Source organism: Suricata suricatta, chromosome 9 (genome assembly GCF_006229205.1).
Source record: "Suricata suricatta isolate VVHF042 chromosome 9, meerkat_22Aug2017_6uvM2_HiC, whole genome shotgun sequence".
In the NCBI taxonomy this organism is placed as follows: domain Eukaryota; kingdom Metazoa; phylum Chordata; class Mammalia; order Carnivora; family Herpestidae; genus Suricata; species Suricata suricatta.
In genome coordinates this window covers 110,205,630-110,274,797 of record NC_043708.1, presented here as the reverse complement: position 1 = coordinate 110,274,797, position 69,168 = coordinate 110,205,630, and the positions used below count along the sequence as shown (strand labels likewise).

Here is a 69,168-nt window from a genome sequence, read left to right as displayed (position 1 = left end):
GGCAGACAGAGGCCCCACCGAAAGGGATGGTTACAAAACGTCTGCTCCTCCGGAGCCGTGTGGGCTGTGTACTTAAGGCCCGAACCTCTCTCTCCCCGTCCCTCCCTCGCCAACATCTTCACAGCCTCACCACCAAACGCACCGTCAACCCCACACACTATCCCCCAAAGCCTCCGAGGCCCGCCACCGCCAGCATGTCTCACACCCTCACACAACAGCCGGCCTCAGCAGATTCGAATACTCGCTGTTCCCGACTCTCGATCCCAGTCTCTGGCGAAACCCCGACATTTCTTGTAGCGACGAGGAGGTGGAGGCGCAGGGATGTCGAGGCATTTGGCTGAAACTCGATGTGTATCTCCCGCACTGCCCATACCAGCCCTGGAGACACAATTGCTGGCCAGAATCGGGAAAGGGGAAGGGAAACAGGCTCCTGAAGACACGCACCCCCCGCCCCCCCTCCCCCCCTCCCCCCAGCGCCCTGCCGCTTTCCCCGGTCCTTTCTGTAGACATCGAGTTCTCAGGGCTCAGGGCACTCGGGCCGGAGGGTTCTCTGGCGGTGGGTCGATGGCGCGGGTTTGGGGCCTCTGAGGAGATCAATCTCCTGATTTGAGTGTTGAGCATTTTAATGAGCTAGGGAAATGGGGAAGAGAGACGCACTAGGAGCGCTGCGGCTAAGGAGACCACCCGACCGGGTGTTCCGAGGATCCTTTGTAAATTAAATATGAACCGACTGGCGCACGCCTACTCCGCATCCCTTCCTCTCTCTTACGCCAGCGGCCGCTGCTGGTGGCCCGGGGGGATGGGACCAGAATGCTCGTTCGGACCAGAATTTAGAACCCAGAACTTCACTCCGCCTGTTTGGGCCTGTGGTCCCCACAGCCGACCAAAGGGGAGAGCACAGGGGACCTCTGAGAGGGGAGGTGTCTTCAAGGACGGTGGGAGGGTGAGGGCACCTGGACCCTGCGGTACGACCGCGCGACGGCCCCCTAGTCTGCGGAAGAGTCCTTGCGGTTGGGCTAAGGGAATGGCGAGTCCGGCTGGCCTGGCGCAACCTCTTTGTCTGCCGAGCAAGGTGGGGGTGGGGGGGGGCGAGTTGGGAATGCCGAAGGGGCGGTTCCGGGAGCCTAGGTCCTAGAAGAGGGGTGTGGGAGGCGCGGGACCAGTAGCGAGGATGGAGAGTAGGGCCGGAATAGGGGATCCTGGAGACGTCCCCGGGGCAAGGGGCGGGGGGGGGGGCGCCAGCCCTAGAGGTGGGGACCGAGGCTCTGACTGGGAGGCGCACAGCTTGTGGACCAACTCCCCCCCCCCGCCCCAGTTTTCACCTTTTTGTCTGGTTCTTTTTGCCTTCTTCGAGGAGGCGGACAGGTCGGCAGGTGGGCAAGGGACGATTTGAAAGCGTTGATGGATGGAGGACAGAGACTGGGGAGTAGAAGGGAGAATGGGCTCGCCATTCTCGGCGGAGAGCTGCCCGGGACCGCAGGGACCCGCCCCGCCAGCTTCCCAGGAACTTACAGGGACCGCGGGCCAAATAAGACCCCCCCTTTCCTTGGCTCACTGGCCAGAGATGCAGAAGCCCGGGAAATTCAGCACAGAGGCTGGGCTCCAGGGGCCAGAAAGGCGGCTAAGGCAGTGGTGGCCACCCAGGCGAGGGCGCAGATTCCCGCGGGCCCCTTCGGCTCCCGCCCACTTTCCTGCAAGCGCTTTTGTTCCCGGAGCCTAGCCTGGGGAAAAAAACCCTTACCCCCGCCTTCGACCCCGGAGCGCCCTGGGCCTGCCCTGGCAAAGTCCGCCGAGGCCTGGGGTGGGAGCCACGACTCCAGGATCAGCCTCCGGGCTCAGCTAGGAGAGGACCGCGCGTTTCGCCCGGCGCCGCCCGGGCGCGCAGAAGCAGGTCTGATGTCTATAATGTTAATAATGGTACAGTTACTGAGGGGCTGGGGAACCGGGAGCGAACACACCACCTCCGCCACCGCCCACGTCTTTGATCGTTAAAGAAACAGGCACCTAATCAGGTGCGTGGAAGTAGGTGTGGGTAAAGGAGGGATTTCAAGGTTCTAAGCCTCTAGACGGGAGGACCCAGAATCGGAATCTGTAGAATCCGGGCTCAGGCTTTTTGACCAGGCTAGGGTTCAGACCCTAGACAGACGCAGGGGCCGAGAGCTGTGGCTCCGGGCCGATTTTTTTTGTTTGTTTGTTTGTTTGTTTTTGTTTGTTTGCAAACTGACTTCTAACTTTGACTTTGAGGGCCCGGACGGTCCGGAAGATTGGGTGGGTTGAAACCCAGTGGATTCCCCCAGTCGCACCCGAGGCTCTGTGCGCTCTTGGTTTCGGTCCTAGGCTTGGTTCGTGAGCGCCCCCTGCTGCCCACCGCTGGCCGGGCGCAGAGGCTGGGGCAATGGCTGCCGGAGGGCCTGTGCCGGGAGCGCGGCGGCTGGAGCCCCGCTGCGCTAAGACGTGCTCTGTCCCGGGTTCCGTGGTACGGAGGCGCAATGTGCCAGAGTGCGGGGACGCTTACCGAGGGCACTGAAGCTTTCCTTCTCATGCCCGCCCAGTCCACGTCCCAGGAATCTGCAACCTTTTCTCCCTTGCCCAACACAGACACAGGCCCCGCTTCGCACCCGCATTGTGTTTCCGACTCCCTGGGCACAATAGGCATCCTCTGAAAAGTCGTTTAAGGAATTGGCGCTGGTACGAGTCGATGCGCTTAGTTCTCCTGGGAGGCAACCGTCCAGTATGCCTCTCTCGCCTACAGCGCCCCCCACCCTGAACACACACACCGGGGAGCTGGGTGAGCGCTTTCTCTCTGAGTCCCGTAGGAAGGCCCTAGAGCACCGTTCTTGTCTTGTGACTTCATCTGAGGCCTAAGATGTCCTAAGATGGCCTAAGAGATCTGAAAAAGAAAATCTGTTGGCTCTAAGAAGGGAAAGACAACTACGAAATTGGAAGTAATAGATGTTTAATGGAATGTTCAGGACAGGTATGTGCAAAGGATTCCATTCCAACTGCAGAGTCATACGTGCCCCTGTATTTAGTGTGGCATGTGGGTGATTTAAAGGATGTGGGAAGGCCTCAGAAAGTCAGAAAGCCAAGGCCCAGAAGGGCATCACAGACCCGCAGCATAGCGGCCTCAGGGGGTCCCTCCCAGAGCTGCACTCCAGCCAGAGTCTCCAGAACGCTCCTCACTCCTATCTTTCAGCTGCTACAGTCTGGCCGCCTGCCTCCTAAGGTGTTCTTACCTCTCTTCCCAAGAAGCTGCTTTCTTTTTCCAATTCCTAGCAGAAAGCTCACCCTTCTGGTAAGCCAGTCCCTGTCTATAATGCCCCCTCCCACCTTCCATCGCTCCTTCCCTTCCTGCACGTTCTGTTTAGTGGTTAGGAGGAAAGATATTAGCATCGGACTCCACCACCTACTAGCTGTGTGACCTTGGCCAAGTTACTTAACCTTTCTGTGCCTCAGGAAGAAAACGGGGTATAAATACGAATATCCGTGTTATTGGGTTACCCTGAGGATTAAATGAGTCAAGGCATGTAGCACACTGAGTGTCTGGCACTTAGTACTCAGAAATGAGCTATTATTTTTTTTACAACATTAGCCCAAATTAGCCATCATAATTGCCTTCCAGAATTGGGTACAGGTATGATGAGATGTCTGCCACACATGCCCCTACATGCCTGTGTCCTTCCTGCCTCCTCCACAGGGAGAAGGACCTTGGCTCAGCCCCCAAATGTCTGTCTTTACTCCCTTCCCTGCCCTGCCCCACGTGTCATGCCTCAGGTAGCAATCAAAATTACTATTTGTAAAGATTTCTAGCCTCATCTTAGATACTTAAAACTCAGATTCTGACGCTTGTAGCTGTCACCGGTGTGTCTGTTTAGAAAGAGAGACCTGCAGCTGCTGCCCTGGCGGAAGGTTTTTAATTAAAACCACAATCTGTTTAAGTATTTATTGGGCTTTGTGACTTTAATTATTTTCTAGGGAAAAACAACTTAAAAAATTCCATTTGCATACAGGAAGACTGTTGATTTCAGAGGAAAGTAGCAACCTGTGGCAGTTTGCTGGAGGCAACTGGGAGGAATTTCCTGAATGGCTCAAATGCAGCTCGACATTATTAATAATCTGGGATCCAGCCCACCACCTTCCTGCTAGCGCTTTCATGAAATTAGCCTAACGTGCTGGCGAGGCCCTTTATTGCCATCAAAATTAACGACAGCTCTTCGTGTAATTAGCTGTGTCTGTGCTTGTCTCAATAAAGATGGGGAACTCCTGCCTGGCAGAGGCAGCGGCTCAGCTGTCCTGCCCAGCCCAGGCAGGACTGGTCTCCCCACAGTGGGGGGTCTCGGGCCTCCGCAATAGGCAACAGTGTTTAAAAACCTGTATCATCTCACAAGGAGGAGGCAGGGCTGGCTTCAGAGCTGGTTGATTTGGTGGCTCGATGACACCAGCAGGCCCTCTCCTCTGTCACCCTTAACAGGGCTTCTGCTTGAGACTTGTGTTCCTTGGTGCCCTTGGAGGGCTTCCGCAGTAGCCGGGGTAGCAGACTGGCAGAACAGGGAGACTGGGTTCTCTTTCTAGAAGCCACAGCCTCTCCTCAGGTCATACGGACAGCTGTTGGCTCAGGACTTCCCAACTCTGAGCCAATCCCAATGAGTAAAGGGAATTGAATTGATTGGCTCAGAGTAATCATCTAGCCCTGAAATGGGGTTGAGGAGTCAACCCCAAGATTATCTACAGGCAAGCTATCCCCTTTAAATAAAAGTGCTGGGGGTTGCCTGATCAGAGTAATCTACTGTTGTGTCAAAATGAATTGAACTGAAATGGACCATACCTACAATAAACCATATTAGACATTAAACCATATTTGACACCTTATTTGGACATTAGACCAGTCTATGTCCACCATCTGTGACCACGATCAGGGTCCGGTGTGTGACCAGGATTAGGGAATTCTCTTGGGTAGGTATACATACAAACTAGAGAAGTCTGTGCTTTCATAGAATTCTTGAAAGGATAAAAATTTGTTCTTGGAAATGCCTGTGCTGGGATCCAAAGCTATTTTGGGAGCAGTAGAAGCTTCAGTCTTCAGTTGGATATTTATGAACAGGAGATGTTTATGAACTCGAAGATGTTCCTACATGACTTCACATGACTGAACATGTCACCCGGTCCCATGGCAGAGAAGAGTGGCACTTTACTGTCGCGGTGGGAAACAGGAGGACAGACTGTACCCTGGCCTTATGAAGAGTGCGGAGGCAGTGCAAAGCTGCCAGCTTCACAGACCCGTTTGTGTGACCTTAAGCAGCTCCTTACCTCTCTCCTTCTAGGTCTCTGTGCTTGCGAAGGTAGGAGAGTGGGCTGCATGTGCTCGGAGGCCCTTCCACTGCTGTGGGCCCTCCCAGACGCTGGCAGTTGGGTCCTGTGGCTTTAGAAGAAGCCAGTATGCAGGTTGAGTTGGAGCATCTAGGGGACCTCTGTGGGAGGAGGCCTTTGGAAAGTCTGGGGACCATTGCTTGCCCTCTTCCTCACGACCGTGGGTAGCTTTCTGTTTTCCCTCCCACCACACTGAAGCTGCCTCTGTAACCTGGTGATCTGCATGCCTGGACCCAGGAGCAAGCCCTCTCCCCAAAACTGCTGTGCATTGCTCTGATGGCAGGGGGAGTCCTCTTGCTACAGAACACATCTTGAAAGGCCCCGCACATAGCCGGATTCAGGGGGCGTGTGTGTGTGTGTGTGTGTGTGTGTGTGTGTGTGTGTGTGTGTGTGACATCATTAGAAATGAAATCTGATCACTGACTATTTCAGGAGCCTGGTGCCTGGGCCCAGGAAGAAAGGCCAAGGCTCCCAGGGACTCCCTGACTGGTGGGGGGCTTGCAGAAGGACGACACAACTCTTCTCACCATTCTGCCTACTCCTCTCTGCTCTGCGGCCCTGAGTTCTCCATTGCCTGGTGGCACCAGTGGAGAGAGGTCACAGTAGGCACGGATTCTGAGACCCACCTGAGCTCCACATGTGGCCCCATTGGAGACCACAAGGGCAGGGCTGGGGTGGAGGGTTGGGGCTCCTCTTTCATCTTCTGGGCTGAAAGCTCCTGGAGGGGTCACCCAGAGCCTTCTGATCTACTGTCCCCATTGAAGCCAGGACAGCACACGATAGTGCACCTGGCAGCTTCGAATCAACTCAGTTTCCCGTTATCTTCCGTCTCATGGTCAACAGTCTCTTCGTTTGTTCTTGGCAATGGTTTCCCAAAGCAGAGCAGAGACACAGATTCATTCACGCACAAGCCCGAGGATTGTGGAAAGTTCTTAACAGAAACCGGCAGGGGAGAAGGGAAGCAGGAGAGGAAGGGGAGGAAGCCAAGCCAGGGTGTGATTTCAGGAAGTCTCAGCCACAGCCTGATCCCAAGGAGCTTGAGGCAGAAGTCACGCATCGGAGTTGGTACTGATTTAGACAGGGAAGCTCGGTCTCCGGTCTCTGTTCTCCATAGATGCACAGCAGTCAGACATTGACTAGGGGCTGCCTCCCGAAGGGTGGGGGCAGAATGGAAACCTCCAGGCACTTCCCTCTCTCTCTCTCTCTCTCTCTCTCTCTCTCTCTCTCTCCTCTTTCTCTCTCTCTGTGCCCAAGTCAGCTCCAGTAGCCCAAGGGCACGCCTAGGAAGAAAACTGCAGATGTGAGCTCTCTGAAGCACAGAAGCCAAGGGATGGGCACGCAGAAATGGATCTGCTCTGTCATTCACTCTACAAACCGGAATGCACCTCCCCGGCATTGCCAGGTGCTGTGCTTGGCATGGGTGCAGCTGGGAGCCAGGCAGATGCCGTCTCCGCCCTCCACCACCCAGCATGTTCAGGTCACCTCAGGTGTGTGAACTGTAGGGCTTCTGGCATCCCAGGACAGGCTCCATCTGCTCCAGCAGGTCACCTGGGGCTGAAGCTAGAGGGTCTGTGAGCCCATACCTGCCTTAGAGGAAGGCTAGAGAGGGAGCTGTCCAGAGGCACAGATCAGCAGAGCTTGGGGGCTACAGGTCCCCTATCCCAAGGCCTTCGTTTTATTAGAGGGAAGACAGGCCAAGAAGGAGGTCACAGTGGGTGGGACTGGGAAATGCCCCCCAGCATGTGGCATCTCTGAGATGCCCTCCCAGAACCGTCTGATCAAGGGCAGGCTGAACTTGGTGGCCAGTGCTGACCTTGCTGGTTAGGAGGCCCTTGGGACTCTCAGGCAGAGGTCCCATGGTCTCTCATGCCTGTTTCTGGGTTGGAAACGTGCCCCTACTCAGGTCTCCTGTATTTGCCCCCTGACTCCCGCTCCAGGGCTCATGGGTACCAGAAGCAGAGCTCTACCCATGTTTGGAAGAGCCTGAGGCTGTGCCCTCACTTGGGGCAGCTAATGGCATGTTCCAGAGAGAGAGAGAGAGAGAGAGAGAGAGAGAGAGAGCACCTCCTGCCAGGCAGCTGGCTGGGGCAGGGATTTGGAGGAAGGAGAGCCCTTCCTCAGGGGGGTCTTGGCATGTCCAATTCTGCACCCAGGTAAGGCCAGTTCTAATGGCCACACCTTGGGAACAGCCAGGTACGATTCAATGTAAGGGGGTGCAGAGTGGGAAACCAGAGAGTAGGGGGGTGACCCTGCTTTTCCACCGACTTTCCATGAGACTTTGGGAAAATCTCTCTCCCTTCTTTGTCTCAGTTTCTCTCTCCACCCGCCTGTCTCAGCTGGGACAGGAGCTTAGATCAGTCACATCCTTGCTCTCAGCCTGTCCCTACCAAATCTAAAAGAAAGAAGCATGCTCTGCGACCTTCCAGGAGAGACAGCCCCCTCCTGTAGTGCTCTGCCCGCTCGTGTCCTCTTTGAAGTGCCCCCAAATAGGTTTTCCCTGCGAAGCCAGGGGGGAGCCTCAGTCTCATCTCCCTGAGCCCTTATCTCCGGCCCCAGCTGGAAACTTGATGTATTTATTTGCTTCTCTCAGGACGTCTTCTGTGCAACCCGTATCTCTGCTGGTGTGGCAATGTGACCTTCCTGCAGTTGGCGGTGTCTGGTAGCCAGGTGTGGGTTGGGGAGGGAAGGGAAGGCAGTAAATCCCTCCCTCTTTCCCTCTGCAGGGTGACCCTGTTGTCAGGGTAGAGGACAGTTGAGGAGGCTTGGGGAGGTAGAGACAGAAGTCCTGGGAGAAGTAGTTGGGGACAGGGTCTCTCAGATCTTAAAAGGACTAGAATCCGGAATGGAAGCAAAGGGAGGGAAAGAAGGAGAGGAGGGGTAGGGGCAGGAAAGGGTACTGGAGGAGGGGAAGGGGAAGGCAGAGAGAGGGGAAAGGAGGAGGAAGGGAGAAGTAGGGGAAGGCAGTGAAGGGAACAAGTCCATGGGGCTTTCTGGGGGTCACAGCAACAGTGCCTTCTCTAGGGCATTGTAGATAGTTATTTCTTCTTGAGCGTTGCCAATTCACAGTTTAGCGCTTTATTTATTTAATCCTTATCATTTTCAAAGTCTGTAGTATCACCTCCAATTTGCATACAAGACCACAGAGGCTAAGTAACTTGTCCAAGGTCGCACAGAAGAGCTAGGATTAAGAATTGGTTTCCTCCAAAGCCCGTGTCCTAACCATCACGCCGCACCCTTCCCCACACCCTTCTCCAGTCCCAAGCAGACTCAATGACGACTCTCCATCATGGGCCCAGCCTCACCCACCCTCTGCCTCCTCCTCGGTTGGTCTGATTTACTGTCCAGGTCAGTCCAGCCTGGCGTCAGCCAGAGCTTGATGGCCATAGAACTCCAATAGAGTCTGCCCGGGTAAATTCTATCCCCAGGCCCTCTGCGTTAAGTCTGGTTAACAGTTTCAGGCAATCAGACAGGTGGACTGGGTTTCACAATATCTCCTCACACACTTGTTTGGCTGGCTAGCTTCATGGAAAATTTCTGTGGTTTGCTAGCTCGCTTTTGTCATCTGCTTGGCTATCAAGTTTGGGATATTTATATTTATAAACTGACTTTAGCATAGTCCAGGCAGCTGGCCTTTAAAGAATTCCTCAGGGCTGAGTTTAAGGAAGTGCCTTGAGCCAAGAATGAAGGAATTTTCCCTTCACTTGTCAGCAAATGTGTTTTGTAAGGGTGGGCAGAGACCTTCCAAACTTTCTGTTTTGATTTTTTGAGAAGGGGAGTCAGTTGAAATTCTAGACCCTTCTCTCAATACAATCACCATAGGCATCTGGAGCCGACACCTGGATTCAGACACAAAAATAAACGAAGGTGTTGCCCCCAGTTCTCCCCTAGCCTCAGGCTCAGCCACCAGGCTCAGTCAGGGACCGAGGTTACTCCAGGGAAGCCCGTCCTGACAGAGCTCTGCTCAAGCTCACTTCCGTCTCCCTGCAGCCCTTTCCCACCTCATTCCCACCTGTGAACTGAGCCACAAGGAGGGGTTAAGACCCACCCACACTCTCCCAGGCTTCTTACTTGCCTTGTAACTGGGGCTGTCGCCTTACCCTAAGTCATGCTTTCTCAACAGGAGAAATGCTAACCCACAGAGGATAAAAATTGGTTCAAGAGGGGCTCGTTAACTACCTTAGATATTTCCATGATTTCTGACCCTCCAAAGGACCACAGTACATAAACTGATATACCATACCTGTGCATGAGGAAGAAGTAGCATTATCTCTATTTGCAGATGACACGATTTTTTAATGTAGAGAATCCTAAGGAAACTACAGGGTACCTACGGCGTTAAAATTTCACTGTGGGGAGTCATGACTAGGAAAAAATGTCTAAAGAGGCTCTGTATGGGGGGCAATAAAAACAAAAGTTTTGAGAAGCATTGCTCTAAAAGAAAAAATTAGAATTAGGATAAGTTCAAGCGCTGGGACCGGAAGGTTGGGATGTTAGCCTTCTAAAGCTCGAGTTTCTTACCTTGTGAGACCAATAGACCGGGAGGGTATGGGAAGGAGAGGGCAGAGAGCTGCTCCCCACCCCCAGTGGCAGGGCAGTGCACCCGGCAGGCAGCCTTGTGGGTATGGGCCACCGTTGGCACCAGTCTGGACACAGGTGCCCCTCTGGACAAACCCCAACTCTGCCACATACAGATTTAATGACTTCGAGCAAGGTGCGCAACCTTCATGCCCCCACCCCCGGCCTGTCTTCATCTGTAGAAAGACGGTGATGATGTCACAGCAGAGGGGCACTGGGGAGACTCCATTAGGGGACCTGTGCTAAGTGAGGAAATCGTGTCTAGCACGTAGTTACCTTCCAGTGGTGTCAGCTTGGGGCAGGATTCACCTGCTCGTGCTGGAGGCACGCTGTGCCTCCCCTACCCCTGGGGTCCAGTGAGCTCAGGTGAAACCTCTGTGGGATGCTTCTAGAGAAGGATGCTGGGGAGGGAGGCAGACCACACTTAGGGTGCCGTGTGAAGGCGTTCTCAGAAGCTCCTGCCCATCTGTCCACGGTCTCATGGACTCTTCAGCTGCTAAAGCGACAAATCCCTGTAGCCTCAAGAATGACTCTAATTCCATTGTTATTGATTCTTCTTTAAAATTTGTTTTGTTTATTTATTCTTGAGAGAGAGACAGAGAGAGAGTAGGCGTGAGAGAGGTGAGTGCATGTGGGAGAAGGAGACACAGAATCCAAAGCAGGCTTCAGACTGAGCTCTCAGCACAGAGCCCTACGAGGGCTTGAACCCATGGACCGTGAGATCATGACCTGAACAGAAGTCGATGCTTAACCGACTGAGCCATCCTGGTGCCCCCCCCATTGCTAAGGATTCTTAACTCCATTGCTAACTTTCATCACCAAATGTACCCCTAAATTTGATACTAACCCCAAATCCTAACCTTAGGCCTCACCCCAACTTCTAAGCCCACACCATCCTTTCCCCAATTAGAACCTGGGCCCTAACCTTAGCTCTAACCTCTCATCCATAACCTTCACCCTCGTTCCACCAGTACCCCAGTGTTTCGCAAAATCAAGACCCTCCCTTCCACACAAGGTTTGCTAACTCTGTGTTCCTTCTGAGATTGTAGTTACCTAATCTTTGTTCTTAAAATAGATAGACCTTTAAATAATCCCAGTTTAGTGTTATGCTGAGCTCCAGAAACATTCCAGAAATCACAGTTTTGAAATGCTGGTTATATATTTTTTTAAATAGATGTTAAACACAACACGGTTAATGTTTTGGAAATGATTTTCCACGCATCACCCACCTAAAGCTACCTCTCATACCACCAGAAGTGCGCGAGCTGCTCTGGGAAAGACTGGGCGCTACCCGAAGCCCAAGCCCCACGCTCCTCCAACTCCCCAACTACGTGGAGCTGCAGCCTGACCGCGGGGCCCGGCAGGGCTGCAGCGCCCCCTGCTGGCCGAGTCTGGAAACAGCTCTAGCTCGGCTCCTGTCACCTCTGGGCCCAGGTTCACAAGTGCTACTTTCTCTGACTTGCCATATGGTGTCATTAACTGCGGAGTTCCCTGGAGAGGAGTGAAGATGAGAAAAGACCCCTCTACTCTAGGCTCAGGGGCTGGGGACCCTAGGGTGTGGGGTAGAGAAAAGCCTTAAGTCAGAGGATCCAGGAAACAGTGCAGGGGTGGGCAGGTGTAGTGTGAAGGGTCCTCTGAGATAGGGAGAATTGTCAGGGTTGGGACCAGGGGTCAGAGTGAGTCTGGGGTAGGAATAAGGATGAAGTGTGGCAGGCTGGGACTGGAAGAGGAGGGAAGGGGGAGGTGGACGGCCGGGCCAGGCTGGATGTCGTGCAGGTAGAAGGAGAGTTGGAGTTAAAGCAGATTCTGAGGGGCACCTGGGTGGCTCAGTCCATTGAGCAACTTACTCCCAGTTTCAGCTTAGAGCACGATCTCACGATTCCCGAGTTTGTCAAGCCCTGCATCAGGCTCTGTGCTGATAGTGTGGAGCCTGCTTGGGATTCTCTGTTTCCCTCTCTCTCTATCTCTTCCTTGCACATGTGCTCAGTCTGTCTCTCTCAAGAATAAACTATATATATAATTAAGCAGATTTCTGTGTGATGATGTTCCGGGGAGTATGAGCCCTTGGGTCTCAGAAGGAGGCCCTAGAGCAGGCAGGGTTGGCCACGCCAGAGCTGAGGGGTCCCTGGAAAGCTGTCTTCTGCTCCAGATATGCGTGGCTGAACTCCCCCATTTGGCTGTGGTGGGGACACAGAGCCACCCACTTCTCAGCCCCTGCCAGGTGGACTCCCCTGACTCCCTGATCCCCTGGGACCCTAGGACCCCCCACAATTGTCTGCTCTGTCCCAGATCTTATTGCCTGAGGCCAAGCTCATGTATATTTTTTGCTAAGATCAAATATCTATTTAATTTTTATAATGCATGAAGCAGTAAAACTGTCACCTTGGTTGTCTGTAAAATAAGATCTAATATTTGTGTGGTTCTTCACATATTAAATTTTTTAAACATTTATTTATTTTTGAGAGGGGGAAGGGGCAGAGAGAGAGGGAAACAGAATCCGAAGCAGGCTCCAGGCTCTGGGTAGTCAGTACAGAGCCTGATGAGGGGCTCGAACCTGTGAACTGTGAGATCATGACCTGAGCTGAAGTTGGACGCTTAACTGACTGAGCCACGTAGGTGCCCCTGTGTGGTCCTTCACATATTAAAAAGCTATTTCCACATTCTCTCGTTGGTTCATGCAAGCACCTGTGAGATAAAAATGATCTGTATCATCCAATTGGATAGAGTTGGAGCCCAAGCCTCAGTGAGTTGGACACACCAGAGCAGTCAGAGGCTATGGAGTGAGGATTGCAAGTTCATGGTTAGGTGACATGGATGAATCTGAGATTGCATTCAAAGATGAAGCACAGGGGACACACTTGGACTTGCTCTTAGAGGCTAAAACTCCAGGGCTGGAATTTGGGCATCTGGGCTAAGTAGGTGGGGTTAAGGGTGGTGGCACTGATCAAATGACATTACCTAGTGGCTCACCCAGGCCTGGGGATGGCCACTCCCGACACTGCATGTGCCATGGGAATCCCTGAAGGTACTAACGTGGACCCCAGACAGGACAGCCTGGACAGCAACACATTAATTACACGTTGCTAATGTCCTGGGCTCCCCTCCCCCTTGTTAAGGGTTTTACCACCTGGGACTCGGGACACAAACAAGGGTGTGAGATTACCCAGCAGGGGGCAGAGGTGAAGTTCTTACAGACGCTGGTCTCTGGTTCCTGATTCCCTCTAGAGGGTAATTCTTGAAACTGGCACCTCTTTCCCTCCATGCGCCTCACCTTTTGGGAGATGATCCCTGATGGGGCCACCCTGAGTTTCTTCCTTTGAAATGAGGGGAGCTCACATCTGTGAGGCCCTCGGCACTGAGAAACAAGGGGCTCTCAGCTCTGCTAAGTCCTGAAAGGACTTCACAAAGTGCAGTCCCCCATGTTCAGGAGCAGTCCCCCGCGCCCCCGCCCCCCATCCAGGCCAGAGGTTGCTCAGTGGCTCCTGGGTTTGATTGGTGCATCAGACTTTGAGCATTCACATCTTTATTAAAGGCTGCATAAATGGAGAGAGGGCAGAAGAGTCCTTTGTTATAAAACCTGTGGTCGACTGCATCTGCAGATAGCAAGCACAGAGGGCTGGAAACCGGCAGGCACTGCCTAGTTCGGGGCAAGGCTGAAGGAAGAGGATATGAGCGGTGGTCCAAGTGCTGCCTTGTAATTGCCAAGATGGTCATCACGGCCGGGCCGGGCCCCAGCCTCCTCTTCCCTTCACCCATCAGCCTGTTCCTGCTTTAAACTCGAATGCTATTTTATTTATTTTATTTTTTTAAAAAATTTTTAATGTTTTATTTATTTTTGATACAGAGAGAGACAGAGCATAGAGGGGGAGGGGAAGAGAGAGGAGACCACAGAACTGGAAGCAGGCTCCAGGCTCTGAGATAGCTGTCAGCACAGAGCCCGATGCGGGGCTTGAACCCATGAACGTGAGATCTGACCTGAGCCGAAGTCGGAGGCTTAACCGACTGAGCCACCCAGGCGCCCCATCGAATGCTATTTTAAATGTGTCAGAGTTCACTGTTAGAGCTAACGCTCCCACTGTGGCAGCCGGTTCCCATGTAATCCCTTAGCGGATCTCCAGGGCACCTACTGGACGGGGGCTGAGGTGCAGGCACACAGACTTCACTCCTGTGAAACTCAGGCAATAGGGGCTGGAGGCCCGGGCTGTGTCCCCATGGTGAGAGCCAAGGAAGGAAGAAGGGAGAGGAGATGGGGAGGGACAGTGGTTCTGCTAGTCAGAGGGAAGGCCTTGACCTTGCTGTGTCCTGCTGCTGACCTCTGGTGTGACCACAGACCAAGGACCTTAGCTTAGGTTAGGGCTGAGAGCTAGGATTTAAGTTGAAAATCATCTTGTCCACTGGCTTGGTGGTTGCTGTCCATGCCCAAAGCCCCAAAATGGCAGAACCAGATGGGAACCAATTGGCCCAGCGGGGACACCGGGGCTCAGGAAGGGGTCTTTTCCTAGGTTCACTGTCAAAGTGCGCAGTTGGGGCCAGGACTTTCTCAGCAGTTCCACACTGCTGCTCTTTCAGGAAGCGGTCTAGCAGAGCGCTGGTTCTGTGTCCTAGCAGGCAGCAGAATCGTTGGAGTGTGCTAAAGCAGCTTGCCGGGCTCAGCTCTCAGAGATGCTAATCCCAAAGGTCTGGGGTAGAGGCTTTCACGGGATGCCAACACTGCGGGTTCCTGATGTATGTGGCCCACACCCTGGGCTAGAGGACATTCCTAATGGGGCTGAGGAGGGCGCTGCGGAGAGAGCAAAAGCCGTGCTGAGAGGGGCTGATGGCCTGAGGACCAAAAAGCAAAACCTGACTAAAAGGAGAGGTGTCTGTGTGGCCAGAAGGAAAGAAGCTTGGAAGGGTCAGACTCTGGAAGATGGGACAGCCACAGGGCAGCAGATTCTGTCTCTGCAGATATGAAGGCCTGTGGGGATGAAAATGCATTTTTATCCCCAAAGGAGACATGAACAGGGAGGTGGCCTTTAGGCAGGCAGGTGGTGGGAGAACCCAAACTCATGACAGCGGTTTGGTTTGAAAGGCACTTTGGGTGCCCATGGGGTGTTGCAGGCAGTGTCCACGGGGGTTGTCAGCAGGTCCCCCAGGGCAGTGGCCAGGGTCCAGGAGGAGTTGCGGCAAGTGGCAAGTTTCTCCTGGAGGAGAGGGACCAGGTGTCTGTTGAAGCAACCCACTGGTGCTCCCAAAGCCTGCATGGGGGTCTGGTGGCCCCTGGGGGGATAGGACTTGGACTTGGACCCTTCTCAGTGGGGCTCCAATTTGGTCCGAGAGAACGGATCCTGGACCAAATGACAACTGCATACTGGGGACCAGGGCCAGGAAATGCCTTGATGGTTGAGGGCCTGGCTCAGGGACTTCATAGTTCTTGGCCCCCTGAGATTCCAAGACAGTCCTTGCCTCTTCTCAGCTCTGCTGGGACGCTTTTTCTGCCAAGCTGTGGCCAGCGATGCCTTCTGCCCGTGCCGAGACGGGCTCCTCGGACGACAGGCCTTTGAAGTAGGAGCTCAGGGCCTGCAGGTTGGCAGCGCGCTGCGCGGGGGGCACCAAGGTGGTCTGCAGGCTCAGGTAGCGGCTGTACTTCTTCAAGCCCCGCTCCGGGTCCCGGCGGTGCGCGGCCAGCAGCTCGGTGAAGCTCACGTTGTGGAGGGCCAGGAGGCGGGCCTCAGCCCGGGGCAGGACGGCCGCCTGCACCAAGGGCTGCAGGGACGCGAAGCACTGCAGGCTGCTGAAGGAGTAGACGTGCTGGGCCAGCTGGGGGCCCGGGGAGACCTCGAGGAGGCGGCACAGGTCTCGCATGGCCAGCACAGCGGCCAAGGCACTGCGTTCGCTCATGTTTCTTGCTAGGTAGGTCTTGGCCAGACTCTTGAGCTTGAAGCTGCTGGCCCTGGGCACGCGCTGCCGGAGGAGAGGCAGAGCGGCCAGGAAGCCGGAGATGACCTCCTGGAACTCCCACAGCCTGTTCATGTCCTCCAGCGCCCGGAAGAAGTTGGGGAGGCCAGGCCCCCACAGCTTATAGCAGGCCAAGATGGGGCGGCGCATGGAGCCGAGGAAGCTGAGGAAGTGCTGCAGCCCCACCTCCAGGGAGACGGCCTTGGAGTAGATGCTGAAGAAGGCATCGGGCTGGATGAGCACACGGAACTCACTCTCCCGGTTCACGGCTGCCAGCTGGCTAATCTTCTGGGCTGGGCAGGAGAGAAGGGCAGGGTGAGGCCCCAGGAGCAGGGTGGTGGGCACAGGGCAGGAGCAGTGCAAGGTCAGGGCTGCTGTCCCACCACACAGAGACCCCACCTTGTCTTGGAAGTGTCAGCCTCTAAATGCAGCTCTACACTGGCTCTAAAGGGGACAGGGGTCAGAAGGGAGGGGCGGGCTGCTTTCCACACACCCCTTACTCACCTGCTGGGAGTCCAGCTCCCCCCGCCCCCTTGTCCCAGGGTTTGCCAGTTTAGATCCAGGTCCTGCCCGTCTTCTGTTAGCCTTACCCCCCTATACTTGGGACCCCTCTTTGTTTCCACCCCATCTTCTCCCTGTCCAGCCTCCAATCCCATCGTCCCTGCAAGACTCCCAGCCCAGGCAGTGCCTGGGGACAGATGGCGCACCTGCCCAAACCACGCCACTCAGAACATGGCTCACAGCTGCCCTGTGAGGTCTGCAAAGGACTTCCCTGTCCTAGGGGAACCCACTATGTCTGTCTGGCTGGGCTGGCCCCATGCTGGGTCTGTGCCACAGGGCAGGCCGGGGCCTGCTAGTTCAGGAAAGGGCATTGCAGGGCCAAGAAAAGCACCGTGGAGAGTTGAGGGGCTTCTGGGAGAAAGGGTCACCTCTCTCTGTGACCTTGGCTCTGTCGGCCTCCCTGTGGAATGGGCTCTGTACTCAGAATTCTTTGGTCACAACTTAAGGCCTTGCTTGCATTGCTGGCCTCCTGGCAGTGACTTCCACATGGTGTGTCTGTTTAGAAGTGTTGCTCAGGCTAAGAGAAGCACTGGTCAGAGGGGAGCTCAGGGATGCACCTGCCTCATGCTTCCAGGTCCCGGTCCTTATTCAGACAACCAAACGGTACCCCTGGAGTCCCAGACAGATGCTCTGTCGGCTCTGGCTGCAGCCATGGGCCAGAGCTCTGGGCTCTCCTGGGCCCAGACCATAGCTCTGCCTGTACTCACTTTGGGGGCTCAGGGACTAAGCTAGAAAGGGGTGGGGGTGGCCACTGGAGAACCCACTTTCACTGTCAATCTTGAGGTCAAAGAAAACCAGGGGCCTGTCTTCTGCTTGGGGGTCGGCGAGGCTCTCATCCAGGACCCTCAAGGAGCTGGGGCCCTCCAGTTGGAGGTCACTGGACTCGCTGCTGCTGTCGTCCAGCTCCCGGGAAGACTGCAACACAGAGAAACCAACAGGTCAGGGGGCCAGAGGGCGAGAGGGGGTGTGTTGGCAAGGTGAGCACGTGCCCTCAGGCAGGTATGCGTGTGTGATGTGAACGTGGGAACTCGAGCAAGCTGGTATGGCCTCACACACGTGTGGGAGAGCAGGGAAAGGGAAGGTGTATGTCTAAGCGAGTGTGTGCACGAGGATATGTATGTGTGAATGAATGGATGTCCATGTTCGGGTACACGTGTGAGCGCCATGTGTGAACCACATGCTTGTGAGTAGGGGTGAAAGGCTGAGATCATGCAGTCGAGGGTGTGTGAAAGCCCGAGCATGGGAACGAATGCAAATATCAGATGTGTGTGTGCACATTGGGTGTGAATTTATGAACCTGTGTTGATAGGCAAGTGGGAATGTGAGCAGGTGTGAGTGAGTGTGCAGATGGGTTGCACAGAGCAGGGTATGGAAGCTCAGGGAAGGGGCCAATGCTGTGGTGGACGGGACCGGGGGGGGGGTCTGCTGCTCCCTTCTCTCTGAACAGACTCAGAAGAAACACTTCTTGGGGCAGGAGGAAGGAACCTCATCTCAAACCCGAGGTTTCTCTGGAAGGGGCCAGGAGCCTGGCTCTTGTCCCCATAGCCAGCCGAGACCCCAGTGTCCTACACAAGGTGGGGGGGTGGGGGGAGATGCTCGCCTCAGGAAATCCACATCTAGTTGGACACACAAAGCCTCGAGGCCTTCTGTCATTCAGCATCCAGCATTCCCTAAGCAGCCGCAGGCCCAGGGCTCCTCTAGCCTGGGCACCCAAGGCCCTGTTCTCACCAGCACCAAGGCAAAAAGTTTGAAAGGCCTCAGGGGTGGGGGAAGGGCTCTGGCTCTTGAGCCCCAAGGGGCTGTGGCTACAGAGGCTGGTAGAGGCTCATCATCTGCAAAGCTGCCAAACCCAGACGTCTCGGGAGACCTGCTCAGAACTTCCTGTGAATGCCACCTGTGGACGTGAGCCAGAGACCAGGAGGAAAGGACACGGCCAATGTCACAGGGCCAGCTGGGGGTACTGCTGGGACAGAGCCCAGCCCTCCGGTCTTTCTGACTTACACACCGCCTCACCCCGGCTATCTGAAGCCTCCATGGATGAATGCTGGCCTCTGGCTAATGTCCCTGGCTCGGGCGGGAAGAAGCATGGGCCTTGGCCCTTTCATTGACCAGGTGAAACATTTTAACAAAATTTCAGCCAAGAGCAAAGTCCTTACTAACCACAGGTAAAATGTGCTGGCTTTTCCTAGGAGTGGCTGATTTTCACTTTATTTGCTTTCCATAGCCCTACCCCAGGCTCACCAACTTCCTCCCCATCACTGATAGAAAAAGACATTCACTAGGAAGCCATCTAGAGCTGGTCTTGCTTAGAGAAGCCTGGAGTTCAGAGACTCTAGACATAAGGCCCTAATATGTCTTCGTCAAATGCCTCACATATCTGTATCCTTGATCCAGCCATGCATCAAAGGTTTATTTTGCAAGTCTTGCTCTGAGTCTTTTGTCTCGCTGTCCCGGCTCCCTTGCTTCCCTGTGAGGAAGCGTCTACAAGGATCTTCCTCGGGGTTGCTAGCTGGCGGACCAGAGACTCCACCTTCTTTCCCGGAGGGAAAAATCCAGCTGGTGTTTATCGCCAACCTTCCAGACCTTGCCCTTGCACTTGGGGTGGTGGAAAGAGCTGGGCTCTCCTTGCTGCGTCCTTCCCTGGACTGAAGAGCTGTCCCTCTGGCTGAGTCCTCTCTGTCACCACTGACATGGCGTATTGAGCTGTCTCTTCTTCCTTCATCTTTTTGCTCCCAGCATGACTGCCGGAGCCTGTGAGTTCTTCCCCCCGCCTCCTTCCTTCTGGAATATCTTCTTAGGCCTTAGAGCCTTGGTCACCTCTTCGGTTATCTTCTTCCAGGACTTGAGCTCCCTGGAGAAAAGCACAGCTGCGTCTTTAAGCTAGCTCCATCTCCATGCCAGGGTCGTTTATTTATTTTCTTAAAGTTTATTTACTTATTTTGAGAGAGACAGAGAATGTGAGTGGGGGGAAGGGCAGAGAAAGAGAGGGAGAGAGAATCCCAAGAAGGCTCCACACTCAGTTCAACATGGAGCCCTATGTGGGGCTCAATCCCGCAACTGTGAGACCACGACCTGAGCCAAAATCAAGAGTCAGTTGCTCAACCAACCGAGCCACGCAGGCACCTCAACCAGGGTCATTTATGATGGCCGTCAGAATCTCATTTTTAGGGCCTCCCATTGCCCCTGTCTTTTGTCCTGAACTTACTGAAGAACTTGGTGGCTCCCTTAATAAAAGGACACCCCCTTTCTGCTGAGCTTGTCAATGCGGAGAAGTCTGAAGCTTCCAGCTCTGACTCCTCTTCCCTTCCGATTCCTCCTCACCCTTGGGGCTAGTGCGTGGAGATGATCTCACCAGCACGCCTTCCACTAAACTCCTGCCAGCTGTCAACCCCATTTCCCCTCCCTGCCTTACGTCCCAGCAACATGGCCAGGAAATGCCCACATGCTTAAAAAGGGCTTTTCTCAAGACCCATGGTTAGCAAGAGGGCAATCAGCACAAGAGGCTCTGGGGCAGGAAGCCTTTCTGCCCTCTCCTCACCAAGGGAAGCTCTATGTTCCAATGCCCCTAGCACCGCTGCTGGGCTTTCGTCCACACTCAGGGTAATGTGTGTGGGCGGGGAGTGTAGACCGATAGTCATAGAGACCTGGGCCAGGGCCAGGCAAGGGCATTTTTACTGGAAAAGGCTTAAGATCTGCTGGGAAGGGAAAAGGAATGGCAGCAGAAGGCAATGGAGTGGGGAGGACTGGAGCCCGTGTGCTCCAAGGAAGTAGGGAGTGGCCACGATAGGAGCCGAAGAAAAGAGGAAGAGGAATTTAAGATGTGCTGCCAAGAGCTGGAGGAGTCAAACCTGCGTTAATAGTCTTTGAACGGTGCAAGTAAACAATAGGATTCATTTCTCTTTTTTTTTCAAATGTTTATTTTTGAAAGAGACAGAGCATGAGCAGGGGAGGGGCAGAGAGAGAGGGAGACACAGAATCCGAAGCAGACTCCATGCGTTGAGCTGTCAGCACAGGGCCTGTCACGGGGCTTGAACTCACGAACTGTGAGATGGTGACCTGAGCCAAAGTCGCGCCCAACCGACTGAGCCATCCAGGCACCCTAGGGTTCATTTCTTTATTATATTTGGTTAATGGACTTCTTTGACTGCACAAGTGTGCTCAGACTGAGCCAGAGCACCTGGGAGTTTCTTAGGATCCATGTATAACTAGGATCCATGTGCAATACAGCTTGTTCACTTGTCTTCAACACAGATCAACTTAGCAGAGCAAGGGCATTCCACCTCCACACTCCACAAGGCAGGCCGAACGGCCTAAGGCTGGCTTGACATTTTAATCAACTTCCACAAGTCTAGGTCTCTCTGGGAAGATCCAGCACCCCCACACATATGACTGCCGGGTCATATCCCAGTATGTACAAGGCACCCCCATTCAAGGCTGTTACACACACAGATGACAGTTATATAATCCCCCCATCCGGTGGTTCTCTCCATTTTGGCTGTGTTACTAGCGGCTTCAAAAATTCCAGATGCCTAGGTTGCACCCCCAGACAAGTTCAATTACAATCTCAGGGAGGGGGGGCGGCACCAAGCAATCTGTCGTTGGTAACCAGCCCCTGCAAGATGGCAGTGTGCAGCCAGGGTAGAGAACTCCCGTCCTACTGATTCACCCCATGCTTGGTTGCCAGCCACTCAGGAGCCAAACTCTGATATTTGGCATCTGATCGCCTGAAGTTGTCTATGCAGTCAGTGCCCGACATTAATTCTTATCAAGAGTCCCCAAGTTCCTGAGGGACTTCCTGACCACCCATGCTTAAACAACAGCTGGGATTTGTTTGGCAACACACACAGATTGCTCTGTGTTGCAGACACAAAATCCCAGCCCCGGCAAAGTCCGGAAGCCCCGAGATGCCTCACGTGTTATCTGTGAACTGGATCGTCCTGTTGGCTGGCCCATGGCCCCCGCTGCCCCCTGCGCTAGCCCCTCGGGGGATGGGGCTCCCATCTGCTTTCACCGTTACACACACTCACCAGCATCCTGGCCCCTTCCCTGGATCGGCTGTTCCCCACAGGCCCCTCCTTTTACTGCTGGTCACCACTGCCACGGCAGCCAGGGACTGTCCCCTCCTGCTTCCTCTTGGTCTTCCTACTGCCGGACACTGGGGCAAGACATCTGTCATAAGAGCAGGTGAGGGCATCTATCTTCTTCTGCCTTGGATGCTAACACAGGGCCCAGGGCAGAGGCACCGCAGACCCACTCTCATTTTCAAGGGTAGTCCTTAGCCCAGGCCTCCACCGTCAGGCCCAGGTCTTGCCCCTCCGCCCAACAGCGTCCCCCCTGCCACTTCCAGCAGGGGCAGGGGCTCTTACAGATTGCTTTTCCCACACCAGCCATCTCTCCCGGAGCCTGGCCGACCTTGCCAGGCCTGCACCGAGCCCCCAGGTGTGTCTAGCTAGACTCCAGCGGTGGCCTGGGGCAGGGCCACCTACACACCTGGCACACTTGGGAAATGTGCTCTTTTCATAGGCCAACTTCCACACATGCCAAGTGGGAGAAAGGCCACAGAGAGGAGTGGACATGGGTATATGGGAGCCTGGAGCACCTTGTGGATGTCACCCTGCCCCAGCCCAGGTCCCTGCGGGTACTCTGGTAACGCTAGGAGTCTGGAAGGGGGCATTGGAGGTGGGTGAGAAACGCGTGGAGACCTAGTTTGCTCTCTATTTAAAGAGATGTTTTTTAAAGTTTGGGACATATAATGGTTAATTTTAGCAACGTGTGTCTGGAGGCACTTGGGTGGCTCAGTTGGTTAAGCATCGACTCTTGATCTCGGCTCAGGTCATGATCTCATGGTTCGTGAGTTCCAGCCCCGCATTGGGCTCTGCACCGATGGTGTGGTGCCTGCTTGGGATTCTGTTTGCCCTTCTCTGCCCCTCACCTGCTTGTGCTCTCGCTCTCTCCAAAGAAATAAATAAACTTTAAAAAAATGTGCATCTGAAGAATACCAACACAAAAGCGGTGGTCCTCTGGCCCTCCCCCACACCAGCCCTGGCCTCCACAGGTGAGCAGCTGTGCTTCTAATTGTTTTAACTCTTCACTGCCTGAAATGCGCTTCTCCCTCCTTCCTTGAATAACCTCAGACATAACCTGGACGACTCCCTGCTGACAGCTGAGGGTCAGTCTGATACCCCTGCACCCCCGCCAGGAGTGCTGGTTTCAATTCCTGCACCCAGCTCTTGTGAAGTCTGGTGAGGATACTGGCATCCTGATCCTTTCTCGAGCTTTCCTTCCCAGGCTTCTACCTCCATTCAGGGTCAGTTTTGTTTGATGAGGTTTAGGGGATGGAAAGAAGTGCCCGATTTAGAACAGCGAAAGGTAAGACAGAAATTGACTGGTGGTGAGGAATAATAAGAAGAGGGGCATCAAGGGGGTTCTGGGGCCCCAGCTTGTGTAACTGGGCAGATGGTGTGACTTAGTGGAGAGGAGAGGAAGAGAGACGAGTTTTCTCGGGGCATCCGGATGGAGATGTTGGAGGGCCACTGGCTATCCTGGTCTGGCAGCAGGAGTCAGTACTGGGCATGGCAGCCTGTGGGCGCTAACTGAGGCCATGGGCACGGCTAAGACCATAAAGGGGGGCCAGAAAAACAACACAGAAAGGAACAGAGACCCGAGAGGAGCGTGAGGAGGAGCAGGTGCAGCTACAGGAGCTGGGATGGGGAGAGTGGGGGTCCTTGAAGTACCGGAGAGCTCAAGGGACAGGAAGCTGTGGGCAGAGTCCCCGCGGGCCAGCTGTCAGTAGGGTGAGGCCCAAGGGTGGCCGTGGGGCTGGCGGCTGCGGAGGAGTGGGGCAAAGACCCCAGGGAGGCCAGGGAACCGGGTGTTGAAGTCACCCTGGAAGAAGGCTGGACCCGGCTGAAGATAGGACACCTGGGAGGAGGATGCTGGGGTCTCCCCTATGCGGGGGAGGGCAAAAGGAGGGGGAAAATGATCTGGGGAAAGTGGGGTTCATCTCAAGAAAGGCACAGAGAACCTAACTAGATGGTGGGACTGACACCGTCCAGGTGGAAAAGAAGGCCTTGACCCGCTGCCCCACTCTGATGCCCACAGGGTGTCGGGAAGAGGGGATGCGGTAACCCCACTGGAGAACCAAGTTTCGGTGCAGGGAGGCCACAAAGCCGCCTGCAGAGAAGGGCTAAGTCCAGCAGGGAAAATGATGGTCGTGGAAGAAGGGGTTGCCAGGGCAATCTTTCAACAAATATTTATTGAGCAGCCATATCTGCTAGGTCCTGGGATCGACACAGTCCCTGCACTCATGGGCTAGGTCCTGGCAGAGGCCCAGCGGAAAGCCTCGGGGTGGTGGGATGGGGCAGTGGGAGGTGCGAAGGGTGACAAAAGCTTCCTATCTTGGGGCAAAGAGGCCCAGGGATGTGAGGAGCCGGTGGTCTGAACCTCAGTCATGCCCTTTTGGGTGAAGAGGGCTTACGTCTCCCTGCCGGGTCCACGCAGCCGCTCCTTCCCTGGTCCGCTCTTTGACCACGGTGCACGGAGTGCCCACTGTGCGGGGGGCCTTCAGCGAATGGGCCAGGCTGGGTTGGTGGGAGCAGAAGCCAAGTAAGCCAGTGGCCACGCAGTTCCGGGAGGACGGTGGCCACCAGCTCTAGAGGACGGAGGTGCTAGGGGCTCTCAGAGGTCTGTCTGAGGGGGGCTGGGCTGGCCAAGTGGGGAGGGAGGTAAGAATTCGAGGGCAGGGGGGTGGGAATGCAATTGGAGGCACCTCCAATTGTGAACTAGAGGGGTCTCCACAGGGGCTGTGTCAGAATTCCTGGGAGGAGATCCTGCCCTAAGAGTCTGGGGCGCTCTGCCTTTCCCCACCCTTCCTGAGAGAGGTGTCAAGCCGGGAAACCACAGAGAGAGGAAGGGCAAAGAAGTTGTTAAGCCACTGGGCTATGTGGGGGGAACCTCGGAGGGAGCGGCCGAGGGAGTGTACTGCTCTCCGGGCCCGGTGGCATTGACTGATGGCCCTCTGGAGGTGGCAGGGACTCTCTTGGGGATTGGCAGGGTGGCTGGGAGGCCCTGTGGCAGCAGGGATAGTGGCCTGGACTGCAGGGGAAGGACATGTCCACGTGGGGTCATAATACACTTTGAAGGGCAAGCGAAAGGTACGGTGAAGACGGGGGGTTCTCTGTGCTCTACGTGACAGGAAGCTGGTCCCGCGGCGGCAGTGGATGGCAGTGTCCTCCCGGTGACTGGCAGGCTGGCTGTGAGAATCGGCCTCAGGGACTGCAGCTGGTTCAGCGGTATGTTGGGGAGACCAAGCCGGGGGGCGGCATATGCCACGGGGCAGGCGGGGGGCCTGGGAGGGCTGGTCTGCTCCTGGTGCTCTTGGCAGGGAGTGGGCTGGCGAGGAGTGTGGTGCAGTGGTCTCCGTGGGCTCCATGCACTTTCCAATACAGAACCTCAGCCTGAGGGCCGGAAGGGACCTCGGGGGCACCCAGTCCGACCTTGCCCTGTTCAGATCCCCTGTGCCCCGCCTCCAGGGTCAGATGGGTGCAATGCACAAAGGTACTTGTTCCACGGTGGGATGCCTTTAAAGTTCTCTCTTATGGAGTGAAAGCTTGCCTGTTTGGGCCCTCTATGGTGCTGCCCGTGCCCTCACACCCCCGCACTGACCCTCACTAGCCGAGATTAGCTGGGGAATGGGATCTTACCCACCCTCCTCATTGAGGACTTAGACGTCAGAGAACATGTAAGGAAGCTCCAGACAAAGGCATTGGCTAGTCCTGAAAAGAGACAGGGCTCCGGAAGGAAGCACTCTCTCAGCATTTCCGAATATGGTTACGGGAGGCTCCTGCCCTGATATGGAGGGACGGCTGGGCTGGTCCAGGCCCACAGCTGGCATTTGGAGACTGTCCGCAGGACAGCTCAGAGCTCACTGCCTTGCTGGAAAACTCCCCAGGCGCAGGGCAAGTCTAAGAGTCACCTGCTGCGACTGGGTCCCCTGGGACTCGGAATAGGGGGAGGCAGGAGTCTGGGGCTGAACTTCTGGACCACTCACCGAGTTTTCGGCATCTGAGTCTTCCGAGCTGCTGATCACCACGACGCGCTCCTCTGAAACAGGGCAGAGGGGACAGAATCAGGCCCTGCCGGGATGCCCGCTCAGTGGGGCCCAGGTGCTCTCTGTGATGTGTGCCCTGCAGCGGGGGATGTGAACATTTGCCGAGTGTGCTGGTAAGATCAATTTATTCAAAGGGACCTTCCGTCACTGCCCATGGTGCCTTGTATGTGAGTACTTAATTCAGAGAAGGGCCCTGAACTTAGAATCTGTTCCCTATACAGGCAGCTTGGCAAAAAGCACCTGGTTTGTTTTGCAATTCTAAAGGAGCACACTGGTTTGTTCCAATTCTGTCTCATGAGCTGAGTGAGAAGTTTGAATTAAAAGCTACTTTATACTTGGTTAATCAAAACCTTTTGATTACCAATAGCATTGTGAGCAAGGAATGTCGGTCAGGGCTCAGTGTGCAAGCAGGATCGGGGCTCGGTCTGAGACCTAGAATGAAAACAAAGGGGCCTCTGGGTGAAGCAGATCTAGGAAGAACTGTCTTGACCATTCCAGAATTCTATCAGTTGGCCTCAACTCATGCCCACGAACTCCCTGTCTGGTGGTGTCCAAAACAGATATCTAGGACAAATGAGGTACTTTAGCCAGGTGGGGTTTGCAGGCAAATTTGGGGAGTGATGGGTGTGGACTTTACCCAAGGTCTCTCTGGGAGCGTGCTACGCACCCGCCAACAGACACTTCCTGGGGAGACCCACCTTTAGCAGAGGCGCAGTGCTAGCCACTGTATGGCTGTGTTCGGGGAAGGGGCTATGGGACTGGGGGCTTTAGCCCCTTACATTCCTCACACTGGAATCCCAGCAAATCACACGGTAAACTGTATCCATTCGTACTCCACGGGCAAACCAGGGGCTCTCCCGGCCCCATCTGGGGGCAGCTGAGAGCAAGACACACAGGGGATGCTGCTGGCTTTGGCCTCCCTGGGTGGGGTGAGGATGGAGGAGAAGGGTCTTCCCAGCCTCTGGAGGACAGCACAGAGGCCTCAGCCCCTGCTGCCCACCCACTTCCTTACCTGCCTCCCCAGGCTCGCCGGTCGCATGGTTGCTGTTGGGCAGGAAGACCTCGTTCCTGATGATGGGGCTCTGAGGGCTGGAGGGCCCGTCCAGGTGGGGTGGCGAGACTGCCTTGGAGGTGCTGGGCCTGGGTTGCTCGGGGGAGCTCCGGGCCAACCGTGTCTCCTTCTCCTCCTCAGACTCCATCTTGATAGCCTTTCTGGGGCACTCGGTCTGGCAGGACTTCCTCTTCTGGGGAGTGACTGGGTTGCAGATGTCCTATGCAGTGGGGAGTCACAAGGCCAGGTGAGCAGCCTTCAGGGGTGCTGGGGTGGCGGGCAGAGATGCAGAGCTGGGTGGCAGGGGCCTGTGTCCCTCCCCCCACCCCTGCTCCTGCTGTCTCCTTTGCTCTCTGCCACAAAGATTGGGTCTCTCTCTCCACATGGGAAGCCCCCTAGGCCGCCACACACACTGACCGTCTGCTGACCACTGACCCTGCTGGCCTCTGCCTGCCCTGGAATGGCTCACATTATAGGGGGGCTCCCTGGCGGGGCAGCCAGGAGCAAGGGGGGAACAGAGTAGGTGCTGATTAAGGCCTAGATTCTCACCCCATCCCTACCCTACCTGCCTGCTGGGATCTGGGGTTTCAGGTGCAGAGGGAGGGGCAGGGAGAACCTTACCTCTCTGCAGGAGGGGTCTTTGATGGAGTAGGCATGTACGGGCACTGGGTGTACCCCGGGCACTGACTGTACCAAGGCCATGGTTTGGGGCTCAGCCAGCCCTGGGGCATGTGCCTGGGAGCTCGGAATCTCTTCTGGCTGCAAAGTCCAGAAGTAAGAGAGACAGAAATGAGCAGGTGGCAGGCCCAGGGCTGAGACCCCAGGCCTGGGGTCAGCCCAGTCCCCAGGGCCTCAGCCAACCCCAGGGCAGGCCGTGCGTTTCAAAGCCCAGAGCCCACGGGGGGGCCAGGAGTCCTCCTTCTGCCCTCTGCGACTTCGCCTCCTCTGACCCTGAGGTGCTGGCATCCAGGGGTCCTACCATTCCTGGGCAACCTGACAGAGTCAGAAGGTGACTTCTGAGATTGTACAGGACCAACCACGCTTTAAGGCTCATGCCACAGCTAGCTCCAGGAACAAAGCGTGCACTCCTGACGAAAGCAATGCCTCTACACCCCTTCCGCTGCCGCGCTGAAACCCTTCCAAGGAACCTCCCTGCAACCCTCACTCTGCCCCTGGCCTTAACTCCTCCTGGGTCAGAATAGCAATTAAACACTTTGACTAAATCCCTTAAAGCTCACTAGGCCTCAGTCCCCCTCTATAAAAATGGGAATAATATTAATCTCTGTCTCACAGGATACTGTGGATGAAATGTGTTACCACCAGTAAAGAAGGGTCCCCTCGAGCCCCTGGAGGACAGCACGGAGGCCTGGGAAGTTCTTCAACAAGCTGAACACAGAATTCCCCTATGATCCAACAACTCTACTCCTCAGCATAGGCCCAAAGGACTGAAAACAGACATCCAACAGAAACCTGCATACAAATGTTTGCAGCAGCACTATTCACAACAGCCAAATGTCCATCAGCCTCTGAGACACCAGCTAAATGTCCAACAGCCAGACACACAACAGCCAGACCACAGCTCAAATGTCCAACAGCCAGACAGTGGAATATTATTCAGCTATAAAAAGGCATGAAGTTACGGACGTGCAACACGATGAACTTCGAACACGGTACCCTAAGTGAAAAGAAGCCAGCCACCAAAGGATACATGTTGTGTGGCTCTATTTGTGTGAAATATCCGAAGAGCTGAGCCCACAGAAACAGAAAGTAGACGGGAAGCTGGAGGGGGGGCGGGGGCAGATGTGGAGCGGCCGCATCATGGGGAAGAGGTTTCCTTTTGGGGTAATGGGAATATTTGGGAATTAGATGGGTGTGGTGGCTGTACAGGATTGGGGGTGTGGCTAAATGTCCCTGGACTGTATGCTCTAAAATGGTTAAAACAGGGAATTTTCCTAGATGAATTTGACCACACACACACACAAAATTGTAGTTAAAAGAACGAAATATGGACTGTCCTGTGATTATTGCCAATCTACAGAGCGGGTAGGAGGCACAGAGGTGAAGTGGCTGATTTCCCAAGGTCATATACCTAATGAGGGCCTGGACCAGGGTTTGAATCTAGTGTCTTTGAACCCGTTGTTCCCTTTCCTGGTCACTGTCTCTCTTACATCCTCCCCACCATCCCACCCCGCTCCCCCTCCCCCCAAACACACACCACCTTCCTCTACTGTGTGAAACTGAAGCATCCACTGGGAAGTTCACAGAAAACAAGCGATGAGTGATGTGGGAAGTACCCCTCTGAAAGGGGAGGCCCAGACTCTGGCACTTCTGCCTCCATTCCTGACCCCTTGCTGCCTTGAAGTCTGTGTGTGCCCAGGAAATGACCCCGAGCAGGTGCCTGCAGTGATCTGTGTGGTGAAGGAAAGGAAACAGCACCCAGCTGGAGGGGGTGCCTCCCCGAGCAGAGCCGCATCAGACAAGTCAGAAGCTGGACTTTAAGATCAGGAGGCCAGGGGTGGGCTCTCCTCACAGGGGAGCCCCAGGAATAAGCCAGCCACATCTGGGCTGGGGCAGGTGGCAGCAGCCCCACGTGGCTGCACCGTGCTGGGACCGGAACCCCTGAGGTGGGGCACTTCTTGGTGCTGAGCACTTTGATGTGGGATGTGGCCGATCATTTGCTATGATGGACTGACTTCCTTTTCCCTTCTTCTCTGGGTTTCTTTCTCTTAACATCTTTACATAAAGGGAGGAGAGCTATCTCTCCAGATCAGAGTGTATCTGGGGGAAGGGGAGAGAAAGGATGATCTCCTGGGCCTACGGGAAAGTATATAATTGCTGAGTGCTCTATACCAGCGTTTTTCTTTTTTTTTTTTTTGAAGTTTATTTACTTATTTTTGAGAAAGAGAGAGAGAAAGCACAAGTGGGGGAGGGACAGAGAGAGACAGGGAGAGAGAATCCCAAGCAGGCTCCACACTGTCAATGCAGAGCCCGATGTGGGGCTCGAACCCATGAACTGGGAGATTATGACCTGAGCGGAAGTCGGACGCTTAACTGAGCCCCCCAGGCGCCCCTACACCAGTGTTTTTCAAGCTATAGTCAGCGACCCATTAGTGATCATGAAAGCAATCCAGTGGGTCATGACCAGCTTCTTTAAAAATTATGCATAGATGGGCTTTTGTGTTTCACGGAGTCCAGAGGGCACGGCCACGGCTACTTTGTGGCGGGTTCCGGCGGCCCGGCCCGGGGCCTGCGGAGTCCGTCTCCGACATGTGCGGGGCTGCAGCGGCCTAACTTCCACGCGCAGGTACGGCCTGGTCCGGGAGGGCAATTCGGGGAGCTTGGCCCGGAACACGTGGCCGATGGCGACCGGGCTCCCACGTGTTTGGTTCTCAGGCCCCAGGTGGCTGCCCCTTTGCATAGAGGGAATGTTCGTTCCCCAGCGGGCCCCCACCTTCCCGCAGAGCAGCTGCTTCCAGTGGGTTTTTGGACTTGGCCCCAGAAACCACTGGGATCCCGGGGGTATAGACAGGCGTGGAGACCAGGGGTCACAGAGAACCCTGCAAAAAACCCAGGCCATCCTTTCCTGTGCCCTTTTAAGGCTGACGCAGTGCCTTAAGAGGCTAACACAGAAGGGTAAAGGAAGTCTCCATAAAACCCAGGGAAGAGACTAAAACTCTTCTCTGGATCCTGTCTGGAGTCACAACTGAAGCAGAGGAAATTTTTCTTTGGGTTCAAGCACCCTTGTGATATTTTAACATATCTTAGAGCACAAATGGTGAATTCAAACTTAACCTTAGCGTTGATGGTACATTCAGATAAAGTGTTGGTATTAGTCACTGAAGGCAGTAACAACCTACGAGAATGACATAGACTATGAACTGAGAACATCTGAAGGCACTGGCTCTGAGGAACTTAAAAATTAGACCTAGGCTAGACCTAGGCAAACTGAAACTTAACTGGTTTGTGCTATTTCTGTAACAGCATGAAATGAACTCTAACCTGCCCCGCTTGTTCTGCTTCTGTACATATGCTTGGGGGCACTATGTGTGGGGTGGGGTCAGCCACGTGGCTCGACATTGGGGCGGGGAGCACAGGATGTTCAAATTGTGGCGGGATCCAATCAGGAAATGTCGAATGTCTGAACTTAGATATTGACCAATACAAGCGCTGTGACAATGGAACGCCCCTGACTTGCTTGGGGCCTGCCTATAAGGAGAACACGGGCCGCCAGCTCGGGGCTCTCTGGTTCCCTCTGCTCCATCTGCTTGGAGGGTGCAGAGATCCCGGGTTCGAACCTGCAATAAACGACCTTTGCTTTTTGGCTTTGAAAAAAAATAAATAAATAAAAATAAAAAATAAATAAATAAAAATTATGCATAATAGTATAGAACTGAAAATATTAGAGTACATCCCAGGTAATTTATTTTGCAAAGCTTCCTTTTTAGTTACAGTTATGCAGGTGTGCATATATATACTGTAGATATAAAATATATTTTATAATGGGTGGCAGTCAGAAATTTAAACCACTTCACACTCATTAGGATGGCTATTATTTTAAAAAAGTATGGATGAGAAGGTAAAGAAATTGCAAACCCTGTGCACCGTTGGTTTCCACATGGGCTATGAACTCCTTGAAAGTGGGCCTGGGTTCCTCGCTCTGCCTCTGTCCTACCCTGATGCCTTCCTTCCCATGTTAATGAAACAGGGGCCACAAACGAAGGCTTGCTAAAGAAAAAAAAAATCAGTATGCCCACTTTGTTGTTGGAAAGCTTTAAATTTTTTTATTTTTTCCATTCAAGTGCTATAACACTAGGCAAACGCCTAGGCCTTATACAGGACAGTACAGGGTCTCTTGCTGTTCATTAACCATGGATTCGCACATGGAAGACAGCCGAACTCTGTGGACCCTGGGGCACTTTCCCCAACTATTCATGGGGTTTCTTTGGGGAACATTATTCATCCTAGCTTTGTGATACCAAAACAACCTAAATATGCACTGACAGGGAACTGGCTAAATAAAACATGCTACATCCATTCACTAGGCCACGAAGAAGCTCCCTACCTACTGAACGTGTAAGAATTCCAGAATGCTTTGTTGGGTGAAAAAGCCTGGGACATGATACTAGGAATAGAGGGTATTATGCTACCTTTGTGCAAAAACAGAATGGGAAAAGGAACTGCCTGTAATCATATTTGCTTGTAATTACATAAAGAAATTCCAGAAGGATATGTAAGAAATAAAGACAAGTATACGGGCGCAAGAAGTGGAAGGATAGGGACCAGACAGGAGGGAAACATGATGTGTTCCTTCCTTCCTTCCTTCCTTCTTAAAATCCAGATAATGTATGTGCAAGACTTGGGCAGTAAGGTGCCGTATGTAGGGTATTACATGAAAATATCAGATATGCACAACTACAGTCTATATTTGCACAAGAAATCTCTGTGATGCTGAGTAATGGAGAGCTCCAATGAGGAACAGGGTGCGGAGAGATGTCATTGAGGTGTCCGCCCCACCTCTAAGCATTGGTTCTCAGCCACAAATTATCATCATCTGGGGATCTAAAACAAAATTTTGGTACAATTTATATACGGTGAAATGTACAAATGGGAAGTGGACAAATCAATGGATTTAAAAAATTGAAGTATAGTTGATGTATTTATCATTCTGTTTTTACTTCTGACCATGTAATTCTATTACTTACCCCACCAAAATAATAAAAATGTCCTTTTTTACTTTTCAAGCTATGTATAGGGAGATACAAGACCCAAAGGAGTTAGAAGTTGGCTTCCAGTCCTATCCCTAGCTTGCTGTGTCATGTGGCCCCCAGAGTTAAGTCACCCTCTCTTTGGGCCTTAGCTTCAACCTATGCAAAATAGGGGGTTAGATTCCACATGCTCTCCTAGCTCTAAAACTTTCAGATCCTAAATCCTGCCTCCTCCAGGAAGCCTCTCCAGATGACCTCTGCCTACAACAATCACTCTCTTCCAATGGCCATGCATGGCAAAGCTAGGCTCACCACCTGACCGCTACCACCAGAAGACCTGCTTTCCGTGGCTGTCTGATCAGTCCTGGACCCAAGTCCTTGACAGGCAGACACAGGCAAACCTGGATGACCAGGATGTGGAGGAGATCAAATGTCTAGTCCAAGAAGGGATCTCAGGAAGCTTATCCCAGAGAAAAGCCATGCATGAAAGCACCTAAGAGGGCAAGCCAAAGGGGTACCACTGCATTTTCACCCAGGGAAGCAATCTACGGGCAGTCCAGAGATGGGAATGGCTGTCTCAAGCATGAGAGAGCTTCCTGTCCTTGGGAAGTGTGTATGGGTGGACAGACACAGGTCAAAAGTGCTGCGGAGGGAATGCCAACATTAGAGGGGGTATGGGCACCTCCCAACCCTGAGAAACTATGATTCCTGAATGTATGCTGGTCCTGAAATCACACCAATGAGGTCTGCCTCCTGGCCCCATTCGCCTCTCCAAGAACCATATTGGGGGGAAGGAGGAGGAGAAGGCCTCCATATTGATTCCAGGAAAACATGCACATATCTGGGATGGGGGACAGGGTAAGGGAGAGGTCATCTACCACATCTGTCAGGGCCATGCACCAGTGACCGCCTTCCTCACCTCCTGTCCACCCTTGGCTCTCACCCCTCTCAAGTCCATCAAGTGCCACTTTGGCATTTAGGATCCTAGAGCCAGCCACTTCCCTTACTCCCTCCCACCAAAAGCTCCAGTCCAGCCACTTGGTGTCCCTCTCAGGCACTCTCCCCCCTCTACTGCCTGCAGACAAAGGGATAAGACTCAGTTTCCTTCCTAACCCAGGGGAACTCTGAACCCGTCTGACCTGTGGGACCATACCGCCTCCGCTTCAGACCTCAACCCATCTCACCGAGTCAATGTCAGGAGAGTCCCTGGGAGTCCTGGCAGCCTCTGGGCTGGCTCTCCTGGGTAGAACTGCATCTGAAGAACACAGAAAAGGTCACAGGCAGGTCAGGGACATCCCTGGTGGGAGGCATCTTCGCCTAGGACAGTGACAGAAGAAATGTCCCGGCTGCTTTTCCTAGAGACTCATTCTTCCAGGCCTCTCACAGCACTGGGGCAACTCTATGGAGGAACTGTCATTTGGAAGGAGAGCTCCCTGATTGCAGTGAGCGTGAACCCAACCAGAAGGGAAAGAGGGTGGCATTAGAGAGTGCAAACCCCAGGTGCATCTCTGCCCATCTCTTGGCCACCACCAACGCAAAATGTGAGCAATCCTCAGGTAGTCACTGCTCGCTCACTTACAGCACACAGTGAGAGCTTCATGATACTCCTATGACCCACAGCCTGATTTTCATTACATCTAATCTAAATATCTCATGCTTGAAAATAAAAGAGCTCCTCTCCTTGCCACTATACAGTTATGATACCGAGCCAAGGTGCTTCAACCCTGCAGGGTCATTCCCTGTATATGGGGTAATATTCACAGCCTAGGTGGAGAAGGCATAAGTCCATGCCCACTCTAGGATTATACTTTTCTGAGCCCACAGCCATCAGCTCCAAGGGCAGGAGTGAGTAAGGGAGCCCCTAGCACTGGCACTTGCCTGAATGCCTTCAGATCCTGTTGCCACCCACTTCTTTCCCGGTAAGGGCATCCTCACACTAGAGCTCAGATCTGAGCTTAGAGATATCCTCAAAGAGCTGTTAAAGCTTCCTCACCTTGTAGGCCCTTTGGGGCACCTCTCCCCTTGGCGTCTCTTGGAAGCCCTCATGACGTCACTAGCTCACACAGAGCTGCAACAACTCTTAGACCTGGACTGCAGATCCAACCACTGCCTCATTCTCCAGCTATGTGATGTGATTCCATCCTGTGTTCCAGGTGGACCGGGCAACCTCTTGAGGTCAAGAATTGGTACACTCTCCACTTCCCAAGGGCCCAATACCAGGCAGGGCCCACAAAGGTAGGCAACTGGTCTAGAGGGCAAGTCATGCTGGAGGCAAAGCATCCCCTCCGCTGAGCCACAGCATGTGGTTCCAACCACTCGAGGGCATTTTCTCAGCTCCCTTCTGCTCAAACCTCACTTTCCGGTTGACCTCTCTGTTGCTAGACAGGAGGCTTGAAGTGGTTATTCCTCTGGGGCTAAAATGATATTGTGTCTCGTTCTCAGCTTTGTAGTTTTGTAACTTCCCCAAGGGTCACAGGATCACAGCTATTCCACAGGGCCCTGTAAATTAGTAAAATGTGACTCCCCCCCCCCCTCCGTGGCTGCAGACCCACTCAGGGCCTCCTCTTCTCCTTATCCTGTGCCCTGGAATCTACGACGTGGGCAAATCTCAGCCTTTGAAACAAAACCAAAACCAAAACCAAAATCAAACCCAGTTTCCTTTTCTGTCACATGCAGATGATCTTTTCTGCCCTGTCTCCCCCAGGGAGTCACAGAAAGGCCCAGGCCTTAAATGGTCAACAGGCCAGCCACAAGAGTAGCTTAGATGCTTACCGGTCGCCTGAGTGATGCAGGAGACGAGTCCCTGCAAGCGCACTTTGAATTCGTCGAAAGTCTCGGTGCGCACAGCAGCTTGCAGGTTCTGGGGCTCCTCCTGGCGCAGGCGGCTGAGTGCCTGTCGCAGGAAGTCGTGCATGTCCAGCACCTCCTGGTCCGAGGCGTAGCGCTTCATCCTCTGCACCAGTGCACCTCCCACGCGGATGCGCTGCAGCACTGCCTCCAGGTGGCCCAGCTGGCCCGCGATCTCATCGTAGCTTTGCTGGTACCGCGCGTTCACTCCCTCCAGCAGCTCTTGCTCCTGGGCCAGCACTTGCGCTACCACCTGGCGCACACGCGAGTGGATCAGCTCCTCGGTGTCTGCGCGCATGCGGCCCAGTTGGCTGACAGCCGCGTGCATCTGCGCGTGCGCCGCACCAAAGGCGTGGTCCTGCTCCTGCAGCGCCTGCGCCATGGCGTCCAGCTCCTCCTGCCGCTGCTGGATCTCTGCGCTGATGTCGCACTTAAGCTCGCTGTGGCCGCTGTCCAGGAGCGCGCAGGAGCAGCACAGCGGCTTGGAGCAGCCTCGGCAGTAGATGCTGCAGACACACAAGACCGGCCTAAATTAGGGCTCTCCTGCTTTAGCCCCTTTACATTGTCGTTATTAAACTACTCTTCAAAAATTACAAAACTTTGAATCTAGGTTCATGCTTTTCCCCAGTTTGTGGTTATGGTGATGGTCTCCAAACTATGGATAATAAAACATTAGAACGTATAAAAGTTAAGTAACAACAGCTAGCCTCTATTCGTGAAACAAGGCACAGATACACAATAAATAATGCACAGATACACAGATTATCTCTTAACACCACTTCTGAATTTCCTTTCCCCATCTCCAAGGCAATCGGGTTAGCATGCAGATGCATCCTTCTGCAACCATCTGCTCAAACCACTTTACACAAATATCCAGACTGCTTATAGGATTTTAAGGACTTGATACATTTCATCCTCTTTCTTTGTAAGGTTTACAGGTTGTGGGGTGCCTGGATGGCTCAGTAGGTTAAGCCTCCGACCCTTGCCTTCGGCTCAGGTCATGATCATGGGGTTGGTGAGATGGAACCTAGAATGGGGCTCTGCACGGACAGCGCGAAGTCTGCTTGAGGATTCTCTGTCACGCTCTCTCTCTCTCTGCCCCTCCCCCATTCGTGCACACACGCTCACTTGCTCTCTCAAAAATATATAAACTTAAAAAAAAGTATTAAAGATTATTTAGTTTTAGATAGACAGCCTGGGGGAGGGGCAGAGAGGGAGGAAGAGAGAATCCCAAGGAGGCTCCACACTCAGTGCAGAGCCGATCAGGAGCCTGAACTCATGAATGAGCTCATGACTTGAGTTGAAATCTAGAGTCTGAAGCTTAACTGACTGAGCCATCCAGGTGCCTCTACATTTCATCCCATGTAATCCTCACTAGAGTTTCTGAGGGGAGAATTATTATTTGCATTTCACAGGTGAAGAAAGGGAGACAATCAGAGGTTAAATAATTGGCTCAAGCATGTACAACATTTTTGGTGGGTTGATGTTTGTTCTTAAAAAAAAGAGAGGCCATGCTATAAAAGATCATGAATAATGTCTTTGTAACTTCCTCCTCTAATTTTTGTTCAGTACGTTCCTATAGCTCTAATAAGTGTAGATCTGATGTATTCTCTTAAATTCCACATTGTATCACAACTGATGCAGTCATTTCCTTGTTAATGGATATTCTAGTGACCTACTATTTGTACTTTTTTGGGCAGGTTCAATATGGAAAAAGTTTTATGTGGCCTAACATATGGATGCTTTTGTTTCTATGGAATAGGTTACAAATAATAGGAATGCTAAATCAAAGAGTGGGCATTATTTTCATTTATTTAACACATTTTAGCTAGCAGACACTTCCATACCATTACTATGTGTCAGAGGCTATTATAAGCATTTGAGAAGTATCACTCTTTTAATCCTCTTAACACTCCTACAGAATAGGAATTATTATATCCCCATTTCCAGGATGAGGAAACTGATCAAGAGGTACAATAACTTGTCCAAGATCACAGTTAGTAAGTGATGGAGTCCAGAAGGCAAATTGTAGGAGGCAGAATAATGTACTAAATTCCCAGAACGGGAGTATGTTACCTTCTATGACAAAAAGGGCTTTGTATATGTGATTAAATGAAGGATCTTGGGATGGGAAGATTATCTTGGATCATCTGGGTGGACCCAATGTAATCACAAGGGTCCTTACAAGGAAAGGGGAAGGCAGGCAGGTGTGCGAAGGAAGATGTGATAATGGAAGCAGAAAAATCGTGCTATCCTGCTGGCTTTGACGCTGGAAGGGGTCATGAACCACGGAATGCAGGCAGCCTCTAGAAACTGGAAAAGGCAAGAAAACAGATTCTCCCCAAGAGCCTCCAGAAGGAACACGGGCCTTTTGACATCTTTTCTCTCAATGCAATAAGACCCATTTCAGACCCCTAGAGGTACAGAGTAACAAATGTGTAAAGTTTTAAGCTACTAAATTTGTAGTCATTGGTTACAGCAGGAATAGGAAACTAATATAAAAACCCAGGCAGTCTGGTGCAAGTCTATGCTCTGAAACAGTATAATGCTACCTCTTCAAATACTAGCAGGAGAATACTGCTAGCTACTTGCCCAGAAATATTGCTGTCTTCTACTGCTGTCTATCCATAGCAGTGATAGTAAGTCAGCCCACCTGATGCCAGGAGAGAGGCTCTTTAGCTGAAGCCACTTTGGCCTCCGTGAAAGATCAGCTTGTACTGGAACTGCCGGTAGAGATCCTGCTGGCCAAACTTACTCCAAAATTGTGGCACTAGGCACTGGTCCTCATTGTGGCTGGCCCTCCACCTCCCCAGATCACCCAAGAAGGCAAGGCTTCGGAGCTTGAACCTCTTGGTCAAACACAGGAGAGCCCAGAGTGTGAGGGAAGCACGGGGGTTGCCACGGGTCAAGGGCATTCAGCAACTCCAGCATGAGGAAATGTGACCTAAGTAACAGAGACCCATCACCAAGAGGCAAGGCCAGTGACTGAGGTAAGTGTTAGCTGCAGCAGAGGGCAAATGTGGGTCTGACCTCAGCTCTGTGCCCTTGGCAAGTCACTTAACCTCTTGTTGCCTCTATCTTCTATCTGTAAAACAGGGATAATCCCCAGTTTATCTGGGAATGCTGCAGACGGTCAAATGAGAGAAGTCCTACATACGTGTTCTCAACAATGACTGTGATTATTATAATTGACTGAAATATTACTGCTCACCAATGATACTATTAACAAGAAATTGTCAGGGGTGCCTGGTGGCTCAGTCAGTTAAGCATCTGACTTGGGCTCAGGTCAGGATTTCATGGTTCATGAGTTTGAGCCTCATATCGAGCTGCGTGCTGACAGCTCAGAGTCTGGAGCCTTCTTCGGATTCTGTCTCCCTCTTTCTCCTCCCCTCCCCGGTTCATGCTTTGTCTCCCTCTGTCTCTCAAAAATAAGTAAACATAAAAAAATTTAAAAAGAAATGCTGAGCAATTATGAAAAGAACTAATAACTCTACAGGGGGCAGTTTGGCAATATCCATCAAAATCACAAATGCATTTGTCCTCTGGCCCAGCAGTCCCCCTTCTGCGTATCTGTTCTGTAGCTCTATCTCAATGTGTACAAAATAACATGTGTACAATGCAACACAGTCCATGACAGCAAAGAATTGAAAGGACACTAGGCAAGGGGTTGCATAAATTATGATACAACCATACAATTGAATGCTATCCCAGCAATTAAAATGAAAAGAAATAGGGAAAACATTTCCATGTTCTCATTCACAAACAATTTTCAAATGCTTCCACAAAAAAGTAGACATACATCAAACAAAAAATATATACATGGAAAAAAAAAAAAAAAGAAATCCACCGAGAGTCTGAAAACAGAAAAGTATATCAAGGTCCCAATTGAGAAAGCTAAATATCACAGTGTCAATTCTCCTCAAGTTCAGATAAAGGTTTAAAGCAATTTTAATCAAATTACAGATGAGAGTTTGAATCTTCACCTATGGATTCTAAATTTCACAGGACAGAATAAACATCAAATAGTTAAGAAATTTTGGGGAAAGGGCACCTGGGTGGCTCAGTCGGTTAACAGCTACTGGCTCTTGGTTTCAGCTCAGGTCATGATCTCAAGGTTCATGAGTTTGAGCCCCATGTTGGGCTTTGTGCTGGCAGCGAGGAGCCTGCTTGGACTTTGTGTGTGTGTGTGTGTGTGTGTGTGTGTGTGTGTGTGTCCTAAATAAACTTAAAGGAAAAAAAAAAGGAATTTTGGGGAAATCAGTGTCAGGAGGGGAAGTTTCTCTGCCACATAACACAGGATAGAACTGCCATTATTAAAAAAGTGTGTTTGGCGCTAGTCCCAGAGTAAAGAGGAAGAAAAAGCAGCAGAACAGACCAGCTACTCCTTATCTAGGTCCTGGCATCCATATAAGAATGTGACATTTTATAGAATAAAGCAAGCATCCTACACTAATGGACATTAAAGAATCCCATTCAACAAGTAGAATCAAGAAAACTGGCTATCGTGGTGGGGCACGGGGGAGGGAAGCAAATTAGCTTGTTTCACATGTGACATCCCAATACATTTCCAGTGGGTCACAGACTTAACTATGAACTGTAACACCATAAAGGAGCGATAGTTGACTATTTACGATGGTAAAAACCATAATTATGGCCACAGAAGAGATGGAAGAAATCATACACTCAACAGATGCGACGACCTAAAAATTCAAAACTATGTATTTTTTAGAAAGACATTCACAACTTCCTATCGTGAGAAAAGCAAATTCCAGAACTACCTGCTGTTCGTGCGGGTTCAGTCTATATTGATGGAAGTTACTTTTTTTCCTTTCTCGTTCCCTCCCCATTTCCATCTATTTAGATTTTCCAAAAATTTCCTAATCACTTCTAAGTGAAGGAGTTTGGACTTTAAATAGAAGGCAATGGAGAACCCTCAGAAAACATTCCATCGAGGAATTATAAAGCTCTTCCTCTTCTTCCCTGATATGTATTGTTTCACTCGTGTCTTTGTGACTGTTCGGTGCGTTGTCTTGTCGTTAATATTTTAGTAGAAGCCTCAATATGTTTCCTGGGTTCTCAGGAACTGAGATCTGAAAGCTGCCTATGTCTTAAATTGCCGTGCCAGAGGCCATGTGACGGCAGCAAGGATATGGGTCCTGGAGGTGGACATCCTTGGGCTCAAATCTGAGCCCTTCTGATTCCTAGCTACAAAGCCTTGAGTAAAATACTTTCTCTTGAGTATTAATTTCCCTGTCTATAAAATCAGGATAAATAAGAACGCCTCTCATAGACTGTTGCAAGGACAAAGATGGGCTGGGGTATGCGGAGTCACCTGCACGTGGGACTATCTGGCGCCACGCAAGAAGGGGAGGCGCCAACTTCACATGGACGCACAGCCGGGATAGCTCTGCTATTGGTGGGTCAACCTCTCAACCTTAGACAGGAAGGAAACATCATACTGAGCGTGGTCACTGGGCTGCCCTTCCCGCTAAGGTCAGGCTACCTCTGACCTTCCTGCTGAGACCAGTGCAGCATGCCACTTCGGCAGTTCCAGGAAACAGGGCTTGGTCATTCAGGAAGGAAAAATCCTATGAAAATGGGACCTGTGGAGAGCTGGCCCTAGAGTAGGACACCGGGGCAGGGCCAGGCGGTGTGAATGGCAACCGGAAACCTCTCAGCTCTACCACGCTCACCTCCACAAGAGTGACAGGGAGCTTTCCTTTGCCGGAATAGCAAAAGGAACAGCCTCCTTTGGAAATTCAAATTATTGGCTAGAGGGCAATGATAGGGAGCCATCAGTCATTTACATACAAGTATGAGCGCTTTTAATCAGACTGGTCTCCTGTTCTCAGCTGGGAAACAAAGTTGAGGAAAGATTTCTGAAGCCAGGAGAAGAGATGGGTAATGGCAGAGCCTGGGATACTTAGAGCGAAAGCATCATTCCTATGCACCTCCCCTCCTCCAACTCTTCATTGGTTGAGAAGGTGGTGGCAGAGATGGAAGAACCAAAGGGCTCAGAGAGGAAGATAAAAGAAAAACAGCAGCGAAGAAGCCTTGGCTGTTTCTCATGCCTGTCTTGTGCCGACCCCACAGCCAAGAACGAGGAAGAGAAAGTTTGTGCTCTTCCTTCCCTGTTCTTTTCTTTTTTCTTCAACCTTTCATGTAAATTCTAGTTAGTTAACAGACCATGCAATATTGGTCTCAGGAGTAGAAGTCAGTGGTTCCTCACTCACATACAATACCCAGTGCTCATCATGACAAGTGCCCTCATTAATGCCCATCACCCATCTACCTTCCCCACTCTTTTCAAGGCAGGTCCCTGTTCCCAAGGCAGGGATGGCATGTCCATGGTGGACAGTGTTCTGTTAGGCCACGTCACTGCCCTATAATGGCCCACTGAAAGGTCACGAAGGCCCACCCCTCCAACCACTTCAACAAATCATTAACACTTGCTGATTCTACCTTCATTTACCTAAAAAAAAAAGAAAAAAATTAAATACCAACTATGTACAAGCATGGCACTAGGATGTAAAAACATCCAAGGTAGAAGCCTGGTTCCTAAATCTGTCACATGAATTCCCATTGCTGCCACCTTTGTTCTTGCCTCAATCATGACTTATCTCCTTTGGCATATAACCTAACAGGCTTCCTGCCTCTGGTCTTTCCAATCAACCCTCCCAGTGCAACCAACATCATATTCTAAAATGTGATGATAATCATATGCCGCGACCATTGCAGTGACCCACCCCCCCAGAAGTATAGTCAAAACAGTACCAGGTAGAAGACATTTTTAAAGTATCACATAAGCTATAAGTCAATACAGGAGATTATTCGATTTTTGGAACAGCGTTTTAGATAACTTGGAATTCACTGCGTTTTATTGTAATGTACTACAATTACACAGTATTGAATATGGGTGAATAGTGATGAAATAGGGATTTACATGCCAGGAAATGCTACAAGATAACAAGACAAGGTTATCACATAGATAAGTACAGTGACTATCAAACTATTTAAATCTGATCTAATTTCAGTAAATGAGATGGCAAAAGAGATGGAAGTAGCTAAAACAATCAATTAATTAAAGCCATGAATAAGAAAAACATGATTTAATGATTAATTTAACAAACAACACCATAGTTAAGTGACATACGATATAAAAAGGCCATACCAATCTTGAAATAGTTTTCTAACTCCAACAGCTTTGGCAGAACAAATTCAGATTGTAAGAGATGCCAAAGCAGGAGTCTGTTACAAAATTCAAAGACTAAAGTTAATCATTAAATGTTAATGGACTCTGGTAAAACAGAAAACAGGCAGGAAATCCTTATGTGCAACAAACAACTTTGATAGTCTCAAGTGCTTTTACTACAATGTGTGTAAAATGATTTATCATCATCTTCATTACTCATTCAACAGTCATTAAACAAATCAGTTCCCCCTGCATCATAGTAATACTGTTAAGATAACGAATCAGAAAAACCAAGAAATAATACTAATACATTGTAATACCAATGACAACAGAGCAAAAAGAGGACAATGAGGAGGAAATGAGAAGAGGAAAAAAAAGAAGGAATAAGAAAATTTCACTGAAATAAAGAGAACTTTTAGATCGAAGGAGTCTGCCAGGTTTCAGAATAATTGGATACAAAATGCTCAACACCAAGGTAGTTTGGTTAAATTAATAAACTTCAAGAATGTAAAAATTTTGGTATCAAGACAGAAAAAGCAAATAAATTTGACCTCAGACTTCTCCTCATGAACATTTGATGCTGGAAAGCAATGCAGCAAAGTCTACAAAATTCTAAAGGCAACAGTGTGACCCAGGTATTTATACCCAGCCAAGATATCATTCAAGTAGAAGAGCAACTGATAGACATTTTCAATACTAAGAGACCCTAGGAATTTAGACCGCTACTGACAGCATCCATCCAATTAAGAGCTTAATAGAAATAAAGAATCTGTAGAAAGGAATGCCAGAGCCACCCATGAGAGCCATTTTAACATAGAACCAAGAGAGGTTGATGAGAGTGGGCCATCCTGATCTTTTTCAGCAGAGACTCTAGCTACTACTGCCTAAAATGGAAATGTTTCATTAAAACCAAACTACAGGAGCACCTTGGGTGGCTCAGTGGGTTAAGCATCTGACTTTGGCTCGGGTCATGATCTCAGTCTGTGGGTTCAAGCCCCACATTGGGCTCTGTGCTGACAGCTCATAGCCTGGAGCCTGCTTCTGATTCTGTCTGTCTGTCTGTCTGTCTGTCTCTCTCTTTCTCTGCTCCTCCCCCGCTTGCTCTCTGTCTCTGTCTCTCAAAATAAAGACATAAAAAAAAAGGAAAAAAATAAAACCAAATTACAACCTCTTAATGTCTTAGTATTTTTTTTTGCTTAATCTTAGATATTTTAGGAACCATTTTACAATGAAGAAATATTTCTTTAAAGTTTAGTAAAGTCCAATTTTACTTCGGTATATTTTTCTTCTGCTAAAGTTAAGGAAAGTTAAATTTGCCATTGCTTAAATAGCGCGCTTTCTTTTAATAATCCACTTCTGAGGGAAAACCACTTGAGTTCTAAACAAGCAACTTGCAGAATCCTCTTTGGCAGCTCGGCCCGGTTGTTAACTGAGGACTGCCTGCCCGTAGAGGCCAGCCATGCCAAGAAAGGCACACACAGTTTGCAGTCAGGAAACCCTGTACCCCAGTTGGGTCTTGGCTCAGACAAGTTCTCCTGGTAGGGTTAGCTCCCATGAATGCACTGACCTCTCGCCTCATTCATACAATAGGAACAGTTCTCTCTTCCTTGATAATCATTCAAGAAGGGGTGAGAATTAAGATAACAGCCCTGGAAAAACATCTCAAAAGACAGGAGAATATTAACAAAAAGGATACTCCAACCAGAAGAGCCCATTCTCTGCCCATGTTGGAAAAGGGAAAACGCTTCCTGCTGGAAAGGGACTGCCCAGGTTCCCAGAGGTTGGGGAGCTTCACCGGAGGCTGGCTTCAAACCTGTTACCTGCATGGATGGGTTACTTGCATGGATGGGTATCTGATCCAATGAGAAACACACTCAGACTAGGCTTACAATGCACGAAGAGATTCTTGCTCCCTCCCACTGGATATGAGGATGAGGGTGCGTACAAGGACTTGTGGAGCTAAAATCCTCTGGCAAGTGATAGGATGAAACCCTTTTGTGTTTCCTATTTGGCTTGCAGCAAAGCCGAGTCACAAGAAATACAGAGAAAGCAGGTCCTGTTGACAGAATATGAATATCTCATCAAGTAGGGTCAGAAGATGGCCACAACCCCATTCACTTCTTACATAAGCCTTTCATTCATTTTTGCTTTAAGCCACTAAGTAAAAGTTTGTTACTAATTTATACATTTGTTTTCATTGTATCTCATACAGACAGACCTCTTCAAGGCACAGCTCACATGGCCTTTTTATCTATGCGTTCAACAAAATCTACCTTGGGGCTCCATGCCCCCCACTCCCATGAAAAGAAAAGCAGTTGCTCTTGGCTCTGAAAACAAGTCCTCCTGGGTGAGTTCATAGAAGAACTTGGAAATAGATCCTTTGCCTGTGCCCTAACTCCCGGCAGTATCCTTCCGCTTGCTCATGTGGTGCTCCTGGGTCAGCTTTCAACCCCAGTAAGATCATCAAGAGGATGCAGCTTACTGATAACTTCACAGTGGGTACCAGGAAGGCCCCGAGGAGGCCAGTCAGACATCGAGGGTGCAAAAAAATTTCAGGAGGCACTTGCTTAGTTCAAGAGAGCAAGAGGGCTCCCTACAGTTTGCACCTGTTGCCCTCTTCTCCCCAGCCCTGACCCCAAGTGGGGCCCGTGAGGATGTCTTTTCCATTTCCTTTTCAGCTAGCAGCCTGTCCCTTCCTCGTCACCAGTTTTGCAACTGCGCACTCTGTCTCTGCCCTGAACCTTCCCATGGGCTGTCCTGCCTGCTTTCCCTGTCCTGTTGTGAACCATTCCAACCCCTGGTCTTGGGAACTCTTTTCCCGGGTTATGATCTCATCACACCTTTCAAACTGGATTAATAGGTCTTTTGTTTTTTCCACTCAACTAATTCAAACGCTTTCTGGCTACAACCTTTGCTGCCCCTGGATTAATTCCCCCACCCCATCCGGCCAAGCTTTGGGATCTGACACCCAGATATGGGTCTCAGCTCCACCTGCTGTCCTAGACCCATAGTACTATTGGGTGGAAGGCACTCTCCAGCAGTCCCCAAAATGGGAAGGCTGGTGGCCACCTTTAATTCTTGGCAGGCAGGCCCTGGTAGTGTGGGATTTAGCGCCCTTCCCCATTCTTCCACCTCTGCATTCTTGCAGACCTCACCCCCACCTGTACCACAGCCTCAGTCTCCTAATGGGGCTCCCTTTCCCATGGTCCAGATCCTTTGCTTTCTGCTGGGTACATAGGCCCAACCATACAGTAGTCAATCTCCTCAAATTCTTTATGGAATGGGATGAAATATAAATAAGCATGGACCGAAGAAACAAATACTGAGTCTCCTGGCTCCCAAACTTACCCATGTCACAGAACCACAGTGCAGAGAGAGAATCTGATCCTCCCACCCTCTGCCTTAACACCCACCAGTGGGCTTCCAACAGAGCCCCCCCATAGGGTCCTTTTCGAACTGTGTTCTCTAGGCTGTTCACTGGTAAAACAAGAGGAAGAAGCATGAAAAAGGAGCAAGCTGAGAACAGTCTATGTCCTAAAATTTTAGGATCAAGTTCTAAATCCTCCAAGCCTCCCATGTTTGACCCTAGTTTCCCCTTCCAGCCCCTGCCTTCAGGCATACCCTTTACTTCCAATTCCTGAAACACAGCTGACTGGCTAGTGCCTCTCTGCCTTTGTACATGTTGCCTGGTCCACCCTGTCCTGCCCCCAGTGCCATTTCTCCTTTCTCACATGGTAGGCTAAATGTGACACCCTCTTGGAAGCTGCATATGTCAGCCAATGCTTTTTCTAAGATGACTCACTTTTGTGCCTGAGCTCCTCCTCCTTCCTGTCCTTAACAATGGACTGAGCACACATCCGATGTCAGCCCAGTGCTCGTGGGGATACTGGGAGGGGAAAATGAAAGGTAGTAAGGTAGAAGACAGTGTAAAAAGGGCAATTGTCCAAGTTGAGGGTGAGCAGACTTCCTCTGGGCACTTTCTAGCCTTGATGGTGAATTGCAAATCTGGTTTTTCCACCAGACTGTGACCTCACAGAGGGCCAGGGCTGTATCTGTTCATATTTATACCCTAGCACCTAGCAGATAGCCTGCCACGTAGGAGGAAGTAGGCTGAAAAAATGTACTCCACACGGGGTGCCTGTGTGGCTCAGTCGGCTGGGCATCCAACTTTGGTTTGGGTCACGAACCCCCAGTTTGTGGGTTCCAGCCCCCTGTTGGACTCTGTGCTGACAGCTCAGACAGAGCCTGAAGCCTGCTTTGGATTCTGTGTCTCATTCTCTCTCTGCCCCTTCCCAGCTTGTGCTCTGTTTCTGTCTCTCAAAAATAAGTAAATGTAAAAAAAAAAAAAAAAATGTACACCACTCAAGTGGTGGGAGTGGTGACTGTGCTCAAAGCCAGTGGCCCCAGGATAGACATTCCCAGGCTGAGTTCTGAGTTCAAAGCCACCAGTGGTGCCGCTGCCCAACCAGAGTCCTAAATCAGCTCGGTGGCAAAGGATGGAGTGGTTTATGACTGCGCTGTGATCTGAAGAAAGCTGGGGGTTATTTATGGTGCTCAAGTTTTGTGCAGAGAAAACAAGTTGAGTGTTTCCAGTAACTGCTAGCAAATCATGAAAACAATGTGAACTGTGTCTGTATAATTTTTAAGCAATATGATCAGGGTTTTGAAGCCATCCGCTTTACTCAAGGGACGGGAATCCCGCTGTCTTGGCTGGACCAACCCCTGCCCATTGTATCTGGACAGAAACCCACCCCACCCCCTACATCAGAGGTGGGACCACTTGTTAAGCTACTAACATCTTATTTAGAAACAAGAAAGGGGGCATAATTACAGGTATAAAGGAAACTTTTAAATTATGAAAGAGCTTAGGGTGAACTGAAAAAATTTCCAGAAAATCTGACTCAAGATCCATCAACAGACCCACACCAGAGAGAAAAACCTGACTCTTCAAAAACAGCACCAGTCTCAGACAGTTTTTCAAGAAACTTCTTTAAACCCAAATTGCTTATGTTCTTGAACTGTTCTAGAGCAGAGCAGAGAAATTATAGGAACAGGGTTTTAAGGTTGACTGTGTACCTAATATGTGCCAGGCACTGTGCTAGGCAATTTGTGTGTGTGTGTGTGTGTGTGTGTGTGTGTGTGTGTATACCAGTTCAAACAAGCTTACAAATTTACTGAAAGAGATTAGTATAAAATGGATCAAAAAACTTAAAAGAAATCACACATATTCATAAACACTGTTCACATTTATAAATATAGAGAATAGCCTAAATAAGACAGTATTAAATGGAATCTAGCTATGAATTAAAATAATAGTATATCAGGACAAAATAAGGTTTTTTTCTCCTGGGAATTAAAAAATGACTCAACATAAAGAAACATATTGCTGTATAATTCATAACTCTGAATTATACAGACAGCTTCACAGAATCCCAAAGAACACCCATTCCTGAGTTAAAAATAAAATAGCGGCCACAAAAAACTCATAGTAAAAGAGAAGAATGTGAATATGATTTTGTACAGTTACCTAAGAAAGCCAATAATAAACAGCGTACTACAGAAGAACACATAAACTTTCTTTCCCTTTCCTGACCACTTCTTCGCACTATTCAATATTGTTCTGCCAGTCTAGCTAATGAAACAAAGCTACAAAGAGGAATATGCATAAATACTGGAGAGAAAAAGGTTTTTATTATCTGCAGATGATATGATTGTCTACCTAGAAACTCTAAAAGAATCGATTAGAAAACCTTGCCAAAATGAAAGAGCTCAATCAGATGGCTAGTATAATATGATATACATGAATCAGAAGGCCGAGAGGATGTTCATGATAACCAGCTAGAAATGATAATGGAGAAGATTTTATTCACAGGGTTATTAAATATTATAAATTCAACTATAATTTAAAAGTCCAAGAGGTTATGTCAATAACACTATAAATCTCAAAAGATATAACCAGAGATGAGGCCAACTCTCCCCAGATTTAACACAATTTCTTTAAAAATTTTTTTGATGTTTTTTATTTTTATTTTTGAGAGAGAGAGAGACAGTGTGAGCAGGGAAGGGTCAGAGAGAGAGGGAGACATAGAATCCAAAGACAGGCTCCAGGCTCTGAGCTAGCTGTCAGCACAGAGCCCTACGCGGGGCTCGAACTCAAGAACCGTGAGATCATGACCTGAGCCAAAATTGGATGCTTAACCGACTGAGCCACCTAGGTGCCCCATATTTAACACAATTTCAATCAAAATCCCAACTAATATATAAGTTCTGAAATTGCATAAACTGTAAGAACAAAAGAAAAGCAAAAATGAGGAAGAATGGGAATTTAATTTGCCCTATCAAACCTGATAAATTCCCTAGAGCAGGAAGGATTAGCATAGGAATAGTCAGATGATTGGCCCAGAACAGATATTTACAAACATACTCATGATTACTTGGGTATTTAGTAGAGCATTAAAGGGCATTTCAGAACAAGGCAAGAGTGGATTCTTCAATAAAAGTTATTGAGAGAACCAGCTTTCCATTTGGAGAGAAAAGCAAAGTGAGAATCCTACTTTATACTACATAGAAAAATGAACTCCATATGAGTTAAAGATTTAGTTATAAGCACAAAACCAAGAAATTATTAAAATAGAATAAAAGAGGGGCGCCTGGGTGGCTCAGTCAGATTTAGGTGTCCGACTCTGGCTCATGATCTCGTTCATGGGTTCAAGCCCTGCATCAGGCTCTGTGCTGACAGCTCAGAGCCTGGAGCTTGCTTCAAATTCTGTGTCTCCCACTCTGTGAGCCTCCCCTACTCACATTCTGTTTCTCTCTCTCAAAAATAAATAAATAAATAAAAACACTAAAAAATAGAATATAAGAAAGTATTTTTAACATTGGCAGTTGGAGGAGCACCTGGGTGGCTGAGTTGGTTAAGTGTCTGACTCCGGCTCAGGTCATGATCTCACAGTTTGTGGTTTCGAGCCCCATATTGGGCTCTGTGCTGACAGCTCAGAGCCTAAAGCCTCCTTCTGATTCTGTGTCTCCCTCTCTCTCTGCCCATTCGCCACTCATGCTCTGTTTCTCTCTGTCTCAATAATAAATAAACATTAAAAAAAAATTGGCAGGGGGAAAACGTCTTTCCTAGTATGATTAAGGGCAGACACTGTAAAGGAAGAGACAGAACTGAATTCTGTAAAACTAAAAACTTAAACACAATACCTCCTAGGAAATGAAATGACAAAGGTCAACATGAGAAAACATTTGCACAGCTACTGGCTCTTGCAATTAAAGAGACTAATTTCTGGAAGGAATAAAAACCCCAATAGGCAAAGGACCTAAACAGGCAATTCACAGTCCAAGAAAAGACAATGGCCAATAAATATATAAAAAAAAACACCAAACCTGAATCTTAACAACAAAGAAATACAAATTCAAGTGATACTGCCTGTCTGTTGAGGAACCTGCAGGAAATGCATTCTGGTAGTGCAGGTGGTAAAAGTTCAAGCAGGAAGCAAACCACAGTGAGTTTTAGGAGAAAAGCAGTTCTAAAGGTGTCCTCAATGGGCAAAGAATACCTTCACTTTGTGATTCCTAAGCAATCTATTGAGAATGGGGATAGTTCACATTCATATGTTACCTTTTTGGCTAAAAGAGGGAAAATAAGAATGTGTAAGACTATATATCCCTATCCTTGCATATATTCATAAAGAAACTCTGGTAACAATGGTTAACTGTGGATGGGGGAGGGAGGGAGAAATGGTAGAATTAAGCAGTTGGGGAAAGAGTGGAATGAAGACTTGCCCCCTCACTTCATAAATTTTGTGACTTTTTGACATACAAATGTATTGTCAAAAATATTGAATTAGGGGCTCCTTGTGGCTCAGTCAGGTAAGCGTCCCACTTCGGCTCAGGTGATGATCTCACGGTTCATGGGTTCGAACCCTGCATCAGGCTCTGTGCTGACAGCTCAGAGCCTGGATCCTGCTTCAGATTCGATGTCTCCCTCTCTCTCTGCCCCCCCGCCCCCTCCGCTCATGCCCTGTCTCTCTCTGTCTCTCAAAAATGAAAAAAACATTACAAAAAAATTTTTAATTGAATTAAAATTCTGTGCTGTTTAATAAAAATAATTTTAACAGGATTCGATAGGGCTTCTTTCAAATAGACATTCTGAGATAGTACGGTGTTATGGTTTTGACTTTTCTGACAGAAATGGACTACTTGCATCTCATCTAGACGCCATGGCTGGGATATGGAAAATTCCACTGTAAGACTTTCTAAAGGCAGTTTGGTAACGTGTATCAAAGCAAAAAATTTTCATACCCCTTCATGCAGCAACAGCATTTCCAAAATTTATCCTGAAGAAATGATTGGATAAGTGTGTAAAGTGATTCTGCAGCTTTATTTATGACGAGGGAAACCGGAAACGATTACTATCCATTTGTATTAGATAGCATAAATTGTGGCCATGGCCACAGCACAGACGCTGTCGGTCTGAGGACCACACTTTGAGTTGCAAGACCCTAGATGCTCCTTATCCCACGTTCCCAGCTATGTGCCTCTTTGGATCTCTGCTCCCTGCACCTTCTACCCGTATCTGAGATGTGCCACCCCACCCTAGGGCGGCAGGCTCACCTAGTCAGCATAGGGGTGCGGTGGTTGGGGTTGGAACAGAAGATGTTGTTGGACTTCCGTGTGCCATCTAGGAACTCATGCACCGACTGGCTGCGGAGCTCTGCCAGGGGCCGGGCCTCGTGCTTGAGGAACCACTGGTGTGCCTCGAAGCACTTGGCACAGAGGAGCTGCTCACACTCGAAACACCAGAAGTCCGCCGTCTCTTTGCAACGGGTGCAAAGTGCCTGGGCGTCCACGATCTGCCTGTACACCGACAGGCGCCGCTGCAGACTCTCGAAGAAGATGTTATCCAGGGCCAGTGAGTCCATGCCTGTGGGCCCGGGCACCTGGCAGATGGGGCACTGCATGCCCGGCGTCCCCAGGCATCCTGAGCACAGCGTGTGCAGACAAGGCAGCAGTTTGGGGCACTTGGCTTCTACCTGGCAGCCCTGGCAGCGCAGGAACTGGAACTCCTCCTCCACGGCTTTCTGGGGGACCAGAGAGGTGGGGGTGAGGCCTGGCATCCAGGAGTCCCCACCCACCGCACCCACTGCTGTGGCTAGAGGTTGGAACGGGACTCCATATCCCATTGCAGGCAGGATACAAAACCTTCCCACCACCCCACTCCCCCACTCACTCACACCTCCCAGCTCTCCGTCCACAATTTACTGAGTATCTGCTTCCCCTAGGCTCTGAGATACCCGGATGGATGGGATAAATCCCTGCCTTCGAGGAACTCAGTTTAGAGAGGAGACACATTAAAGTGTATCTCCTGTATACACAGTAAAGTGTATAGCATCATATAAAGTGCTTAATATGGTTTGGTGGCTCCTCAAAAAGTTAAACCATATAAACTCAGAAATATCATTCCTAGACATATTTCCCAAAAGAACTGAAAACAAGTACCCGAAAAGATACATATCCAACCATGTTCCCAACATCATTATGCACAATAGCTAACAGGCAGAAATAACCCAAGTGTCCATCAGTAGATGAACGGATTAATAAAAGTGGTCTACAGGTGCAATGGGATATTATTCAGCTTTAAAAAGGAAGGAAGGGGGTGCCTGACTGGCTCCGTTGGTAGAGCAGGTGACTTTGATCTTAGGGTTTTGAGTCTGAGCCCCACGCCCGGCGTAGAAGTTACTTAAATATAAAATCTTCAAACTAAGATAAAATAAAAAGGAAGGAAGTTCTCATACATGCTGTGAGAACCTCGAAGACATTATGCTAAGCAAATAAGCCAAACACAAAGGGACAAATACGGCATGGTTCCACTTTCTAGACTATGCAAAGTCACAGTTACAGAAAGTTGGTGGTTACCAGGAACTGGGAGAGGGGGTTACTAAGGAGCTACTGCTTAAAGAGTACAGTTTCTGTTGGGGGTGATGAAAGAATTCTGGAAATAGAGGGTGGTGATAATTACGCAACACTATGAACATACTTAATCCCACTGAAAGGTACACTTCAAACGGTTAAATTTTTGGAGCACCTGGCTGGCTCAGTTAAGAGCGTGCAACTCTTGATCTCAGGGTTGTAAGTTCAAGCACCACGTCGGGTGTAGAGATTACTTATAAAAACAAAATTTTTAAAAACATGACAAGTTTTATGTTATGGATCTTTTACAGCAAAAAAAAAAAAAAGCGCTTAACACAGTACCTGGCACGTGAGCACTGTTCATAATTAAGTAATATTACTCCTAGTCGTAATAATGCAAATAATAAAAGTTACAGCAAGAAGGTGCTTTCATGAAAGGGAGCCAAAGGGCCTGGAAGAACATAGAGCAAATGATGTAAGTATCTCCTTTGGGGGAGGACGGGAGCTGGGGCATTTGTCTGGGAGAAGACTGAGGCAAGACTCCAGGAGGACCTAATATGGGGTTTGTGCACACCGGGGTGGTTGAAGAGAAAGATCCTGGAGGTATTATCCTAGCGGAGAAACCACCACAGGCGCTGGGAGGCCTTAGCCAAGACACTTCTCTCATCTGGGCCAGCTTCCCACTTTCAGATTGGGAACTTGGGTTTTGGTTTTCCCACACCTGGGACATGCCCCTGGCCGAAGGCCTGCGCCAATAGGGCTGCTCCTGCCATTCCCCCTAACCTGTGGACCTTCATCTGAGGCAGGGGCTTAGGAGGCAAAGCGCCAGGGTGGGGGTATCTTGCCGCCTGCTTGTAGAGAATCGTGGAGAATCACAGGCCGGAGAGGCTCTCCTAACTCATCCTGGTCCCTTTTTCTGCTCACTTACCCCTACCCCAAGCAAGAGGGTCAGGGCCCAGTGTCCGCTTTTCTCTCTGTGGCACTCTTTAAGGCACTTGGCCAAATTGCCCTCTCCCTTCCCACCTCTCCCCGCAACTGACCAAATCAACGAAGCCTAAAACCCCATCTCCCCAAACCCAGCAGTACCTCCGTGGGGCTGTGGCTGGGGCTGGGCTGGTGGCCTTCGGAGACGGACTCCGGGGGAGGCATGGTGGGTGTGGGGGGCAGTGCGGGGTCTTGCTGGGGACCCGGAGATCGGGCGAGTGCAGGCTCCCGCTGCATGGATCACAGCACAGTTTCGATTCTGGGTTTTGAGCTTGAGGGGCGGGAGGAGAAGCGGAATGAGACGCAGGCGCCAGAGGGCCAAGTTTCCGGAGTCGGTCAGAGTCGGCCCGAAAGGGGAGGACCCGCCTCCAGAAAGGAAGTGAGACAGAGCGGAGGGGCGGTTCTAGGGGTGGAGAGGCCGACTTGTTGGATTTGAAGACACGCCCAGAGCCGGAGGAAGGATGGGGAGGAGAGGAATAGAGGATTGGCATACTTGAGGTTAAAGGGAATGTAGCAGAGCTGAGCTGGAAAGGAAGCCCCGCTCTCCCTAGGCTTTGAGGGAGGGCTGGGAGGGAGGCACAGAGATGAGCCACAGGGGGCCCTGCTTTGGGAGAACCCTAGGTCTAGTAGAAGAGTGGTTACCCAAACAGAGCAAGACAGCAAGGAGAGAGCAAATCAGCTTTTGGCCGAAGGAGAAGCGTGCCAGCTCCCAGCTGGTGAGGGGAGAAAGCACAACTTTTCACCGGGCCAAGGGCCCTGGCTTCAAACATCAAACCAACCCAACCACTGTGCTAACTGCTGTGTACAATTCTGTGCTCAGTTCCAGCTTGCAGACTAGGAATGGTGATAGGACCTTGCTCTTGTAAAGCTTATCATTTAAAGTGGGGGGGGGGGGGGAGGAATGGCTGGGAGATCCAATTTTCCAGGGACCGTGTGAGGCCTCAGGGGCCAACCCTACCCTCCAGCCTGATCAGTACCCGCCAGGGCTTTAGAATCAGGCCATCAAACTAGGAAAAGCCAAAGATGGTGAGCAGCATCTGCAGAAGGGATGTGGAAGGGACCTGGCTATGGCTGGGGTGTGAGGGGCCTGAGGAGGCAGGACTGGCATGTGGCTGAGACAAGGAAAGTTTTATTAATTTCTTTGCTCACTTTTTTTAATGTTTATTTATTTTTGTGAGAGAGAGACAGAGTGTGAGTGGGGGAAGGCCAGAAAGAGAGAGACACACACAGAATCTGAAGCAGGGTCCAGGCTCTGAGCTGTCAGTGCAGAGCTTGATGCAGTGCTGGAATCCATGAACCACGAGATGGTGACCTGAGCTGAAGTTGAATGCTTAACCAACTGAGCCACCCAGGCACCCCCTTTTTGCTTACTTTGAAAGACATCCTGCTCAAACACCATATTGAAAATCAATGCTTCATGGAGTAAATTCACCCTTTGCATTTAGATTTTCCCAAGCTATGGAGTGGCAAGTTACCTCTGGATCAAGGGGTGTCCTCTGTGATGCTCTGGAGGGCCTGCCCTGGGATGATGCTCTATGCTATCCCCTCCTTCCTTGCTCTGCTGAACTCCCTGAGGTCTGCACATGAGATTTCTCTTTTTGTGCCCAAGTTCGGGCCCTCCTTGGGGGCTCCAGCTTGACCACAATGAGCCAGCTATGGCTTCATTAAACAAGTAAGTCTGAGATCCATTCTGTGCCAAGCATGCTTAATGTAAGAACACGAGTCTAAACCAAACAGACGCCATGACAGGCTTTAAGTTTCCCCTCTGAACTAGAAGGCCTAAGTTTCAGTTTCCCCAAAACTATCAGGCAGTTACACATTGCCTAGAGCAGGAGAGACCACCTTGGGGTATCCAATCAGGAAAGGCCAGCTACCTCTCCCCACATTCCTTAAGGTGAGGCCTGCAGATGGGAACTTTAGATAGGACCCTTTTACCTAATGTTAAAGTTAACCCGTTAGTCGCCGAACAAGACCTTGGGCTCGCTCTGTAATTGGTTAATTTCAAAACTACTCTAAATATTGTGACTGGGTCCCACCAAAAGTAACGAACGCTCTGAACAATACGTATGGTTAAAGTTGCTGCCAATACTGTTGTACCATTATGATTGGATCACTGTACCTATGTTACAGTTTCTTGTAACTCCCCTTTCCCAAACCCCATATAAACCCTACTCAGCCCTTGTTCGGGGCTCTCAGCATGGATCCACTGCACTGGTGAAGTCTGTGAGCCTGAATTTAAAGCCTGCAATAAAGCCCTTTGCCTTTGCATGCGTGCTTTGGTCTCCTTGGTGGTCTCTGGACGTTGAGGATACTGCATTTTGGGCATTACAGTGGGGAGGGACACAAGGAGGAATAATTTGCTGACCAGAACCTGAAGAAGCCCTAATTCTAGATAAGACACCCCACACACCCACACACGCTGCCACCCCAGTATGTGAGTTTGCAGCGGGAGTGCTGAGAAGGCTGGTAGCATTTCTTGATTCTGGAGAAAATCCGGCTTCTGAAAACCCACTCGCCAAGCTCATCTGACCTTCTGTTCCTTTTCCAGAGCCAGGCTGGGGGAGCAGGGAGGCAGGGCTCCAGCGGGTTCGGTCCTCCCATCGCAGGGGGCGCTGTGCAACAGCCGGAACCGGGCCGAGCTAGCTGCCTCCTGCGCCGCGGCCTGTGAAACCGGAAGCGCGGCCGGCCGGGGGCGGGCTTGGGGAGCTGTCGGTTGCTCTCCCCCGGCACCGTGCCGCGCGGGGGCGCGGGGTGCACCCCAGTCAGAGGCCATGCTCGGCAGGTCCGGGTACCGGGCCCTGCCCTTGGGTGACTTTGACCGTTTCCAGCAGTCGAGCTTCGGCTTCCTGGGCTCGCAGAAGGGCTGCTTGTCCCCGGAGCGGGGCGGCGTGGGGCCGGGGGCCGGTGAGTGGCCGCCCAGCACAGCGGACCCGGGGCGCGGACCGGCCGGCACCCTCTGGAGTCAGCGGTCTGGCGCCCTTGCACCCTAAGAGGAGGCACCGAGAGTGGCTCCGATGTGGAGAAGGGCCTGGACCGGTCGCTGTGATGCTAGCGCTCCTCCGCCCTCCCTAGGGCTGCTGGGCTGTTGCCCCGGAGCTCTCTTATCTTCTAACAGGCCTCACCCCCTCGTTTCTCCTCTCGGCTCTTAGTTAAGTCTGGGAAGGGATTTCAAATACCCGTTTTGATCAGAAAGAACCCAGGGTCTAGGCATAGGAGGTCACCAGCGCGCTAAGGGCACTTGGCCGCAGAGAAATGGCAGCGTCTTCAACCCAGTGACTACTTCTGCATGCCCAGAGCTAAAACACCTACCTGTTTCCTGGTGGATAGCGACAGGAGACAAACGCAGGCCTTCGGCTGCCTGTTGGGTCAGCTTTGGTCCTCTCTTGCTCCGAGCTTCAGTGGCTCCCCGTGCCGGATCCCACATGCCTCAGTCCGACAACCAAACCTTTCTCTAACGATAGCTGACCCTATCCAAGGGTATCTTTCCTGCGGCGGCCACAGGGGTCAGAGCCAGGCAGTATCCTGGGGCCGCCGCAGGAGAGACCTGAGGGCATGGTGTTCCTGGGAGGACCGAGCAGAGGCTCTTGTCTGCCTCCGGTCCAGCCTTGGGAAGGGAAGGAGAGCAGAGGATAATCATCCTAGATTCTGATGCTTTCACAGCTCCGCTTTCATTATGGACTCTTGGTTCTCCAGGGGCCAGGACCTCTGTCTCAGATAAACCTGTCTTCCTAGTTCCCACCTCCCATCTGAAGCTGCTTCAAGTGAAACATCCAGTCGTTCTTCGGCCATTAGAGGGTGTGAACTGTGAGCCAGAGAAGAACATCTTCCCTGTCATCCATGTTGACCCATTAATGCTTTATCCCTTTAGGCTAAAGTATTATCTCTGAAAGGATGCCTCTGAAAGCACTCTTCTGTGGCTGATGGTAGAGGAGGAATGTTTTATACCACCTGCAATTCCGTTCAACCCAGCACTGGTGTGTAGAGATGCCCAGGGGCTCCTGGCTCTGTGGTACACGTGGAAGGCACTCTGTATCAGATAACCAGTGAGGAGAGCATCCCGTGGACTGGCTTCTCACATCTAATGGCTGTTGCCTAGCAGAGCCTGGGCCATGTGGGAGTGGGACTCGATGGATTAGTTTTGATCTGTGGGAGGAGGGAACACCCTTAACTTGCGTCTAGTTCAGGATATGAGAGTAGTACTAGGCAAGGAGGCAATTGATAGCCCTGAAAAGGAAAGAGCCGATGAAGGGGGTGGGGGTAGGGGGGAGGTGGGCAAAAGGTACCCTTGACCAAGTTCATTCAGCCTGCTGCTATCCTACCAGAACCAGTTGGCGTTCCTTGACTGCCTCTGCTCTCCTGTCCCCAGATGCACCTCAGAGCTGGCCTTCCTACCTCTGCCATGGCCTCATCAGTTTCCTGGGGTTCTTGCTGCTGCTGATCACCTTTCCTGTTTCTGGCTGGTTTGCCTTGAAGGTAAGGCTGGCCAAGTCACCCTCAGGGTGGTTGGGGCACACCAAAAGCTCTGGCATTGTTGGATGAATTCCCCATCCTCGGTCCATTCCCCTAAATATCACATTATCACACCCTGATGAAATGGGCTAGCCATGGATTGTTCATTTGCATCTTTCAGATGAGGAAACGGAGGCCCAGACTTGCCCAAAGTCATACTAGGAGCCAGTAGATGGTCAACAAGCCTTCCCAAATTCCCAAGTCCTGGGGTCTGGACACTGGCTTTATGGTACATGTGTATATCTTGGCCATATCTTTCTTTCTTTGGGTTAGGCCAAAATTTGAAATGAAATACACTCACCTTGGTCCAGCAGGTAATGAATAATAGGAATACAGGTCTGGTTTTCAACAAGGGCTGGTGCAAAGGGGAAAAAGATGAACTACAGTTAAGGATCGCCTCTGAGAGCTGCAGTGAAAGTGCAAGCCCAGGAAGGTGTGGCCCTAGGCAATGGTCAACTTTTCTAGAAAGCCTTTGGTTTTGGTGTGGTCTGGGAGGAAGCCTTAAAAGGTCCTAGATCCTAGTCCTAAAACTGCCACTGAAACAAATACTATGTGACCTTGGGCAAGTCACTTTGCTTCTCTGGGCCTGCATTTCTCAATTGGGAAGTATTTACTTCTAAAATTGGTAAAGCCCTTTGCTTGGGGTTGGAATCATTCAGAACTACATTCACATCTTGCCTGTTTCACTCAGGGGCTCTGAGATTTTTGAGTAAGTCATTTAACCTCTCAGAGCCTTGGTTTTTTCTTCTAAAAAGATCTAAGGCTAACTGACACCAGCTGAAGCAAGAGAGAGAGAGGGTAATGGGGGGAACCCTGCCAGCCACTGTTGCCTGCCTAGGCTCAGCATTTTCACGCCTCTCCATCGCCCCCATGAACAGATCGTGCCCACGTATGAGCGGATGATTGTGTTTCGACTGGGCCGGATCCGCACCCCTCAGGGGCCTGGCATGATTCTGCTCCTGCCCTTCATTGACTCCTTTCAGCGGGTGGATTTGAGGACACGAGCTTTCAATGTCCCCCCCTGCAAGGTGAGGGGCTTCTTGGCTCCCCTGGACAGAGGGGTGGGGGCTTGTGCAGAGTGTATTGTGGGAGCCGGTACCTTGGTATATGAGTAACCATCAGGGGTGGGGTGGGGGATGTGACCAGAACGTCGAGGATGGGGGCTGGGAGGACACCTTTGCTTCATGTACCTAACCCCATGTACTCTCCCTTGAGGAGCTAAGTACTGGGCGGGTGGGTCAGGCTTCGTGGTCTCAGTGGGCCTGACTTCCCAGCAGCACCAACCCCTTGAGTGTCTCCTCTTTCACGCCACCCCTCCCCCCTCATAGCTGGCTTCTAAGGACGGAGCTGTGCTATCTGTGGGGGCCGACGTCCAGTTCCGCATCTGGGACCCCGTACTATCTGTGATGACTGTGAAGGACCTGAACACAGCCACACGCATGACGGCCCAGAATGCCATGACGAAGGCCCTACTCAAGAGGCCTCTGCGGGAGATCCAGATGGAGAAGCTCAAGATCAGCGACCAGCTCCTGGTAGGCAGCTCCTCACACGGTAGAGGTCAGTGGTGGGCATCTGGGCCTGGCTCTGCCCACCAGGGCACTTGGAGTAAAGCGGCAGATTGCTCTGGGCCTCAGTTTACCATGTGTCCTAACTTTTGAAGAGCCAGTGGTCTGGGTGGAACAGAAGATGGGCGCAGATCATAGTGGTCCTGGGCGAGCCGTCTTAGAGAGGCAAAGAGGAGGGGAGTGGCCCGCCAGATTCCTGGGCCCTGCCTCACCGCTGGGCTTCTGCCCTGCCCTGCAGGCATGGCCCTGAGCACACAGCCTCACAGGCGGGCCTCCTGCTAGACACCTTCTGGGTAATTCCGGGCTCATGTGCACCATGTGCATCTTGGGGCCCTTGTGTTCCTTGTTCAGGACAGAACAGAGGGACACAGGGACCTTTTCCTGACCTCTTCTCCATGTGTGAGTAATGATCTACCCCAAAATTCCCCTCATGTCCTTGCTGTGACAAGATGGGGCGGAAGTGAATACACATTTAGCACCATGTCCCCTGCTCCCCATGCTCACCTTGTGCTTTGTCCTGTGTCCCAGTGGACCGTGGATGAGGTCTCCCCTTGTTCCCCTGGACTCTGTTTTTCCCCCAGGGACCTGGGGGGAGAGGACAGGAGGGGTGATGCCAGTCCCTTCAGGAGGTAAATCAACCATGTGAGTGAAACTCCACAGGAAATCCTACTGTGACGGTGACCATAGCACTCATGTGCAGAGCATTTTCTAGTTTACAGGCCCCTTTGCCTGCCCAAGCGTAGCTCTGCTTTACCTTTTGCTGCAAGAGGGCTGATTATCACTGTTTTATTTCAGAGAGAGGACACTAAAAGCTCAGAAGCTATTAAAATTTTTTTTTTAATGTTTATTTATTTTTGAGACTGGGACAGGATGTGAGTGGGGGAGGGGCAGGGAGAGGGAGACTCAGAATCTGAAGCAGGCTCCAGGCTCCGAGCTGTCAGCACAGAGCCCAATGCGGGGCTGGAACCCACAGACTGTGAGATCATGACTTGAGCCAAAGTCAGACACTTAACCAACTGAGCTGCCCAGGTGCCCGGGGCTCAGAAACTATTTGAGACTTTGTCTAAGAGTCATGGTCAAGGGCAGAGCTGGCCTAGAGCCAGATCACCTGCCCTCCCACCCCCCACCCCTCCATCCAGTGCTCCATCTTCTACAGTTGATAACACTTTTTATTTATGAAACCATGTTCCATTTTAATGTGCTTTTCAGAGAAGAAAACTGATCTCTGTCATTGCTGTCAGGAGTGAGGTAGGGGAAGAAACCAGAAAGCCAGGCATGTTGTGCAACACAGCTGAAGAGAGGCAGTTTGAGGGAGTCAGTTCCACACCAGGATGTTAGTCATTTAGGGCTTGTTGCCCAGCATGAGTTGGCGCCTGGTAGGGTAGGGTCGGGTCAGGGCCTGTGGTTAAAACAAAATCCCAAGAAATCTGGCATGCCTCCCTAAAGCCCTGGTCAGCTGTACGTGTCTTATTCCCACACGCCTTTTTGCCTACTTCTCCCCTGGAGGGGTGCACACTCCCCACTGTCCCTTGCAGCCCACCCTTAGCTGCTCATTCCCTCTTCCTGCAGGCCGGGTGCTCCCCCTTCACCGCCCACCCTGCCCCATGTCCCTCTGCTGCAGCCTCGCCTCTTGCTCCTGGGGGGTGGGGGCAGCAGCTGCAGGATAAGGGTCCTTTCAGTGCCTCCAGTGTCACCCCTTCTACCTCCTCTACCTCCTCACTGCCAGCTTCCTTGGAGACTCCGCCCTCCAGGGCGGTGCTCTGGGCCCAGGGCTCCCTCCTGCCTCCTCTAGTCCGCCCTCCTCTCCTTTGCCTGTGGGCAAAGGCTCTGCTGCCACCCAGCTCCTACTGGCTACCACCTGCCACTCTCCTGCCCTTCAGCAGCCTGTCCTCAGTTTAGGCCTCCTCCAGGCTCCTATGACAGATAGCAATGTGACCTCTCTCCTGCTAGCTCTGGGGGGTGCTATGCTCCCTTCACCTGGCGGCAGCCTTTCACTCTAGGGACCCTCTCACTCTCAGACCCTCCCCTAGCCACCCCCCAATCTGTGTGTCCATCTGTGCTTGCTGTCTCGGGGGGCACCCACACTCACCATCCACGCAGGAACCCACACCGGAAACCTGACTCCTCGCTGCCTGCCCTCATTGCACATCCAGGAAGCCACCAGCTTTACTGGTTGTTCCTCTGGTGTCTGGCTGTAGCTTTCTATAGTTTACAGGGTTGTGCTCTGGCCTCTGTGTATCTTGGCTTCCAGCCATCTCTCTGCCTGATGCCAGATCCAAATCATTTCTGCCTGCAGTTTGAAACTATGTCTTACCTGGGACTCCCATGCCTGCACCTTCAGCCCCCTACACTCCAGTGTCCACACAGCAGCCCAGTGGGTCTCCCGACGAGCAAGGCTGTCACCTCCCTGCTAAACTCCTCTCTGGGCTCCTTGTGTGTCAGAGTAAATGCAAGTGAACCAGAACCGATCCACCCCGAGCCCTCAGCTGTCTCCGGTGTCCCAGCCCACACCTGACGCTCTGGCTCCCTGGACCTACAGTTACTCGCACCTCCCTGAACATTCCCAGTTCTCCCGTCCGGGCTTCAGCACATGCTGTTCCCGGACCCATTTCTAATGTGGGGGAGAGGGGTTCCCACACACACACCACCAAGCAATTTTTAGACACCAGTAGAGTGTCCAAGAATTCAGCTCAATTCTGACACTATCTACTGGGAGACGACATCATCAGATCCCCTGGGTTGAGGGCTCAGTCCCACAAGACTGCCCCCTACGCCCCACTAAAGATGCCAGTCATAAGCTCCAGGCTGTTACCGATGCTTCTGACCAGCCAGCTACGGACCGAGGTTCTGTTTTCTTCTGCTAGAGCGGCTCCCAGAACTCTGGGAGACACTTACTGTTCCCCAGTTTATTAAAAGATAGGATAAAAGGTGTGAATCAACAGCCAAAGAGACACACACAGCGAGGCCTGGGGAAGGGGCACGGAGCTGCCACGCCCTCCCCAGACACTGCACTCTCCCCACCCCCCTGGTGTTCACCAGCTCTGGAAGCCAGGCCTCTTGAGGCTTGGATGTGCACCAGCCTGGCAGCCAGCCCCCACCTTTGGGTGGAGTCCAAAATCACCCTTGCTATCAGAACCAGAGACACCTTTATCACTTTTCTCACAGGCAGTTCCAACGGTTGTAGGAGCTGGGAGCCAGGAACGGACCCAATGCATAGAAGTGTAGTTTGACGATTTAAATGATCAAATGTGTATTTCATATAACAACGCAGACCTTTCCCTTAGGCCCTGCCACTGGCCTAACTCCTCTCTTCCCAGCATCCATGCTCCCTCCCTCGACCTCCAGGAGGTCAGGCCCTCTCCCAGTTACTCACCACTGGCTGCACAGGGCTGAGTTGCTCTGGCCCTTGGCCCTCGGCCTTCGTGCCCTGGAGGGAGCTTGTCCCACAGGGACTTGTCCCAGGAGGCTGTGGTGCCTCCAGCCCAAAGAAGGTGCCCCTAGAAATTCTTGCTAATTTAATTGCATTTCTCCCCACTCTGTTTTCCAGCTGGAAATCAACGATGTAACCAGGGCCTGGGGGCTGGAGGTGGACCGAGTGGAACTGGCAGTGGAGGCTGTGCTCCAGCCCCCCCAGGACAGCCCAGCGGGGCCCAGCTTGGACAGCACCCTCCAGCAGCTGGCCCTCCACTTCCTGGGAGGAGGCCTGTCCTCAGGGGCAGGAGGGGCCCCACCCCCAGGGCCAGGTGAGGAGCCTGGGGCAAGAACTGGGAGGCGCTCAGCTTGGTGTCCTGCATGGGCTCCGCTTTGCCATTTGTCCCCCCTACCTGAGCTCAGCCCCCGTGCGCAGTGTACCCCTGCCCAGCTGCTTAGCCAGCCCCACTCTGAAGCGGACCAGAGCTAAGCAGCAAGAAGAGCCCAGGTATCTCAGTGTGTAGAGGCCTTTGGGAGCCTCCATGGGAGGAAATGACAGCACCCGGGAAAGAATTTTACTCAGGCCTAGAAACAGTAGCCTAGAAACAAGGTCAAGGGGGTAAGGCTGAAAAAGTAAGGGGCTGCTTCTTAGCAGAGGAGGAAGTTGAACTGAGGCCTGAAGGGCATGTAAGAGGAAACTGCCACGAGAGGTACAGAGGTCACAGTGATCCTGACCTTGGCAGCACACTGACTCTTCTCTCTGCCTCCTCCCCCACCCTGTTGGCCACCCCCAGCAGACGCCGTGGAGATGGTGAGCGAAGTTGAGCCGCCTGCCCCTCCCGGTGGTTCTGGGCCCAGCCTGAAGCAGCCAGTGGCTGAGGGGCTGCTGACTGCCCTGCAGCCCTTCCTGTCGGAGGCCCTGGTCGGCCAGATCGGGGCCTGCTACCAGCTCAACGTCCTCCTGCCCAGCGGTGCCCAGAGCACCTACTTCCTCGACCTCACCACAGGTGCCACCGCTGTCCCCGCCCTCTCCTTCACACCCTCTTCTGCCCCGTGGTCCTTTTTCAAGTTGCCCCCTGCTCCCGCCAGCAGTTTCGTCAGGGGCCCAGACACCATGTGCAGACGGTGACTGTCCAGACCTTTCTCCCTGCCCTGTCCTCATCAGCAGGACAACCTAGACAGCTGAGCTCCCTCCACCAGGAGCCGCACACAGAGTGCAAGCCTCCTGCACGCCAGGCTCTAGGCCGAGCACTTGCCGTGAATTATCTCGCCCACTTCTCACCTCGAGCCTCTGATTTCTGGATGATCATCATCCCCGTTTCACCAATTTAGAAGCTAAAGCCCTGAGTGGTCTCACAGCTAATAGGACTTGAACCAGGGAATTAGAACCCGAACATTTAACTGCTATTTTCCCCTCCTCCCAGTGGGACATGCTAACCCTGTCTCCCCCTGCTGCATAGTTGTCTTCCTACTAACACTCAGTTTTCTTTCCCCACACAGGGCACGGGAGGGTAGGACACGGGGTGCCTGACGGCATCCCTGATGTGGTGGTGGAGATGGCTGAGGCGGACCTGCGGGCCCTTCTGTGCAGGGAGCTGCGGCCCCTGGGAGCCTACATGAGTGGGCGGCTAAAGGTGAAGGGTGACCTGGCCGTGGCCATGAAGCTGGAGGCTGTCCTCAGGGCCCTGAAGTAGCAGCCTTGGCTGACTGTCCATAGCCCAGCTCCGAGTCTGGCATCAAGCCAGGGAGGCATCTTGGAGGAGGAGGCACCGGGGCCACACCTTGGATTGCTGAAGCCCTGAGAAGTTTCAGCCCCAGCCGGGAGCCAACGAATGGAGGCTGGCACGCACCAGAGGCTGGGAGAGACTAAGTCAGGCCGCCCTGCCTTTCTCCCCTCCAGTGGTTCTCTGGACAAGCCTTTGCCCACCCTAGTCTGCTGGGCGCCCAGCCCTGAGCTGAGTACAGTGTGATGACTAGAGAGCCCGGCCTGCCTCGCTCTGCTGGCTCCCTGACCGGAGAGGCAGGGCCCCTGGAAACAGTCTGCCCACAACTGGTCGGGTCCCCTTGTGAGGGAGCAGAGTGTGTGGCTCAGGTCCAGCTCCAGAGTGGGGATCAGAGAGGCTGAGTCAGGGAGAAGGAAGGCCGCCGTCAGGAGGCCACTGCAGGGCAGGGATTTGGGGATCGGGCTGGGCCCAGGCTAGTGGGTGGTGGGGATGGGAAAGTGTGGGGCCTGCTCTGCCGCCGGCCCTGCTCCTGAAGATGTCTTTGAGTCGTGACTAACGGGCCAGCGCCGTCTTGCATGCCTGACGGGCTGGGGCCCAGGGCAGCATGTCGGAGAGCCCTGCTGTTGCCGCGCTTTTTACCAGCGGTTTGCAAACCACCAATAAATGTGCTGTTTACAATGTGCTGGAGAGAAGTGGAGGCACCAGGGTGGGCTGGGGTGGGGGGTCCCTGAGGTCATGTCCCTCCGGCCCCCTCTCCCGGCAAGTATGAGGGTTTGGAGGCTGACACACCCTCAAGATACACTTGAACCACCCACAGTTTCCCTTCCTGCCAAGGGTTTCAGAGCCCCTGGGGCAGGTGCTGGGCCCTCTATTCCTCTTTAGGGTAGAAGTTTGCCAGAGAAGAGAGGGAATGTGTGTGTCAGAGCTGCTGCCGCCAGCGACCTCCTGAGGGGCCGGGTGGGGGCTCTGATCACATTCAGGAGCCACTGTCAGCTCCCCATCCTGTTACACCCAGGGCACTCTTTCTCCATCAGCAGAAAGGAAGGAAACAGAAGGAACTGGGCCTGGAGGCCTGGCCCCAGCTTCAGCCCTGGGAGCCCAGCCCGGCTTTCTGCTCCAGTGGTCCAGCCCAAACCCCAGGGACCCCAGGGAAGGGGACTTTTACTTCTTCAGCCCTAAGAGATGAATCTCACTTCCTGGAAAGCATTAAAAAAAAAAAAAAAGAAAAAAAAGCCACAGAAACCGGGACCTCTGCTTTTGAGAAGCAGCCTTGGGTTTGTCCTCTGGCACCAGGCCTCTCCCCTCGGGCCCCCACCCCCAGCTCCCTGGCACCAGGCTCCGTCCGGTTTCCTCATTTCCTATCAGTGCCTGCCTTTCCCTCCTGTAAGTCCTCCCAGCATACCCTGCATGGCCTGCTGGTTCAGGGTTTAGCTACAGGGCCCTGTCCTGGAGAGCCAGAGCCCCAGGCGGCTGCCCCTGCTCTGCTGCTGTCCCCTCACCTGCAGGCCACCCTGCTAGCCAGGGCCCTCTGTTCAGAAGCCTTCCCTCCAATGCTTCCTGTCCCGGCCAGCCACCCTTCTGCCTCTCCTGAGGCCTAGTGGGGCATAGTCCTCTGCTCTGGACTGGGCCCCCTCTCCACCTTGGGGCAGTCACCATGGCCCTTCCGCACCATGTCACTGTTCCTTGCAAAAGTGCCCACTCTCCTTCCACGAGCTTCACAAGTGAGCTATGTATCTGTTCCTTCCACCACAACTGCCACAGTGTGCCAAGAGTTCAAGGAGAAGCCCAGGCATCTCCCTCGGGAGAAATGAAACTCAGATTTTCTCTGTGGGTGTGGGAGGATCAACAAAACTTTTACAGGAAGTAGAAGCTTTCAGATGTCTAAGTGGAGGGTAAGGCCTGCCATTCATTCCCCTGTTGACCGGAACTCATTCCTTGGCCAGCGTAGCACTCCAGGAAAGGGAGCCCACAGGTTCAAGGACCGCTGGGCTGCAGAGGGCTGAGAAGGCCTTGCAGTCCCCCGTCCCCAGGGGAAGATAAGGGGCACTTAAGTGAGGAGGAAGGATGTGAGGAGGGAGGGAGAGGGTGTTGGTCAGGGGAGGCTTCCCTGAGGAGGTGGTGCCCTTGCAGCCCACAGGGCAGGGATGAGAGAAGAGAAGAGATGGGGGCAGAGCATTCCACAGAGGGGAGAGCGCCTCTGGTTTGGGGAACCAGAACCTAAAGTATGGGGGGGTGCAGGGATTTGGGGGGGGATAAAAATAGTGACACTGTACCAAATATGTCCCTGTACTGGACTAGACACTTGCTATATATCATTTTCCCCTTCAAAATGGCCTGTGAATAATGATAATTAAAATACTTATGTCGACATATTATTTTGATGTTATTTTCAAAATAAGTAAATTTTGAATAGCTAATATGGTCCTGTTCAAAAATTATTTTAAGTTTCTTTAACTTTTTTTTTAATAGCGATTGTGAGCAGGACAGGGGGCAGAGGGAGAGAGAGTATCTTAAACAGGCTTCACGCTCAGTGCAGAGTCTGATGCAGGGCTCGATCCAACAACTCTGGGATCATGACCTGAGTCGGACGCTCAACCGGCTGAGCTACCCAGGCACCTCAAAATTTTTTTAAGGATTCAAAAGGCATACTATTAAAATGATCTCGCATACTCCTGACTCTGTCCATGTATTTCCCACACCTTCCTCCTGGTACTAAGTTCTTCGTTATTTTTCTAGAAGGTTTTTTTTTAATGCATATAATACCAGACTATCCAAATATATAACCTCTAGATTTATTTATTTATTTATTTATTTATTTATTTATTTATTTATTTCAGATAGAGAATCCAAGAGGGGGAGAGAGAGAGAGAGAGAGAGAGAGAGAGAGAGAGAGAGAGAATCTCAAGCAGGCTCCACACTGAGCTTGGAGCCCAGTGCAGGGCTCTATCCCGCAACCCTGTGATCATGTCCTGAGCCGAAATCAAGAGTCAGACACTCAACCGGCTGAACCACTCAGGTGCCCCTCTGGATTTTCAAAATACAAATGGCAACATCAAATATAATGATCCTTCATTCACTTAACATTACACCTTAAGGATCTTCTCATAATAGCACACACAGACTTTTCCCACTGGGTTTTGTAGTTACGTAGCATTCCATCATACAGATGTATCATAATTTATTTAACCTGTCTGCATCAATGGACATTTAGATTATTTTTTGTGTTTTGCTGTTCCCAACAATGTTGTGGTAATAATCTTTAACATAAGCTATTTTGCTTATGGTTGAGTTTATCTTTCATATAAAATCCCAGAAGGGAAATTGCCAGGCCAAAGCATTTGTAGTTTAACAAATATTGACCAATTGCCCTTGCTAGGGGTTATTTTAATTTACACTCCCATCACTAGTGATGAAGTGTGCTTTTCCTCATAACCATGACAACACAGTGTATTATTAAACTTTTGGATTTTTTAAAAACAATCTGGTTAAGTGAAAAATTGCATCTCAGTGTAGGGTTTTTATTATTGTTCAATTGTTTATTGTTCTTTAACTTGGATTTTCAGTCCCAGCAAAAGCACAGGATTTTTGGTATCTTTCTCCAGCAATTACTTAAAAAAAAGCATAATATAATGAAATGTGCTCATTTAAAATGTAGTGCTTGATGTGTTTCGACAACTGTGAACACCGTGTAACCCTCAGCCAACACAATCAAGATCTAGAACATTTCCATCAACTGACAAATTCCCCTATGCCCCTTTCCCCTATCCCTTTCTTGGGCCACCACGGATCTGCTTTTCTACTGTGATGGATTAAATTCCACTTTTCTAGGGGAGCCTGGGTGGCTCAGTCTGCTGAGCATCTGACTTCAGCTCAGGTCATGATTTTATGGTTCATGAACTCAAGCCCCCCATCAGCCTCTGTGCTGACAGCTCAGAGTCTGGAGCCTGCTTCGGATTCTGTCTCTCTCTTTCCCCCTTCCCTCCTTGTTCTCTGTCTCTGTCTCTATCTCTCTCTCAAAAATAAATGAACATTTAAAAAAATGTAAAAAAATAAATTCCATTTTTCTAGAACTTCATACAAAATGGAATCACATAGTACGTCCCCTTTCGTGTCTGGCTTCTTTGTCTCCCAGTATTGTTGCCAAGAGTCATTCGTGTTATTATGCCTATCTGTAGTTGGCACCTTTTTACTGTATGCTCCTTCCACTGTATGGATAACTGCACAATTTACCTATTTGTAGTTTTCCATTTTTGATGATCAAATAAAGTTCCTTTGAACATCTACATACAAGCCTTTGCATGGACATTTGTTTCACTGGGGTAAACACTTAGGAGTAGAATTTCTGGGTTAAAAAACTGCCATCCAGTGTGATCATGCCAACACTCGGTATTGTGTTGGGAGCCATTCTGAACTCACTAGTTGAGAAAACTCCTTGTGAGATTAAGGCAGGTTTGCAAGGCCTCCTGCTGTCAGATGATGACCAATATCTATCCCCACTCTATTGTCTTTGCCTGAGCACTGACCCCGCAGGCACCTTGTTGATTGGTATCGGGAGTGACTTGTCCCCTTATTCTAGCCCTAACATGCTGATTGCACCTTGTGAAGGAACTTATTATAGGAACTTCTTTTCTTGTGATTATGGAAGCAAACATTGCATTTCCTAAGAAACCTGTTTTTCTTATACTTCCCCTAAAGCAAACAGGCTATTGACCCCTGCTC

The 69,168-nt window shown here is 51.3% G+C and overlaps 2 protein-coding genes, 1 long non-coding RNA gene and 1 other non-coding gene across 16 annotated transcripts; 3 read left to right on the top strand and 1 right to left on the bottom strand.

The window, feature by feature from the left end:
• Positions 1 to 2,954: 2,954 nt before the first annotated feature.
• On the top strand, positions 2,955 to 3,899 carry LOC115302772. Its single transcript, XR_003913626.1, has 3 exons — positions 2,955 to 2,977; positions 3,197 to 3,295; positions 3,876 to 3,899. It is a non-coding gene; the product is annotated as an uncharacterized LOC115302772 (long non-coding RNA).
• Positions 3,900 to 13,891: 9,992 nt separating this feature from the next.
• On the bottom strand, positions 13,892 to 53,591 carry PML (promyelocytic leukemia). 9 transcript variants are annotated; one of them, XM_029950184.1, is made up of 9 exons: positions 53,343 to 53,591; positions 50,961 to 51,427; positions 35,078 to 35,658; positions 33,490 to 33,560; positions 27,222 to 27,359; positions 26,562 to 26,820; positions 25,490 to 25,542; positions 17,205 to 17,355; positions 13,892 to 16,172 (listed from the first exon to the last, which is right to left on the bottom strand). In XM_029950184.1, the coding sequence occupies exons 1-9, from the start codon at positions 53,475 to 53,477 to the stop codon at positions 15,394 to 15,396; spliced, it is 2,634 nt and encodes an 877-aa protein (XP_029806044.1). In that variant the 5' UTR covers positions 53,478 to 53,591; the 3' UTR covers positions 13,892 to 15,393. The 9 variants fall into 9 exon arrangements, with proteins under 9 accessions (XP_029806044.1, XP_029806046.1, XP_029806051.1 ...); XM_029950186.1 differs by having other exon boundaries at positions 16,074 to 16,167; XM_029950191.1 differs by lacking the exon at positions 13,892 to 16,172 and adding an exon at positions 25,911 to 25,981 and having other exon boundaries at positions 17,267 to 17,355; positions 53,343 to 53,590.
• On the top strand, positions 30,186 to 30,305 carry LOC115303246. Its single transcript, XR_003913937.1, has one exon. It is a non-coding gene; the product is annotated as a small nucleolar RNA SNORA26 (small nucleolar RNA).
• Positions 53,592 to 55,911: 2,320 nt separating the features above from the next.
• Positions 55,912 to 65,131, top strand: STOML1 (stomatin like 1). 5 transcript variants are annotated; one of them, XM_029951879.1, is made up of 8 exons: positions 56,065 to 56,144; positions 57,109 to 57,214; positions 57,607 to 57,713; positions 58,628 to 58,777; positions 59,078 to 59,281; positions 62,862 to 63,057; positions 63,520 to 63,732; positions 64,226 to 65,131. In XM_029951879.1, exons 2-8 carry the CDS (start codon positions 57,175 to 57,177, stop codon positions 64,417 to 64,419), a joined length of 1,104 nt encoding a protein of 367 aa, XP_029807739.1. In that variant the 5' UTR covers positions 56,065 to 56,144; positions 57,109 to 57,174; the 3' UTR covers positions 64,420 to 65,131. The 5 variants fall into 5 exon arrangements, with proteins under 5 accessions (XP_029807741.1, XP_029807738.1, XP_029807737.1 ...); XM_029951881.1 differs by lacking the exons at positions 56,065 to 56,144; positions 57,109 to 57,214 and adding an exon at positions 55,912 to 56,022; XM_029951878.1 differs by lacking the exon at positions 57,109 to 57,214 and having other exon boundaries at positions 55,930 to 56,144; positions 63,523 to 63,732.
• Positions 65,132 to 69,168: the final 4,037 nt, after the last annotated feature.

Coding starts and splice junctions, on each gene's coding strand:
- PML (XM_029950184.1), bottom strand. CDS start 53,477: ATGCAGCGGGAGCCTGCACTCGCCCGATCTCCGGGTCCCCAGCAAGAC. Junction 26,821..27,221: donor AAGACCCCTCCTGCAGAGAG/GTAAGGTTCTCC, acceptor CCCACTGCATAG/GACATCTGCAACCCAGTCAC. Junction 17,356..25,489: donor ACTCAGATGCCGAAAACTCG/GTGAGTGGTCCA, acceptor TCTGTGTTGCAG/TCTTCCCGGGAGCTGGACGA.
- STOML1 (XM_029951877.1), top strand. CDS start 56,012: ATGCTCGGCAGGTCCGGGTACCGGGCCCTGCCCTTGGGTGACTTTGAC. Junction 56,145..57,606: donor CGGCGTGGGGCCGGGGGCCG/GTGAGTGGCCGC, acceptor TCCTGTCCCCAG/ATGCACCTCAGAGCTGGCCT. Junction 58,778..59,077: donor TCAATGTCCCCCCCTGCAAG/GTGAGGGGCTTC, acceptor CCCCCCTCATAG/CTGGCTTCTAAGGACGGAGC.